This window comes from Paramormyrops kingsleyae, chromosome 17 (assembly GCF_048594095.1).
Source record: "Paramormyrops kingsleyae isolate MSU_618 chromosome 17, PKINGS_0.4, whole genome shotgun sequence".
Lineage (NCBI taxonomy): Eukaryota > Metazoa > Chordata > Actinopteri > Osteoglossiformes > Mormyridae > Paramormyrops > Paramormyrops kingsleyae.
The window spans coordinates 17,170,011-17,237,907 of record NC_132813.1 but is presented as its reverse complement, the minus strand read 5'-3'; the positions used below and the strand labels follow the sequence as shown (position 1 = coordinate 17,237,907).

At 46.6% G+C, this 67,897-nt stretch overlaps 7 protein-coding genes across 18 annotated transcripts in view; 4 read left to right on the top strand and 3 right to left on the bottom strand.

Moving 5' to 3' along the window:
• The window catches only part of pik3cb (phosphatidylinositol-4,5-bisphosphate 3-kinase, catalytic subunit beta), a 37,225-nt gene extending 32,205 nt beyond the window's left edge, over positions 1-5,020 (top strand). For both annotated transcript variants that reach the window (XM_072701201.1, XM_072701202.1), the window contains exons 18-24: positions 95-204; positions 290-368; positions 1,944-2,111; positions 2,340-2,463; positions 2,573-2,718; positions 2,925-3,057; positions 3,144-5,020. In XM_072701201.1, coding sequence (XP_072557302.1) covers positions 95-204; positions 290-368; positions 1,944-2,111; positions 2,340-2,463; positions 2,573-2,718; positions 2,925-3,057; positions 3,144-3,278 — 895 coding nt within the window. In that variant the 3' untranslated portion in view covers positions 3,279-5,020. The remainder of the gene's footprint in view (positions 1-94; positions 205-289; positions 369-1,943; positions 2,112-2,339; positions 2,464-2,572; positions 2,719-2,924; positions 3,058-3,143) is intronic.
• Positions 5,021-10,939: 5,919 nt separating this feature from the next.
• per2 (period circadian clock 2) lies at positions 10,940-30,502 on the top strand. Of its 5 annotated transcripts, none has more exons than XM_072701195.1 (23): positions 10,940-11,147; positions 17,805-18,305; positions 20,550-20,648; positions 20,739-20,890; positions 21,014-21,135; positions 21,438-21,639; positions 21,912-21,963; positions 22,379-22,521; positions 22,670-22,748; positions 23,058-23,164; positions 23,274-23,427; positions 23,816-23,924; positions 24,137-24,274; positions 24,419-24,521; positions 24,698-24,851; positions 25,149-25,279; positions 25,390-25,587; positions 26,267-26,503; positions 26,628-27,499; positions 27,616-27,772; positions 27,856-28,042; positions 28,788-28,938; positions 29,092-30,502. In XM_072701195.1, the coding sequence occupies exons 2-23, from the start codon at positions 17,893-17,895 to the stop codon at positions 29,269-29,271; spliced, it is 4,140 nt and encodes a 1,379-aa protein (XP_072557296.1). In that variant the 5' UTR covers positions 10,940-11,147; positions 17,805-17,892; the 3' UTR covers positions 29,272-30,502. The 5 variants fall into 5 exon arrangements, with proteins under 5 accessions (XP_072557296.1, XP_072557297.1, XP_023700342.2 ...); XM_072701196.1 differs by having other exon boundaries at positions 20,736-20,890; positions 24,701-24,851; positions 25,393-25,587; XM_023844574.2 differs by having other exon boundaries at positions 20,736-20,890; positions 25,393-25,587.
• cab39 (calcium binding protein 39) lies at positions 29,327-51,461 on the top strand. Of its 4 annotated transcripts, none has more exons than XM_023844618.2 (9): positions 29,327-29,347; positions 46,373-46,529; positions 46,978-47,142; positions 47,641-47,759; positions 47,844-48,012; positions 48,431-48,490; positions 48,758-48,823; positions 48,986-49,129; positions 49,343-51,461. In XM_023844618.2, the coding sequence occupies exons 2-9, from the start codon at positions 46,416-46,418 to the stop codon at positions 49,529-49,531; spliced, it is 1,026 nt and encodes a 341-aa protein (XP_023700386.1). In that variant the 5' UTR covers positions 29,327-29,347; positions 46,373-46,415; the 3' UTR covers positions 49,532-51,461. The 4 variants fall into 4 exon arrangements, with proteins under 4 accessions (XP_023700386.1, XP_023700377.1, XP_023700351.1 ...); XM_023844609.2 differs by lacking the exon at positions 29,327-29,347 and adding an exon at positions 33,924-34,026; XM_023844583.2 differs by lacking the exon at positions 29,327-29,347 and adding an exon at positions 37,274-37,697.
• LOC111860729 (transcription cofactor HES-6-like) lies at positions 33,104-35,487 on the bottom strand. The gene is made up of 4 exons (XM_023844710.2): positions 34,793-35,487; positions 34,612-34,698; positions 34,395-34,476; positions 33,104-34,261 (listed from the first exon to the last, which is right to left on the bottom strand). The coding sequence occupies exons 1-4, from the start codon at positions 34,871-34,873 to the stop codon at positions 33,819-33,821; spliced, it is 693 nt and encodes a 230-aa protein (XP_023700478.1). The 5' UTR covers positions 34,874-35,487; the 3' UTR covers positions 33,104-33,818.
• On the bottom strand, positions 38,254-41,417 carry her8.2 (hairy-related 8.2). The gene is made up of 4 exons (XM_023844718.2): positions 39,639-41,417; positions 39,414-39,509; positions 39,216-39,294; positions 38,254-38,947 (listed from the first exon to the last, which is right to left on the bottom strand). The coding sequence occupies exons 1-4, from the start codon at positions 39,699-39,701 to the stop codon at positions 38,565-38,567; spliced, it is 621 nt and encodes a 206-aa protein (XP_023700486.1). The 5' UTR covers positions 39,702-41,417; the 3' UTR covers positions 38,254-38,564.
• A 370-nt stretch (positions 51,462-51,831) lies between the features above and the next one.
• Positions 51,832-58,610, top strand: itm2ca (integral membrane protein 2Ca). The gene is made up of 6 exons (XM_023844695.2): positions 51,832-52,201; positions 54,870-55,010; positions 55,677-55,865; positions 56,564-56,674; positions 57,074-57,224; positions 57,425-58,610. The coding sequence occupies exons 1-6, from the start codon at positions 52,106-52,108 to the stop codon at positions 57,514-57,516; spliced, it is 780 nt and encodes a 259-aa protein (XP_023700463.1). The 5' UTR covers positions 51,832-52,105; the 3' UTR covers positions 57,517-58,610.
• Positions 58,611-60,652: 2,042 nt separating this feature from the next.
• On the bottom strand, positions 60,653-66,958 carry gpr55a (G protein-coupled receptor 55a). 4 transcript variants are annotated; one of them, XM_023844653.2, is made up of 4 exons: positions 63,855-66,958; positions 62,702-63,157; positions 62,206-62,330; positions 60,653-61,712 (listed from the first exon to the last, which is right to left on the bottom strand). In XM_023844653.2, exon 4 carries the CDS (start codon positions 61,706-61,708, stop codon positions 60,728-60,730), a length of 981 nt encoding a protein of 326 aa, XP_023700421.1. In that variant the 5' UTR covers positions 61,709-61,712; positions 62,206-62,330; positions 62,702-63,157; positions 63,855-66,958; the 3' UTR covers positions 60,653-60,727. The 4 variants fall into 4 exon arrangements, with proteins under 4 accessions (XP_023700421.1, XP_023700431.1, XP_072557298.1 ...); XM_023844663.2 differs by having other exon boundaries at positions 62,702-62,809; XM_072701197.1 differs by having other exon boundaries at positions 64,240-66,958.
• Positions 66,959-67,897: the final 939 nt, after the last annotated feature.

Below are 67,897 nucleotides of genomic sequence, written 5' to 3'. Positions count from 1 at the left end.
TCATAAAAACGACACCTCCGTCCCTTTGAGATCCTCGCCAGTTTCATGTGGGGCTTCAGCAGAGGCCTGACGCAGCTGCCCCTCCCGTTCGCAGTGTTGAAAAGTGCCGCTACATGGACTCCAAGATGAAGCCACTGTGGATCGTCTACAACAACAAGCTTCTGGATGGAGACACGCTGGGAATCATCTACAAAAATGGGGATGGTAAGCGAGTCTGACCTCGTGATGGGGGGGTGTGGGGGGTGTCACCATCTCGCATCTTAATCCTTCGTCCCCTGTCCGTCCTCAGACCTGCGGCAGGACATGCTCACCCTTCAGATTCTGCGCCTGATGGACCTTCTCTGGAAGGAGGCCAACCTGGACCTCAGGTAGATCCCAGGCCCATCGTCTCCCACGTCCAGCTCGCAGGATGATTGTGCTGGTGACGTTTGATGATGGGGACAGACTTGTATCCGTTTGTCAATCACCTGTTGCCATAGCAATCAGTCTGGCAGGAGGGTCTTCCAGAAATGTGGCCCTCGTCATTGTTCTGACCCCGTCCTGCCAGACCACATGCATGCCTCGCTCTGCGCGTCCGAATAATTATCAAGGCCCTCATCATGTGACTTGGGTGTGCAGGTGGAGGAACAGCATTACATTACCACAGTAAAATACCCTACACCGGCTGCGTAAAGGTGGAGCTGGAGGGTCACGTGTCCCCCTTTGTTGCCTTGGTCCATGGAGGTTGTCACTGGCATCTCTGGCCAACAGGGGGAGCCAGTGAGGTCCTGGTGAGGAAGGTAGAGGACCTTCATTTAGGGAAACTCGGAACTCCTTATGTTTTAATTGTGTTACTGGTCCTTGTTATTTTGTCAGCATCGTTAAAGTTAAGGGTTGCCAAATTTATTTCCACAGTGCATCTTCCTGCCTGTGATGCCCCCGCCCCAGCATCTCCCCACCCCCGACTCATCCAAAGCACTCTAACAGTGCTGTTTGTTCCTGCTCTGGAGGCTGTTGTCCTCCCCACCCCCAAAAAAGGCCCCTGCAGATTTCAGACACGCTGCCAAAGTTCTGTAGAACCCGTCAGTTTTTGTCCCGCTAACCAGATCCACCAGCAGCCTAACACGATGGGGCTACTTTAAACTGCCCCCCCCCTCCATCTCAAGCGCTGCCAGGCCCAATGAGCCGTGACAAGGCCGCAGGTGCTGTGTCTGGAGTCGTGCCCCCCCATCCTCAAATGAGGAGCAGTGCTGCTCTCTTCCTCTCTGGCTTCATCCTCCCCCGGTCACAGAGGGGGGGGGGGACATGGCACCTCCAGCCAGCATGCCTCATCAGAGGAAGTGAGGCGTGCCCCCGAAAGGCCTCGATTGTTTGGGAACAGACGGCTGCTTTTGTAGTCGTCCCTCACATCTGGAGTGGACTACAGGAGACGGGCTTGTTTTGACAACAGAAATCCCAGCAGCTTTCCGAGGAACAGGGCTCTGGCCTCAGCCCGCTGGACCTCAGTCTTGAGGAAGTCGGGGGGGGTGGGGGGGGCGGAAGTTTTTGATAGCACGCTAATGGTGTCTGTTGGTTATCTGCTGTGCTGTTATATATTATGTGGCGGGCTGCTTTCCAGCGTGAACCCAGAGCACAAGCCGCCCCCACATGCCCAGCACATGTTCACGTGTCTCGCACATTTTCAGTCTGATGTCCACCCTGTTATTTTTGCCATTAAATGATGTGGAATTCATTAACAGAGCACAGAAAAACAGCATGTGAAATGCAGATGGAAATTGTGCACTCCCATCTAGTGGTGAAGGAAGGGCATTACCACTCAGAGAATCTGACTCCCCTGTAGCGCTTGTACTCGTTTGTAAATGTACTGTTTTCCTTGATGTGCCGGGTGAGGATTATCAGAAATCCCTTATTTTTTTTGCTCTCTATGACCATTCTTTGTGGATCTCTTTGGTGTGTCTCCGCAGAATCGTGCCTTATGGTTGCCTAGCGACAGGGGACCGCTCCGGGCTGATCGAGGTAGTGTCGGCCGCAGAGACGATCGCGAACATCCAGCTGACTAACAGCAACGTGGCGGCCGCGGCGGCCTTCAACAAGGACGCCCTGCTCAACTGGCTTAAGGAGAAGAATTCTGGGTAAATCCGTGGGCAGCCGAAATTGAGGCCCCTTGAATCCTGAGGTTGGGTTGCAGAGATTCCTTTGACTTTCCGAGTAGTAATTCTGACTTCAGGAAGCAATCCAGTTGAAATTTCTGACTAGAAACTTGGAACGCAGCATAAGATCTCTGGCTCAACCAGCCATCCTGTTGCATTATGGGGGCTGCGGTCTTACCGTGGTTTCTCTGCCCTCCTCCCCTGGTCTAGGGATGCCCTCGATCGTGCCATAGAGGAGTTCACGTTGTCCTGTGCTGGCTACTGCGTGGCCACGTACGTGCTGGGCATTGGTGACCGGCACAGCGACAACATCATGGTGCGCAGCACAGGTCAGGTAAGTCCCGCCCATCACAGGCATCGTCAGCCAGAGGGGGGTTTGGGTAGGAGCTGAAAAGGAGCTTGGCGCTGCTTCCAATTTCAGCCTCTGTTCCGTGTCCTTCCAGCTCTTTCACATCGATTTTGGACACATCCTTGGGAACTTCAAATCAAAGTTCGGGATCAAGAGGGAGCGTGTTCCGTTCATCCTCACGCACGACTTCATCCATGTCATCCAGCAGGGCAAAACAGGCAACACAGAGAAGTTTGGCAGGTGGGTGTTGATCATTGTGTGTGTGTGTGTGTGTGTGTGTGTGTGTGTGTGTGTGTGTGTGTGTGTGTGTGTGTGCGTGCGCGCGCAACTGTCCACGACCCTGTCCTGTTGGTGACCTGGCTGGAGTTTGAGGCTCTCACGGCGCCCCCTAATGGTGACGTGTTGACACTACGCTGCCCACTAACATGCTAACCTCACGTTTCCAGTTTCCGTCAGTATTGTGAGGAAGCCTACCTGATCTTACGCAAGAATGGGAACCTCTTCATCACCCTGTTTGCGCTGATGCTGACGGCCGGCTTACCTGAGCTGACCTCGGTGAAAGACATCCAGTACTTGAAGGTAAGGGGCACCTTGGGTAAAGGCGAGGCGTATGGGATGCGGGCCTCGAGTTGCGGCCCCGTTGTAAGCAGCCGCTCCACCCACAGGACTCGCTGGCGCTGGGGAAGACTGACGAGGAAGCCCTCAAACAGTTCCGACAGAAGTTCGACGAGGCTCTGAGGGAGAGCTGGACCACCAAGGTCAACTGGATGGCCCACAACGTGGCACATACGTGGTCCTAGTGAGTGTGGAGGAAGGGACCTGGACAGCGGGGGCCCACACACCGGCAGGGGGGTGCCCCTGTTTTGTTGTCCTAAGCTACTCTGCTTCCTGATGAAGCAACACGACCAATATGGTTTGTTTGTTTTTTTTTTGGGTTTTTCCTTTTTGCTGTGACATATCTGTATATAGTGAGTAATCAATATTGAACAAGTTGCTGATTTTGCACGGTGGGGGGGGGGGCTGCTAGTACTCATGTCATGTTTGAGAGGCATGCCTGGAGTGGGTGGGGCTGAGTGCAAGCCCCCCACCTGCACCAGGAGGTGAGCTACACTGTATCCATACGCCTCTGTTGATGTCAGGCTTTGTTTTGATCTTGAGCTGGAGTGAGGAACTGGAGGGGGAGTCTGTACACTGGAGGGCGCTGTGATCGCCCCGAAGAGTTGCACCTGCACGGACTCATTCACACCCTGAAGTGGGTTGGGGGGGAATGGGATAGTCCCTCCTTCAACCAGCCATCCTCCCTCCATCCACCACAGCACTGATGGATGTCACGCAGATTGAGAGGAGAAAACTGCCACTGCCTGCATCAAACGATGCCAAAATATACATGCGTGTGTTCTCTCACTTTCTAGTGGCGCCTCCTACTGGATGACTAGGAAAAGGGGGCCTTGGGTTATGCTGAAGTTGTGTGTGTGCGCGTGTGTGTGCGCGCGCGCGTGTGTGCGCGCGTGTGTGTGTGTGTGTGCGCGTGTGTGTGCGCGCGTGTGTGTGCGCGCGTGTGTGTGTGCGCGCGTGTGTGTGTGCGCGTGTGTGTGTGTGTGTGCGCGCGCGTGTTGTGTGAGTATTAATGCTGCATGTGCCTCAGTGATGGGACAGTCCAGAGCTGGGGTCCGGGCTCAGATTGACAGCACCAATCGAACCACTAAACACTGGAAAATTAAACCACAGAGACACTGGGATTCTGACTCTAAGAATAAGCCGGAGTCGTCTGATTTTTATTGGTTTTATTTAACTTGTTTGTGTTACAAATGAAGGCTTTGAACGAAAGCATTTCCATCTTTTGAAGACTGACGAGAAATGTTGAAAATTTGAGCTACAGGGCAGATCTGCCGCTGTGAATCCCCTCGCCCCCCTCCCAGTGCCTGAGGACGGTGGGGAGCAGAAGACTAATGTGTTGCGGGGGCGTGGCCTGGTGGGCGTGGCCCGAGGCTATCGCGTGGGGGGGCCTCCATCACCGTGAGCCTGTCCCCACCATCAGGAAGCACTCAACACCCAGAGCCACGCTTGGGCATGTGATGTAACTGAAAATGGCACAAGAACTCTGACCCGGGACCAACGTTCACATTTTGTCATTCTCTTGTTTTTTTTTTTTCTCTCAAAGGGGAATGTGTGTCTTAATATCCGGAAAAGTGAGTCTTTTTTTTATATATATATATATATCTGCAGATGTAGGCAGAGTCTGTTCTTTTTAACTGCCTGACAGAGAGCATTAAGTCTTTTACTTTGAATGTTTTGTTTCAAAGCTACGTTTTTAAGGTGCTCTCCCAACATCTGCGTCTGACTTTGTGCAATATCCATAAACACATATGAACCTGCAGATTGCGAGTCTCCCTCTAATGTTTTTATTTGCCGATGCTGCACCAGTAGCCTTGAATTCTTTTAGACACTGAATATTTCTGAATGTACAGGTTTTGTTCTGTAGATGTTTCTCTCCCCCCCCATGGACTTAAAATTATAGGAATTAAAGGTATTTTACGTCTAATACAGATTTTTCATTTTCCATTTACAATGGACTTGTTTTGTTGGGGGGGGGGGGCATTGGTGCAGTGCTTAGCGCTGTTACATGGCTCGAAGTGTGTGGAGTCTGCATGCTCTCCTCATGCCTGCCTGGGGATTCCTCTGGGCTCTCCGTCCCCTCCCCCATGTCAAAATAAATTGCCCATAGTTGTGAATGGTGTTTGTGTGTGTGTTGGGTTGGCACCCCATCCTGGGTTATTCCCCGCCTTGCAGTCGTAGCTTCCAGGATAGGCCCTGGATCACTGCAACGCTGTCTTGCGCGAAGTGGGTAGTGAGGATGGATGGATGGATAGATGGATGGATGGATAGATTGATGTATGTATGAGTTTGGGCGGTAGGCATTTCCTATGTGTGACATTGGCATAATCTACACTGTAGATTATTCAATGTAATTGATGGGTCATCTCTAACTGAATTACACACAGGTTCGGGACCATTGATTATTTAAAATGGTTTTTAAAAACTGTGATTGTAACTGGTAGGTGGATCAGTTTTCTTAGTGGGGGGGGGGGGGGAAGGGGGGATTTAGTAAACTGTTACCGAAATGCCCTTAGCCTCCAACACAAATGACCAGGACAGGAAAGGATCACTGATCATGGTAGAATGGGTCTCACCCAAGGCACTTCAACACACAGCAATGGTGGGAATAGTCTCACATGGGAATCTGAAATCACAGACAGGAAGCTTATAGACATCTTTAAATTAGTTCTTTTTAAACACTTTTTTCTGTAAGTGTAGGAGCATAATGTGTATAAGAATGCATTTGGCGCATATATAATTAAGCTGTCACGTAGGTGGTAACTACGATCTGTGTGATTAAACCGCTCTGTGGCCGAAACGCACTTTCACGGTGCTCTACACTGGGGTTGTTTTGGGAGTGACATTTTTAAATCGTTGATTCAGGCATGTTTGACGTCATTTTGCATTGAAGTATATTTTATTATGGCGTAAAGTGGTCATTTAAATTAGAAATGGAGTGTTGATATTATTTGCACCAAATGTCAGGTGGGTATTTAAGGATAAGTGACGCCTTTTCGTGCTGTTCAACCAGTGATGAATCACGACGCCGTTTGCCGTTTAATTCCCTAACAAATCGGTAATCGAGAACGCAGCTTTGCCGCATGTGGGTGGAAATCACCACTACTGTTTACTTGAACACAGAGCAGTACATTTCGGAAGGTGTCGGCATTCCTCTGTACAATAATGACTTAACAGTTTTGCTTTTATTTTAATCTGCCTTAATTATTTTATCATCCCGCTTGATTTCTGTTCGTAGTGTCGCACAAAACCAGCAGAGGGAGACAAAACGCCAGTTGTTGAATCTGGTGAAAAATATTTGCTCTCTGAAGGGGTCATGTCTGGCACAGTGTCAGTTTTAAACGGCGCGCCCATTGATCGGCTCGGTTTATTTGGTTTCTTGGAAATCATTAATATTCGGTATTTTTTGGATTGCATAACATTTGTTTCCATGTTCATGGAATTCTCTATCATGTTTTGTAGTACATAATGCACAATTATAAAGGCCACCTTCAGAGAGGTAATGCATCCTTATTCTTAATCGGCACTGCAGATTTTGCTAAGGCCTTTGAGTGACAAACTCAATTCATAAAAATTCTTTATATCATTGTTTACATCCAAGGAAAATGGTTTCACTGTATTCGTAATTGTTGAATATGTGATGGAAACTGGTGTTTTGCGCTAGAGATTTTGTTGTGAGCCTTGTCACACTCGTTGAACCAGCAAAAGAATGAAAATGAGACACTGAGAAGAAAAAACTTGCACAGTAAATCATGAGAGATAACAGGAAAATGGAAAAAGATTCAATTAAAAGCGAAATCACCCTATAGCACAGGACAAGTGCAAAACAAGCCACTTTTCAAGATCCAAGTCCCTAATGGTAAAACTGTACACCGTGGGAGGCCAGGCCAGAACCCCCCTAACCCCCCCCCCCCTTACTGTTTACAAACGTGGCAGATTTACTCGGTCTGTTATGGTGCCCTACTGTTAGGAACATGCTTACCTTAACCAAGTCTTGAGCACCACCTTTCATTCATGACTCAGTGTGGGTGGTGCGCTGTGGTGCGCTGTGGTGTGCTGTGGTGCTACTGCACTCCCGCTCCTGAGTGGAAACGGATAGAAAAACACAATCTCCCCACACGGTGGATGATCTCGAAATTGTCCACTTTGCTTCTGATTCATTCCAAATAAAGGTCACGCATTACGTCATCGTTTCATCAGACGGGGTTTAGCCAATTGTGAAGCTGGGGCCCCAGAGCAGGGTAAGGGGGTAGGTGGGCACTGGAACCAAGGCTACAGTGTCGTACACGTTTTAGTTTAACACAGACTATATGTTTTTTTTTAAGCAGCAGGATCCTGATTCTATTCCATTGCATGCATTTTGAAACAATTTACTCCATTGAAAGACATATTTAAAGTTATGGTCGTTGCTTTCGGAAATGCAGCAATAAAGCTGAATTCATTTCCACTTAAAGTTTAATATGTGCCTGATTTTCCAATTTTATTCTACTAATACTATTTGTGTGATATGGCCAAAATTCTCTAACTGATCTGCGCTGACTCGCATCCACTAATGGGTGTAGGGAACAGCACGGCCTTGAGCTTAACACCGTGTTAGATGGCCCAAGTGCCAGCAGGAGTTGCTCTGCTGTACCCCTGGGGTGAAAAGTGTATCCAGGTGCATAAATAGGTAAAAATCAAATGGGGTGAAAGAATCAGCTCAGCAACTAACTACAACAGGATTGGTGCTTTTTCAAGACGCACCAAGTCACTTTCTGTAACATCAATGGAACAAGTGAACTAGTGAGTGAAAGTCTTGGGTTCTTCATTTGCAGTGGAATGCACTAAATACAAACTGTACATAGAACGACTGCACAACAGCGTGTGCTACACATATACACAATACACACAGTCAGGGGCGTTGCTAGAGATTTTGGGCCCCATGAAAGCATATCATATTAGGCTCCCCAGTCCAAACCAATCCAGTTATTTTCCTAATTTTTTAGTCTTGGAATCGTCCTAGCTTTCCTCCCCCTTACGGCGCCCCTGCACACAGTACAAAATACAACACAACATAGAACAAGCACAGAGTAGGTGCAATAATCGCATCCTACCAGTGCAATGGGGAATGGAGGTACCTTCTTTACTCAAGGACACCACACGTCCATCCTGGGAGCCGAACCAGTACTCTTGGAGTCTGTTTTGCTTCTTATTATACTTCCTTGTTCTGATCTTGTTCAGTTTGTTCCGTATTAGTATGTTCCTTCTTCCACCTTCTTCTAGGTGTCTCCCTGCATCTTCTAATCGCTTATGCTCGTCAAGGTCACCGGAGGGCTGGAGTCGAACCCAGGCAGCACGGGACAAAAGACCGGGGTCCCACACTGGATGGGATGGCGCTGTTGTTTTGTCTTGTAAAATTAAATGTTCTTTCTGAGGCAGAGGGTTATTCTAGCATCTTCGTTTATGTGCAGAAGTTGCACACAAAACCCGGGAAATTTTGGACAACGTTGTTAGTCTCTCCTGTGATCCAGCGCTGTGGTCTGCAGGTATCTGAGTTGGCACAGAAGCTTTAAAATCCTCTTCCTTCCTTTCCGCCACCAACTGCATATGCTACCGCGCTGTAAACACTTTCTAGCATTTTGGCCACAGCTGGGGCCTGTATGACGAAGCGAGATTTGTTGTTTGGTTAGCTAGATAATTTGTTGGATTTAAGATACTCCAGTTCTAATGGACTTTCTCTTCAATTGCTTACATTTACCTTGAATCTGACAAGTTATCTTGCTAACCCCAAAATCCAGCTTGGTGATACAGGTCCCTAACCTTCCACTATTTAACCAAGCTGCTTGATCATTTGGCTGATCGGAAAGCACTAAGAAGTCTTCACCTCACCCCTTCATCCTTATCAGGGGCATCACTAAAGATTTTGGGCCCCCCAGTCCAGACCAATCCAGTAATTTTCCAAATTTAAGGGCCCCTGTCACTCTGGGGCCCTTGGAATCTTCCTAACACCCCACCCACCTTACAGTCCCCCTGATCCTTATTAGACAACTGGGGCTCTTCTGGACTTTGAGTTACAACACACTGTTTGCAGGGATGCCTTAAAAAAATGCCTGCACTCTGTACCCAGGGATAGTCTGATGGAGCATTAGTTTTCGGACACACTGAGAAGTGTATGTTTATGAAAGGAATTGGAGGATTCCCGTGTTCAGAGAATATCGTCCGTGGCCAATTACCGACATGTTTAAATCCTTCCTAGTTGACCATTTTATTATCAACAGCAGCTCAGGGTAGTCCCACTTATGAAGCGTCATTTCCTTCAGGAACGGGCGCCGCTGTAGCATCATGGCTGCGTATTAGTCCCTTCCAGCTATTTTTGTCTGTATGTCAAACAGCGTTTAGTTTTTATTTCTGTAGCATAAATTGTCAGTTGTATTTTAATCTCTACCGGTCCCATCTCACCGTTAATTGCAAATTTCTCATTAAAGCCCGTTCATGACCACCATTGAATCCCATTATTTTACAGAGATCTTTGTTACTCAATGAAAATCCTTTATCATCGCTGTCACACGCTTCTGAAGACTGGCTAACGGGAGCGGGTTTACGTAAAGCTCACACCGTGCATATAGTAGGCTACGTCTTCAAATCTTAATTTGACATTGCAGTTTTATGTAATGAAAACGTGATCCTCAGGCTTGTATAACGTTGTAACATGCGCTCGAAGTTTAACAGACTCATTAACCGCCTGACCAGCATCGTCTCAGCTGTGCGACATTTCTACCCACAAACATAGCAAACTGTTCAATCGCTAAATTATAGTTTTATTCCGAGACGCTCTCAATTGGCGGCTCCGCCTGTCACCACCGGCCCCAACTGAAACCGATCTGCAGAAAGAACACATTTATTCAAGTAGGAAAAAATGCAAACTAGTCAAACCAGGATATGCATATTGCAATTTGGAAACTAGCAGCAGCATGACTGCAGTGTATACGTCAAACGGGAGAACAGATATTACTGAGTGATAAAACAAAGAAAATACTTTGGAGTGTTTTCAAAATTGCATAGGCTCTATATTGAATTAATAAGGTACTCCTAAGATATCCTACATCTGGACATAATATAAATAAAACCAGGTTTCTATAGTTTAAATATTAAACTAATAGGAGTTACTTCTATATTATAGACCTGATGCATAGCCTACTTAGTGAAATGTTTCACATTCGGTCGTGTAAAAGCCTACTTGTAATATAAGAATGCAGATCCATTTTGTTTGATTTAGCTCCCGTCCCATGTAATTTAGTTGTTGTTTATAGGAGCAACATTATAAACTTGAATCAGTATACTATTATTACAGTTTGCAAGTGCCGCCTACTTACATAACCTAATATTCTAGCGTTATCTGAAACTCCTGATACCTTGGAGGTATAATCGGAGAATAGGCCTCCGTTACGTATTATCCGTAACATTTTTCCTAATTAGAAATTAAAGATTCTTCCGTATTCAATTGCTTTAAATCAGCTTCTGTTTGATAATAATAATTAAAAAAACAGCTACTCTATGGTCCACATTCTCTGTACACACAGTTGATAATAGCTTTAGGTAACAGCGAACGACATTCAAACATCCCGGGCCAAACACCACCTCCGCTCCCTATTAATGCTGAACTCGACCACTGCGCCGTGAGCTACTCAACATACTAGGAATTCCGCTACCCTCAACATGAAATTACACGTGAGGCGTATGGCATCATTACATAAAGAGACTGGCGGCAGAATCGACAAATCGCACTGGGGTGAAGTCATCTGGCAAACGTTTTCCATGGAAACCCGACCGGGCGGCCAATGAGCAGAAGGCTGGGGGAGGAGCCTGAATCGAGGTCACGTTCGGCGCTCGAGGATTCGGGAGTAGGACAGCAGCTAGGGAGCCTCGCGCTGAACCTGGAGCACTGTGTCAGACAGTCTGCCTTCGCAAGCCGTTCCGCGGGACACTACAGCTGCTTTTCCCTTATCCCGAAGAAGAACGTTACGGAAATCACCGCAACAATAACAAGCTACCCGGCACTCTTTCGGACTGTACAGGTTAGTGTTTACATTACTTTTACTTGTAATTGTAAACAATGCCCAGAAAAAGAGGTTGCATAACCTGAAGCGCACTGCGCATGTGCATAACTGGAAAAGTCCATCTCAAAAAACGTTACTAGTTTGTTAAATGTATTTTTAACCACTATCTGATCATCAAAATCATACCAAAAGCAAGAATGTGTTGTGGTTTTTATTGTGTTTACACAGGTTTTTTTTCCGCCTAAGAGTTTATGGGTAAAAGAGAGTAAAACTCGGGTTTACACCGAGGCATTGTGTTGCCTGGAATGTAGTAACCGACCAGCTGTATGCTTCTGTTCTGTGAATACATGGAAATTGTAGTTAAACAGCTTTATGACAGCTTACATTAGCTTTGCTGTCCACCCGCCTTGAAACGTATGCATATGATCTGGCTGGTTTTGGAGCTGCATCCCCGGTTAGTTTAAAAGGAAGCACAACGTCATGCCTTAAAACTGCGAAGTAAAAGAATCCTACTGCAAAGTTAATGTCCATTGTATTGGAGGTAAACGACAAACATGCGCTGTTTTAAAACTAACTTTCAGGGCATCAGCTACACATGATCGACGGTAAGTGCGTACTATGCAGTATTCGCAGGCATGGAGCAATCTCAGTTTTGCCGGATGTCTACCTGTTATTAAGCGCAGGTGGCTGTGGTTGGTAAAAGCTGCATAGACGAGTGACGCGTAATGATCAATGCTCAACTATTTCTCCATGACTTGTCCGCTAAATGTCAGGTGCGGTGATGTAAAATTTGTGCAAAGTTGGTAAACCACAAGCGTAGGCGACCCAGATATTTGTAGCTACTGCTTTATTGTCACGTCCCACGTCGGCGCTGTTTCCCCATACCTTCTATTAACAATTAACAATTGTGGAATGAATAGGCAGAAAACATATGTGTATGAATCTATAGGATGAACTGTGAATTATGATAATTAACAGTTGGAGTTTCATTGATAATGTACGGTTGGATGTGTGTACTTGTGACTTGTCTTGTAAATATAAATGAATGACTGGGACTCTAATTAGATTTTCACTCCTCGCGTTATTTATGTACGCTGTGATTAGTTTAATAATCATAGGGAAAGGGGAGTTGTCCTTTTCAGATCCCATGGCAGAACCACGTGGGCGTGTCTGGTCGTTCCTGTACTGCAGAAACTGTACATGCATGTTGACGGAGCTATGTGAGGACAAGTGGGCTACAGAATTTGCCCGTGACCTACAGCTGCACAGCCTGCTCTAAATACTATGCTTAGAGCTGGCCGTGCTGCCAAGGAGCGCACCGGTGTCATTTCAGGCGAACGTATTCATCAGGCTGGATGACATTAGAAGTTTTAGCGTGAATTTCTATTTCAAAAGAAAAAAATCATCTTAAGTGCAGTATCTATTCCACAAAGATGATTTTGTTCTTATCTCACCAGTGATGAAACTTCGGATCTGAAGCTCGATAGTCATTTACGACCACATACGGTAGCACAAACAGTTGTTATATACGTATGGTTCATCATAATGGTGGGATTTTAACCCTTTGTGCATAAACACCAAAGTGTTTTATATTTGGAGGTATCCATTTACGATACATGATACGCTTCTTCCTAATTTGATCTGTTTACTGGAGACTCCGCAGTTTGCAGCTGCTCTTTAACGTCGTTTATAAGGTGGCGCCTTGCCATCCTCTTTATATGGAAGGAAGCGCGGATTGGAACGCTTGTCAGCCAATCAGCATCCAGGAATATGACTCAGGTGTAATAATTAAATTTTGATGGTATGATGAAGGAATATTGGGTTATATACATACCTTTGATGTCATAAACGCGGGGTGCCTTGAAAACTTCCTGCTGTAGTAAACAGTGTACTCCTACAGGACCTCGTTTTGGTGTTTACATTATTTATTTTGTTTTACTTCCCTATTACCTATACAGAGCATGGTCTAATTGAGTTCTTATTGTGCGTCAAGGGCAAAGCCTTGGGGTTGATTTGCGTGTTTTTAACGTTATCTAATATAAAACTAGTCTGCTTAATAATGTGCAAATGTGTTGAGTCGAGCAGTAATTTGAATAGTATTGATCATTAATATCTTCGCACAGTACTAAGCATATTTCACTGGTATAAAACCCGACTGCTGAGAGTGTTGATGGTATTTTGTTTTGCTGGTCTCTTTTTGGTATCAAAACTATAGTATATTTAGCTGTTACGCAGAAGTGTTTAGAAGCAGATTAATTTTTACGATGAGATGTTCTTCCCTTATTTCGGACTTATTTAATGCTTTCTTCTTTGCTCTGTAAATGATCGTAATGGCTTTCTGCTTCCGTGGGGTTATGAGTTGAGCAGGCATCTGCCTAGTGTGTTTGACGTGCTAATGATCGCAGCTCCCCCTAGAGTGATTGCTTCCTCGATCTGCTCTTATTTTCAAAGCATGCATGGTCTCTCTGCACAGCACGGACCTTCTGGGAAATGAGTGGCATAAAATTTAGCGGAGTTAGGATTGTAATTCCGCCGATAATATCTCACTGGTCGGCTTGGTGCGTTTAGCATTTGAGTGGCACTCTGGTCATAAGTACTATCTGAGGTGCTGTGTTGTGGGCTGAATTGTTGTGCCCTCCCCACCCTTGGTGCTCTCTGCAGCCTGATCAGGTAATCACCATCTTGCCTCATTGACAAAATAGAATCCATTCAGGGATGGGGGTAGCCATTTTGTTTCAACATTGCTGCTTAACGAAACAGCTGGTATTATCATGCAAGGAGTCCCCCTCTGTATTACCTGGTCAGATTCCAGGCCTGCTGTGTCACTTATGGATGTGTCATTCTTGGAAGCGGAGATAACCATGTAGTATGTTGGTATTTCCCTGTCTTTTTTCCTAAGTACATTGCCAGAATGTTCCATTGGGAAGTATACTGACTTATTGTTGCTTTTGGAAAGTCCTGTAGGCAACGTTGAATGTAGGAAGTCAGAAGCATCGGGGCTGAAAATAGTCAGAAAAATGATCCTCTGGCACATGGACACTCTGGGCTTCGGATTACTAAGAACCTGTATGTTGTGTGACTCCTCTGATGAAGACTCAGGTTTGCATGCTGGCTTTCAGTCATGATCTAACCTCAGGCTGTTAGTGTTTTTGAAAGATGCTTATGTACTGTAAGATCTGGGCTGGGGGGCGCCTGCTGAACAAAGTCATGTGACATGGGGGTGGCAGGAAACAGCAGTGTTTACCATCACTCAATGCACACATTTGCATGGTGTGAAGGATAAAAGCGAAATGGAGAAAACAAACAAAGAGAGAGGGATGCTGGGGTGGGTTGGGTGTCAGGTCTGGGCAAGTTAACTAGGGCGAAGGGAAAGTACCTCAGCTATTACACAACTACTGGGAACTGTCTCACCTGAATGCCATGTATGGATGCCGCCGCCCCAAACTCTGCCCCCAACCCCGCCTCTCTTACAGGCAGGCTGCGGAGTACATGGGCATGAGATATCTATGGTCTGGCTGAAATTAAAACACAGTTCAGCTTGGGGGGGGGGGTATGGTCTGCCCATTGGTAAATCCTCCTCTAACCCTAACTCCAGCCCCTCCTGTCTATTAGCACATCCTGATAAACCTGGCCCTCCTCAGGAGGGTGAGTGAGCAGCCCAAAGACACCCCGTGTCACCACAGTCACTGCCGTATATCTCAGGTTTAATAATCAGTAAACGGTAAGTAAGTTTTATCCATAACGGTGCTTAATACCAGGATGTACATAAAGCTAAATTAATGAAACACTGGCTGAATGAATATATATACAGTCGGCCCTCGTTTATCGCGGTTAATCAGTTCCAGACTACCGCCATAAGGGAATTTCTGCAAAGTAGGATTCTTTATAAGTTGAATATTGTCGTAGTTAGGTTTTCTGTGCTCTGCTTACGACCTTCTAAACACAGTTTTTAACATTATTAGAGCCCTCTAGACATGAAATAACACCATTTAGTCACCATTACTGTTATGATTGCTGGACACGAAAAGAGGAACGGGGAGACGAGGAATCAGGATCGAAGGGTTTATTTGGAATCACTCCAAATGCATGACACAGGAACATGTAACATAAAAACGTCAATGACAGACCTGGGGTTACAGACTCTGACGTGGACTTAAATACACAGGACGAATCAAACTGACAGAAAACAGCTGGTCACAACCGGGGTTGCACACGTGGTTAATAAGGGGGCGTGGCACACAAGAGGATCGTACAGGCAGGTCATGACAATTATACTCGTATTACCCAATATATTAGACAAAATAAGAGAAAATAAGACATATTAGACGTTACAAATATCATATTTGTACATTTAATTACGAAGAGCAAATTACGAAGATGTTTCCGATGCGTAGCGATGTATCATTTTCAGTGTCTCAACTTTTGAATATACAAAAAACCACGATAGAGTGAAGCCGCGAAAGTCGAAGCGCGAAGTGGCGAGGGACGACTGTATATACTTTCCCTCCGCAGCCGTGCGTTCAACAATGCATAATACCCACTTAAACCACGGTTCTTACAAATTTGGCTTGCACATTGGTATATAAGGAATGGCCTTTGCATTTAGCGTCAGGCAATTTCCAAATTTAATTATTTATTAATTATTTTCAAATTAAAGATGCTGGCTAGGGTCATGTATAACCAAAGTATTTCATGGTGGTAGATGATGTCAAATTTTTGATGCCGTATTTTTAAAAACAATACTATTGCGATACTTTGAAATGGCACAAGATGCAGTTTTCCCAAATGCTGTGCTTGCCATTACCCCACCCAAACCTAAAGCGTTTTCGGTTCATAAGTGTGAAAATAGTGATATCAGAAACTCATGTATTTTTGCCTAATATTACAGATACTCATAGCTAATATTTTCTGAAGGTCTGAATAAAGCCTCTTACTATACTGAAAACACACAGATAAACAAAAATCTGTGTTACCCCTGCTGGTGAACGGTGACACTGGTGACACGGGTGTTAGGAGTATCAGTGTGACAGCAGATAGGAAAAACAACTACTCTGCTAACTTAGAATGCTGAATGAATATCGACTACGATCGACACGTCAGATTGATGCCGACGCCTCGATTTTTTTAACCAATGTCGGCCAATACCGATACATTAACCACAGCATTGCGAATTTGTAGTCTTAGGTTTGCGTACCACACCTTCCCTTCCTGTCATCTCTGTTTTGTGGGTTTGTCCTACTTGCACAGCACGCCATTTGTTTGCATGTATGAAATGCTTTTCTGGGCAGCCTGGCAAGAAGAAGGCACCGAGGCACGATGTTAGGGAGGCTGTGTTATGAACAGAAATAGCGTTGGATTGGATTGGATTGCACTGGCAGGCTTTATCGGTACAGTGTTTCCAGGCAGCAGGCCCGGCTTGCTGCTCTGGCCGGCTCTGCTTGATTAACTGGACTGTCTGTGAGCTGTTTTGACTGTCGCACAGACACGTAGCATCCAGCTTTTGCCAGTTTGCGATGAATCACCCCGTCTGGCATGTTTTTATATATGCGGCGGGAGGGTGATGGTGTGGAGCTGTCATGTAGACATGATTCTGAAATCATCTAACATGTCCAACAGGCCACCTGTCAGCAGGGCATGTTTTCCTCTGGGAGTCTGCGTGATTCGGTGAGCGTGGCTGGTTTCCTCACACCGCGAGCAGTAATGACATCGCTGTTGGCTTTGTATGTTTACAGTTTTATAATTAGTTTAGGAGTCCTGGGCGTCACGTACCAATGGGTAAGCGCAGGTGCAATACCTTATGCTGATTTACGCTGACCTGGCAGCCCCACCCCAGGATTGCCCCTCCCTTCCACGGGGGCTTTTACAGAGCCTGCCATCATGGCACTGAATGTTTTTCTGTTTGGCTGCCTCCTCTCGCTCAGCCCTCTGACCTTTCGCGGATCACAAGCTTGTTTTTTTTTGTGTTTTTTGTTTTTTATTTTGTTTTTTTAAAGGCTGGTATGAAGCGAGGGGCAGCTGGGTTTAGCGGGACTGCAGGGGGGTCCAGACAGGCCACAGCGAGAGGGCAGAGACGCAGACACAGACGGCCTTTGAAGCTCAGAGGAGGGTCTGATGCTCTGCACCACACGGCCCTTCCCCAGCTGTGATTTGACGGGGGGGGGGGAGGCGGAAGTCTGTCTGAAGGCCATCAGCATTGAGTCGAGGGCTGGCGAAATGTCATCAAAACAGTCTGCACTCATGCATCTGCATTCATTTTGATATTCGCACCTAGAACCACGAAACGGGACTCGTTAGTGGCCGTAGTCTAGGAACCCGAATGCTGCAGCATCTCAAGGAGGCCCATGCTGACTTTGGGGTTTATGGTGTCATCTGAAAAGGTGAGTCTTAGCTGGAGCGCAAGTTTTGTTGCAGTTGAACATGGCCTGGAGGTCCGGCGGGGCTCGAGGGCCCGATGAACCTACTGGTACCAAGTTCACAACCGAGGCTGCAGCTTGACAAATTTTTCTACACCATCGTTCAGAAAGATGCTGTTCTTGGGTAGATCCTGGAGAGGCTTCTGTGAAATAGTGTTCTTTGAATGCTATGAGACATTAGTTTTCATGCAAAATTTTCCATGTCTCAACTTTTTCTCCCATGCTAGAACGTAATACCATGTGCTTCTCTGTTTACCTGTAGGGGGCGCCCTTCCTGCTCTGTGCTCCATCAGAGTGTCATGTGTGAAGTATGCTGATTCCCACCTGGCCCCAGAAGCATCTCCCTAAACATGACTGAAGGCGCGGATACCCAGCGGTACCTATACGCCTCCGTGGAGGAACCGGATGCGTTCAGGGAGGAGGAGGAGGAAGAGGAGGAGGCATGCAGCTCTATCGGCCAGCGTTGCCGCATGAGCAGCTTCGGTGAGGGGCGGGGTCGTGGCGGACCCGAGCTGGGCCTGCCCTCTGAGGGCAGCGAGAGCAGCCGTGAGCCGCGCGGCGAGCGCCAGAGAACACGCTCCCTGCACGAGGACATGGAGATGAACGGGAGCGGCTCCAGCGGCAGCGGGACGGAGTCCCACGGCAACGAGTCGCACGGCAACGAGTCGCATGGAAACGAGTCGCATGGCAACGAGTCGCTGGGCAGCTCCAACGGCAACTGCAAGGACTCAGCAGTGCTGGAGTCGTCGGGGAGTAACAAGAGGTCAGGCTCCGCACAAGCTCTCCTGGGTTTTAGCCGCTGAAAGAGGGTATTGGACATTTTGGCATTTAGGCGCTGGGTACCTCTGCAGCTGCAGATGGGGAGATGGAGACCCAGACTGTACAATAGATTTATCACCTTTTTAATACAAACTTGCTGCCTTTCACCTGTGTGCAAGGGTTTCTAGTGCCCTGGGGCTCCACCGCATGCCCCTTTTCCTAAAATCCTGCCAGTCGCAGGACCTGCTGCTCATGTGCTTCCTGCAGTGCCTGCGATTTGTGCATTGCACTGCGGCCTCCCATGGCTACATCTCCAGAGGTGCATGTAGCCACAGCGCCCAGGCGCAATTCTAGGCGTGTGTCCGAGACTGAGGAAGGTGGCCGTTTCCACAGTAACAGGCTTCCGTGTGAGGTGGGCGTGTATATCCATAAGCGATGAGGTCATGCTTGGCTCTGTCGCTATCCTGCTGCTTGGCTTCGGCCTGGCCGGCGATCCAGATTGCCCAAACCGGACAGCAGGCAGGGCCAGGACGGCCCGCTTACAGTTCCGGGACACGTTAAGTAAACAAGATGCTCGTGAAAGATTCCTGCAGCCAGTGGCGATAGTCTTTACAGCAGATAACGGCCCGAAATGGGCTTTTGTGCGCTGGACGTTGTTTTAATGACTTCCATGCATCAAAGCCAAGAGAATGTGCCGTATTGGAGGAATAGAACGGCATGTTTAGACGCTATGCCCTTCTACTCTCTCCCTCGTGCGGTTTATCTTCGCATTTATCCGTTTCAGCTGCTGACTTTCCGTAACCATTGATTTTTTTTCCACTGGATACCTCCCCAAAAATGTGTGTATCAAAGAAACGCGCATTATTATATTTCAGAAATCAGAAATTATCTGGTTAAGTGACGTTTCAGAGAAGGATTATGATAAATATGAGTATAAAATGGCCAGCAGTGTTCATCTTCAGCGTGACGCCAGACCTTAATTTGGGCTGTGATTTGTTTGTTTTTCCAATAGATTCTGCTGCACCCCCTCCCATGTTGACAGGGAGCGCGGATGACGTAGCGCTTAAAACGGTAGCCGAAGCGCTACCTCATTTCATGGTGCCTCATGAAGGGAAGAGGAGCGCAAATTGCATAAACACCAGCTAATGGTCTAATGCTGATTCTGTTAAATTGCAGGCTGAATGAAAGTGGTCTCGCTAATGTGCTCACAGGGTCACTTAAAGCTTCGGATCTTTAATTCACGGTTATAGAGCGCAGCCAGGAGGGGAGTTCTGGAAAATCGATGCCAGTAAGGACCGAGTGCCCAGTAGGGCAGCCTTGGCCAAAATGCAGGTGGAATTGAACACTTTTATTTTGCCTGTTCCAGTTTTTAATGTTTGTATAAATAGTGCAGTGCAGAACATTCCAGTACATGGCTATGAGCGACCACACGCTGGCCCAACAAATGAAGGCAGAGGGGGGGTTCGGTCTAGATGGCTCTTGGTGTGGGGCCGGGCCCAGAGCGGGAGAACCTGGCCCGGCCTGCCAGTGGAAAAACCTCATAGGTGATGTTTTAAATGGGTTTCTGTACTGGGAGTGTGGCTGCCTATTTATGAACCCCGCCTTTACGTAATTGGGTGTGTGGGTTATGCCTAGAAAGCCTTACCCTGCATTAATGCTTTTCCTGTAGACGGACAATCAATTCCTTGCCTCCTTGGGTTATTTATGTATTTTTTCCTGCGTTAAGTAGGAGCTCAGTGGGTTACCGGCAGCCATTAATAGCCATGATGCGTGTTAATGTCCTAATCCCAGCTTCCCGGTCATGCTCAGCCCCTCCAGGTTCATTGTGTCACACTGGGGGCCGTGAAACTCCCGTGAGCGCCACCTACAGTCAGTCTGTAAATGCCAGGTGTGGCCAAAGAGTGTCTCTGCGGGTAGGAGGGGGTGTGAGATCAGAATTATGTAATTCCGGCACAAAACCTTTCCGAAGTCCTCGATTTGCTTGCGTTCAAAAGATCAGAATGGGCTCTCTGCTCCTTTTTTCCCCCAGGAGATGTTTGTAAAAAGAACCTTTACCATGTTGATTACCTAATTTCATGGAGCCACAGAAACGGAGAATGGGAGAATATTTTCATTGACATTTGTGTTGCTGAAAATGCCAGATCCGCCCAATTACCACCTTTGTGTCGGTGCGAATGAAGGTGGAGTTCTGTATCTCTGTCTTTCTGTTTCCTTCTCCCATGTAACCTTTTACACCCCCCCCCCACAGCTCAAACTCCCACAGCCCATCCCCCCCCAGCAGCACAAATGTCTTCAGCTTGCTGAGCGCCAGCTCCGAGCAGGACAACCCCTCTACCAGCGGCTGCAGGTTGGTCTCGACGCCTATTTTGGCCCCTTCGCGCCGGTCGCTCTCGCTCAGCCCGCCGCTCAAAGGTGCCGCACTCCTGTCCCGTAGCAGTGAACAGTCCGCCAAGGCCAAGACACAGAAGGAGATGTTCAAGACCCTGAAGAAGCTGAAAGTGCACCTGCCCTCAGAGAAGAGGAACAAGGGCAAGTCCAGCACCTTGAACACGCTGAAGTACGCGCTGCGCTGCGTCAAGCAGGTCAAAGGTGAGGCCGGTGCAGCTGGGGGGGGCGTTGTGACATTGACGCTGGGGTGTCACAGGGATGTTAGCTGGGATGACCATGGGGGTCGGCAGGACAGAGCTGCTGACTGGGTCACATGTTCTGCAGCCAATGAGGAGTACTACCAGATGCTGATGATCAACGACAGCCAGCTTCCGGGCCTCGACGTGTCGTCCTACACCATCGCCGAGATCGACAGCATCACCTCAGAGTACACGCTCAAGAATACCGTGAGTCAGAGGTGTTCGGGGGAGGTGTGGGGGTCTTAAAAATTACTGACGGCCCCCAGATCTTAAAGAGAAGGTGGCGTGTGGTTCACTGGGTTGGAATACTGTGCTTGGAATCGGAAGGTTGTTGGTTGAAATCACTGACAGAGTGATGTCACTATTGGGCCACTGAGCAAGGCCCTCAGCCCCCAGTCGCTCCCAGGGACCATGTGTCCCTGCCTTCTCAGAAGTTCACATCACTTGGGACGGAAGCGCCGGTTAAATGAATATAAATCTAAAACGTGACCCGCCCTTGTGCCCAGCAGGACATCTTCGCCGTGGCCGTGTCCCTGGTCACGGGCAAGATCGTCTACATCTCCGACCAGGCCACCTCCATCCTCAACTGCAAGCGCGACGTGTTCAAGGACGCCAAGTTTGTGGACTTCCTGGCCCCGCAGGACGTCAGCGTGTTCTACAGCTTCACCACGCCATACCGGCTACCCTCCTGGAGCATGTGCACGGGGGCAGGTACGACCCCGCCCCTGCGGGCCTCCCCGTCACCATGACAACACACCAGCCGGGGACCCTGAAACCGTATCGCACTTATTAATCATTCATATGTGTGTGGACCAGATTTAGGCTTATTTTAAGTCCGCATCTGCCGTCTCTCCGGCTCGGGTTGGAGCGGCTCTTTGGCGTGCAGCATGCATCAGCGAGCGCGACATTTAATCGCATTCATTAGGCTGCCACCTCTCTGTCGTCAGCTTCACTTCGCTCAGCGCCCTGCCTTGTTGTTTCAGAGTCCTCGCTGTCTGACTGCATGCAGGAGAAGTCTTTCTTCTGCCGAATAAGGTAATTTCCTTATAACTGCAAACCTGATGAAGCCGACTTAACTTCCATGTTTTTCCTTCCCATCAGTCTGATGTAAAATTAGCTTAGTCTCACCTTAAAGGACCCTTTGCCCCCCCCCCCACCTCCCTGCTGGACTTTAAGCCCAGGCTGCCCTCTGGTGGACACATGGGCAATTGCAGTGAATGTGTCACAACAAAGTCTCTGTAACCTTCTCTTCATAATCTAATTAAAATGAAACGCTGGAGCTGACATTTGCCTCGCTGGCATATTAACCTTAATTCTCTTTTTGCTGAGTGGAAACAGGAAGTGAGCCCCTGCCCTTTCTCTTTTTCTGAACCCCCCCGCCAGTAATCCTTTGGTATTTTTAAATCGATTCATGGTCCGCTATCTGAGGCACCTCTCCATTTCCCGGCAGCGGCGGGAGGGAGCGTCGGGGGAACCTGCAGTACTACCCCTTCCGCATGACGCCGTACCTGATGAAAGTGCAGGACCCGGAGCTGGCCGAGGAGCAGATCTGCTGCCTCCTGCTGGCAGAGAGGGTGCACTCCGGATATGAAGGTGACATGCATGTAGAAACGCGAGCTGTGTGTGTGTGTGTGTGTGAGAGAGTGCAGTAACCACAGCTGTTTCCTTCCTGTTTGGCATGATGATAAAACGTTGATGGGTGCTCCTTGAGCTCTAACGATGCGCGTCTCATTTGTGCCAGCTCCCAGAATCCCCACGGACAAGCGGATCTTCACGACGACGCACACGCCCAACTGCTTATTTCAGGATGTGGACGAGAGGTGAGCCCCCCGCCCAGCCCCTGCCTCCTCTAGATGTCTCTGTGCTTTAATCCCCAGTCAATCAGTCATTTATGGAATCATTGACCGAGCGACCGAGGTCTGTCAGAGTTTATCAGAACCCTGCTGTAATCGCCTACTATACTGGACCTGCGTTTCGCCTCCCTTCACGTGTGTGGCATGTGTAAACACAGTGTGTGCACGAGCTAAATGCTGCTGGTGAGATGGTTTAAGCCGGAGTAAGCAGACCGCCCCATTGGGTTGGCGGTCCCCGGAGGCGGGCCTTCACACAGGTGTGTTTGTTACCTGCAGGGCAGTCCCTCTGCTCGGGTACCTGCCCCAGGACCTGATCGGGACCCCCGTCCTGCTGCACCTGCACCCCTGTGACCGTCCCCTCATGCTGGCCGTGCACCGCAAGAGTGAGTTCACCTTTTCCCAGATGTAGCCCTGACTGTTCAAGGTGCTAAGTGTTACGTGATGCCCCCCCCCCCCCCCCAACTTGCCTCACGCCCCCTCCCTCCCTCGCAGTCCTGCAGTACATGGGGCAGCCCTTCGACCATTCCTCCATCCGCTTCTGCGCCCGCAATGGCGAATACGTCACCCTCGACACTAGCTGGTCAAGCTTTGTGAATCCCTGGAGCCGCAAGGTGTCCTTCGTCATCGGCCGGCATAAAGTCCGCATGTGAGTAGGGGGCGAGTAACGTGGAGTAACTTCATACTCATGTAAAGTACCCATGTGAATAGCTAAAAGTAGCCTCTAAAAGTCCTTGTGTGAGTAGTGAACAGAAGCCATGTACAATCCCCCTGTGAGTTTGAGGCGTCGCCTTGCCAGGTTTGCGTGTGCGTTGTGAGTTGCCTCAAGGTCCTTGTGTGAGTAGCAAAGAGGTGCCTCGTAAAGTCTCTTTGTTATTAGTAAGGAGTCTCTTTGTTAGTAGTAAGGAGTAACGTCGTAATGTCCCCATATGAGTAGAAAGGCATGTCCTTGCCAGGCCAGTGTGTGAGTAGCCAGTAACCTTAAACCTTAAGTAAAGGTGGTGTGAGCAGACGAGTGACAGCCCTGTGACTCCCAGGGGCCCCGTGAACGAGGACGTGTTTGCCGCTCCCGACTTCACCGAGGGGAAGATCATGGACTCGGACATCCAGGAAATCACTGAGCAGATCCATCGCCTGCTGCTGCAGGTCTGTCTCGCATATGTCAGTTTAATTAGCATAACAGAGAGTGTTTTAGCCATTTATCTGCAGGTAAACTATTTGTCCGAGGCTATAGGAGACATTTCTCTGAGCATCTGACTGATGGGATTCGTGCTCACTGTGTGTGTCTGAGTGAGAGTGCATGTTTGAGGTATGTCGGGTTGCTCATCAGCAATCTCCGGTCCGCTGTCCCCCTTCAGCCTGTCCATAGCATCGGCTCCAGCGGCTACGGCAGTCTGGGCAGCAACGGCTCCCACGAACAGCTGGTCACCGTGGCCTCATCCAGTGACAGCAACAGCAGCAGCCACGCCCCCGACGAGGCCCGCAAGGCCAAGCCGGTGAGTCGCATATCCGCCAGCCGCGACAGCGCCACTTGCTGGTGGGTGGTTTGTAACTGCAGGGAGGGTTTTGTGTATCCTTCCCTTTTGTTCACTGATGATCTGCCTACCTGTCTTCATCCTCTGGTTCCCGTGGCCCTGCAGAGGACCTTCCAGGAGATCTGTAAGGGTGTCCACCTCCTGAAGAGCCAGGAGCAACAGCAGCCCCCCACAGCCTCCTCGACCAAGGCAGGGTCCCGGAAGAACAGTAAGCCCTTCCTCCTCAACCTCTCATAGCTCTGGTACTGTGTTTACTAATAAACAATTTATTAAAAAGACGGTTACTAGAAGGAGAGTGCCTACAGAGTCTTGGTCCTCATCAGCTTGGCAAGATGTTGGACTGTGCATGTGTGTGTGTGTGGACTGATAATGCATTGTTTCCAGCAGGGCCTGAGCAGAGGCTATCCATGGTGCGTGCCAAAGAACCAGCTCCATCTCCCAGCACCAAGGAGAACGCTGGTGCTCAGGAGGAGTTTTCCTATAAAGACCAGACGGTCTACTCCTACCAGCAGATCAGCTGCCTGGACAGCGTCATCAGGTCAGGAGCGCCCAGACCACGAATGGGTCTATCTTCACGTGAATATAATCAGTCAGAATATAATTTACCTTTTGAAACGTTTTTGTAGAGTCTTTCCTCGATGCTTACCTATTGTGGATGTGGTGGTTTCTTTTGCAGTTGGGGTGTATCTCACACTTGAATTATGAAGTGAGATGATTTCAGAGGAGAGCTGGGATTAAAATATCAGAGCTCTCTATCTTGGGATAATGTTCGTAGAAGGGCGCCACCTAGTGTTCAGTTGTGATAACGAGGTGTACCATGTGATGGCTGCTACAGGTACCTGGAGAGCTGCAACGTCCCCATCACAGTGAAGAGGAAATGTCACTCGTCATCGAATACAACATCCTCCAACTCCGACGAGGACAAGCAGAAGGTGGCCGACGGCGCTACCCCTGAAGTGCCTGGAGGTACGAAAGCCGGCGGCTCTCTCTGTGTCCCCTGAGAGCAAAGAGGAGGGGTCACTGTCCCGTTACCGCCAGTCCCGGGTTCACAGCTCGGTCTGTCTCGCTCCCCACAGCAGAATCCTCACTGCTAGAGGCCCCAGCCGGCCTGCCTTCTATCAAGGAGCCTAAGAAGCCGGCAGGCCTGGTGGGGGCCTCCCTGACCCCGCTGGCCCTGCCCAGCAAGCCGGAGAGTGTGGTCTCCATCACCAGCCAGTGCAGCTACAGCAGCACCATCGTCCACGTGGGGGACAAGAAGCCCCAGCCGGAATCCGGTACGGGACGGTACCGCACGGCCTGCCTCTTTGGTGGGGGGGTTTTCCTCTCTGCAGTCGGGTCAGAATGTAAATAATTTACAAGCAGCTGTAGGGTGGATATTGGTCAACTGGGACAACTTTAAAAATGCTTTCTTTATCACTTCAAACATATGATCGTAATCATAAATGTAAAATCGTAAACGTATTATGGAAAGCTCGAGAGCTGGCCGTTAATAGATCACAGAGGCGTATAGATATGCAGTGTGACATATATAAGTGTCCCAGTTTGCCCTTTGTCCCCATTTAACCAATATTCATGCCAAGGTTTATATTCGTGTCCAGAAGATAAAAATACATGGGGTGGGCCAAATATAGCAAACGGCTAAGAGTGTATTAGAGAACCTTTTGAGTTCAGTCCAGGGAAAGCTGTCACTCTTACAGTGAACTGTGTGTTGGAATATGGGGAGATCATGGATCAGCGTTTGTCTGTCTGGTCTATGGCCGTTATGTCGCTGCTGCTGAAGGTTCCCACGAGACCAGGGTCCGTCCCCCCCGGCCTATGAGGGCTGCAGGCCCCCACCTGCTTCCTCCAAACCTCTCCCGATGCACGATGGCGCTCTGTGTTTTTGCTGCCCATGAGATTCTGTTAGTCCAACATGCATTGTGTTTTTATTTTTTGTTTTTTTTTTGCTGGCAGACATCACCGAAGATGTGGTGGAAGGTCCCACCCCGACGGCGGCACCACTGGCACCTCCTAGCCAGGAGAGGGAGCCCTACAAGAAGCTGGGCCTGACCAAGCAGGTGCTGGCGGCCCACACGCAGAAGGAGGAGCAGGCCTTCCTGAGCCGCTGCCGAGAGCAGCGCCGCGTGCGGAGCCTGCAGGCCAGCTGCTCGCTCTCCCTGCCCCACCAGCGGGGCCAACCCAACACCGATGGTACCCACACGCAGCCGTCTCTATAGCAACGTACACACACACTCCATTCAATGTCGGAGCACAGCATCTTCTGCAGCCTGGTTGGGATACTGCTGAGCCTCGCTGACTGTACCCCTCCCTGCAGCCACCCCCGACATGCGAGGGACCAAGCATGGCGGGAGCCTAGCTGACCCCGCCCCCAAGAGGGGCGGCCGCAACAAGAAGACTAAGAAGGCGCGCTTGAAGGCCCAGGAATCCTCGGACAGCACGGTGTCACACAGGAAGCAGGCGCCGCGCCCCCCACTGCAGGGCCTCAACCAGACGTCCTGGTCGCCCTCAGAGACCTCTCAGTCCACCTTCCCTGTGGCCTACCCCACCGTGGTGCCCGCATACCCGCTGACTGTCTACCCAGGATCGGGGACCATGGCCCCCGGTGTTGATGCCCCCGTCCCGGGAATGGGGGACAGCCAGGCTGGGCAGGACCCGTGCTTCCCCATGCAGCCCCCACCCTACACCACACCGCTGGTCACACCTGTGATGGCCTTCGTCATGCCCAACTATGTCTTCCCCCAGGTGGGGGGGGCTCCGCAGGCCTCGTTCCCACCCCAGGCAGCCTTTCTGCCACAGCCACAGTTCCCCATGCAGCAGCCCTTCCCTCCCCAACAGCCCCTGCCCCCACACGCCCCTTTTGTGCCCCAAACGCCCTTCCCATCCCAAACCATGTTCCCCACCCCATCGTTCCCGTACGGCCTGCCGCCGGAGCCCTCGAAGGCCCCCAGCCCCGAGCTCCGCGACGCTCCCTCCCGCTGCTCCTCCCCCTCGTCAGCGCCACGGGACACGACCTCGCCGCCGCTCTTTGAGTCGCGCTGCAGCTCCCCGCTGCAGCTGAACCTGCTGCAGCTGGAGGAGACGACGCGCTGCGGGGAGAGGCAGGACGGGGCAGTGCGGACGGGGAGCAGCGCACCGGGGAGCAGCACCGGTGACAGGGCGGGCCAGGCCAACAAAGAGCTGCAGCAGGTGAGTGAATCCCGGAGCACCCTGACTTTTTAGCCGAGATATCGGTGCCGCCTCCATGCCAGCCAGGGTTCAGGACCTAAGAAGCTTTTCTTTTTTTTGGTCCCACCCCCTGGTAGATGGGCTCGCTGGACGAGGGTCAGCACAGCGACGCTCATTCCTCCTCCAGCGACATGATGGACATTGTGCTGCAGGAGGACTCCCGCTCGGGCACCGGCTCAGCCACCTCTGGCTCGCTGGGCTCTGGGTCCAACGGCTGCGGCACCTCTGGCACAGGTCGCTCACCGCCACCACCTGCCTCTCTTCTGGCTCCCCCCCCCCACACCATTCTCATCACCCCCATCCTTTCACTCCCCCAGGGAGCAGCCAGACCAGCAACACCAGCAAGTACTTTGGCAGTGTCGACTCGTCTGAGCACGAGCACAAGGCCAAGGCAGCAGGGGGCGATGGGGAGCACTTCATGAAGTACGTGCTGCAGGATCCCATCTGGCTGCTGATGGCCAACGCAGATGAATCGGTCATGATGACCTACCAGCTCCCTACGCGGTGAGTGCCTTCCCGGGGCCCTGCTTACCCTCCAGCACCTACTCAAATGCTTACTGCTGTCCTGGAGCCGAACCACATAAATCCTATAAGGGACAGCTTTCTATGGGCGTGCAGTCATGGGCGGAGCTAAGGGGCTACACTATGGCCACCACTAGTGATTACTGCCTCTCCCCAGGTTACGATGGGGTTATGTTCCGATAAACCTAACGTAAGTCGAAAATGTATTTTAATACATTTACATTAGCCTACAGTTGGGCGAAATCATTAACACAAAGCCAGTTTTATAATAAAGTGTTTAATATCTCATGCAATTTATTGAATAATGGACTGCAAGTGAAAAACATTTTTAAAAAAGTCTAAATATCATAACACGGAGAGCGTCTGTACATGGCCCTCCACATCAGAACATTAAATAAATAATATTCATTATTTCATTTTTTTTAAGCGGGACCATATAAGACCCACAATATGGTGTGGCCATCCCCAAAAATATAATAAGTCCCTGACAGCCTCCCCATTCAAAAGTTTCTGCAGACCCCACTGCATGCAGTTACTGTGTTTGGCCACTAGGTTACAGTGTTGTGCAAGTACATGAGCCTTTTCTTGTAAAATGCCCGCTGAGTTTAAGCTTATTTACCTGTGGCGCCTCTGAAGACTGGAATCGCCCCCTTGTGTGTCATTGAGGGTCAAAAAAAACGGTGAGATTTTCAGGTGTTTATGGGTGCCACTCTGCTTTGGCTTCTAGGGACATGCAGAAGGTGCTGAAGGAGGATCGGGAGCGGCTGCGGCAGATGCAGAAGAGCCAGCCGCGCTTTTCCCAGGACCAGAAGAAGGAGCTGATGGAGGTGCACCCCTGGCTTCTAAAAGGGTGTCTGCCCAAGGCTGTCGACGTAAAGGTGGGTCTTTCATTTTTTTTCGTCATAATAGTGGGGGGCACGTGATCTGTGCCGCATCCAGGCAGCACCAGCAAGTGAATGACCAGCATGTCAGAAGGTTGTATCTTATGTCCCATGTGCAGTTCAGTAAAATGTGACTCTGTATTTGTGCAGAAGTGTATGTGCTGTGAGGTCACACGCCCGTCGGGCCCCATCGACGACGGCCTGCCTGGCATGGAGCTGGGCACCCTGGGGGATGCGAGTGAGGATGACCCTTGCCGGAAGGGTGGAGAAGTGCCCCCTACAAGGCACACGGTTCCCGACAAAGAGCCTCTGCCCTTCAGTAATGCGTAGCCTGTGGCCACACCGACGCACTGTTCGCGAAGGCCCTGTGTGCACTGTTGCAGACTGACACAGCCCCCAGGCACAGGCAAGTCCCATGTTACGCACACCTTCATGCTTCAGTGGTGACTCACCACTAAATGTAGACCCCCCCCCCCAGTCTGAGCCCGGGATCCTGAGGTGTTGACACTGTGTTGGGAGCCTCGGAGCCTTCGGAAATGCGTTGGGGGCAATGCTGCCTGCCCAACACGACCCAGGAAGGAGGCAGTGAAGCGTCTGTCGGCGTGTCTGTCGGCGTGTCTGTCGGCGTGTCTGTCGGCGTGTCTGTCGGCGTGTCTGTCGGCGTGTCTGTCGGCGTGTCTGTCTTTGTCTTCATTTGTGTTCATGGGTTAGCTTGTAAATCAGGGACTCGTCATTTCGCCATTTTCTTAGTGTCCCTGGTGTCCCTATGTGTCGTTTCCCTCTGTTTTTATGTTTTAATATCTGAGACAATATCATGAAGTTCTGAATGCTGTCAGGCACATCAAGCAGGGTTTACTAAACTTTTATATGTGAGGGAGTGTGCTCTTTTACTGAAGTCCCCCGTGTAATTTTACGGGAGAGATGATCAGCTTTTGTTTGGCATATAATTAGATATAGAATTTGAAATCCAAATATTTATATTCTTTTCTTTAAATTACTTTACTTTGAAAATATGTGCGTTTACAAATCAATTGGCCAATGTTATTTACAAAACTTTGGACTATTTTCACAAAGCAGTGAAAAGAATTCATGCAAATTACATTTTGAATGTGTACTTTGAAAATGTATTTATGAATCACTATGCTTTAGCACTGATTTCTGTGACGTGTATAAGTAATTACGATTCACGATTGCCTCCTTTTGGATGGTGATTGCTCTAAAATCCCAGCAAAATCGACAGGTTGGTAATTCTGCCAAAATGTATGGCAACTTCCTGAATATTCTATATGAAAGCATTGTCAAAAGGCTTTCTATGGCAAACCTGATGGATTAAGAAGGGAGAACTATTTCCGCTGCTACTATATATAAGGCCTACAGCATATGTGTTGACTGTCTGGACCAAAACAACCTAGCAAACTGTGTTATACCTGTTGTTTAATGTAAAGCTTGCATTTGTCCTGTGAAAAATGTTGTGAGAAACAAGTTAAAATTTATTTGCAATTTTCCCCAGTGAAGTTTGTATTGTGTTAGCATTAGGTCACAAATATATTTTTCAAACCAATGACTGTTGTCAGTATTGTTTTGTAACTGAATGTGCAGCAATGACTGTACTAGAAAATTACCTATAGAGGGTGATCAATTTCTGAAAAGTAGTTTCCCCGTATTTCAAGGTGCACTATTTTCTGAAATTAACGCGCATTGCTATTTTAGGGGTTCTAATAATTTTGCATCGGACACATTCTCTGTATTTTTTGTGGTGGTGTAGCAATGTCTGCTTTTTTTCACAGAGTTCATACAAAAGTTTAATAAAAAGAAACCAATCGTTTTTTAAAGAAAAGCGACTATGTTGTTAATCTGAGGCGTGTTCTGTGTTAATTCATTGGGTTGTGGGCTGTCGTCTCCGTGCACCCCCGTCCTACCCTTTGTTCTCTCTAAACCCCCACCGCACGTCAGACCCTCATTTTCTTTTGTCTCCGTGCGGTAGTCGGGAGGTGTAGAGATCAGCGCGGACCTCATCCGGATGCGCGTCTCTCTTTCTTTACCTCCCAGCGAAGTACGTCTCTCCCTTTACCCGCTTTCGGCGGCCGACTGCAGAAGCTGAAAAGGCTGAAGAAAGTCGGCTGTCTCTCCTGGCAGTTTAGCCCACCCATGGCACCATTTCCCTATTATAAGCAGCTAATGTGCCAGCATCGAATCTGGGTTTCCGATGTAACTATAGCGTGACGACATGCCATTTAGGGAACCCTCACTCGTTTTTATTCAGTACTATTTATCTAATCAAGGAGCTGAACTCAACAGCCAATGACAATATTGATTGAGAATAAATAAATGTGTGTCGGTATTCTTTTAGTTTTTTGGTTCTGTCCAAATGTGGAAGCGGAATAAAACAACCCAGGTCGGTTTTGAAGAGGCCTTATGTGTAAAATCGATCGCTGCTAAAAGGAGCTGATTTACACGGGCACAGAAAAGAGAGGGGCTGTATTTGTAAATAAATGCTGGTAATTATTTAACTTAAGCATTGTTCATGTCCTGCCTTACAATAACCCCAAGGACAATGTCTTCACGGATGATGGATACTGTTCCCGAATGAGTTGCACATGTTTAGAGTAAATAGAGTATTCATTAAACCACCCAATTTGCATAAATTTGCAGTTACTTATGTACTAATCATCACTAGGGGGGTTTTCTGGACTTTAAAAGCCCTTTGCCGGGTTTGCTTCTTCTGTCATGTCGACTTTTGTTTCAGGTTCCGAAAATGAACAAAGCCCAAGCTTTGGTTTTATATCTCAGGAACGTTCATATTCGGAATCTTCATGCCAGCCTTGGAACATGCATGTACTCTGAAATATAAAATGAACACTATTTTAGCTTATTTTAGTTCGCTGTGACTTATAGCTTTCGAAGCACTAGTCCGATTAGCCTTCGGGCGGATGTTAGCTTGTAGTTTTTTGCCTACTGGGGTTCCAGCCGAGATCAAAGGTTTCGCTTGTCAATTTATGGATCCTTGTCCTGACACCTTCCCCAGTTTTGCAGGAGTGTGAATCCCTACAATCACACCTCCGGAGAAAGATCCCCCTAACTCCGTCTCTAGAGCCGCCCTGTCACCTGGCGAAAGCGAACCAGTGGTTTGATGTGCGGCGTCATACGATACAGCAATAAGCGTTGATTTCAGATTATTTTAATTGATCCCGGGGGAAAATTCTTAGTCATTTATAAAATGATTTACAGACGGTTTGACCCCACGCAAAACACTTTTTAATGCAAATTGTGTACATTCTACTGCAAGCACTACAGCGCAGACTCCACATTTTTTTATATTTTATACTTTAGATTCTGAAATCTTATACTTAAATAACCATAAATTAAACCTATTCGCGTGGGAAATACGAACTGTTTTGCCGGTGCATACATGTTGATCTCACACTGTCCCGTTGGTTGTTGTCTGACTTAACGACATTCCACCACTGGCGGGGGATTCCACGGTTATTTTCGGAAACTGCCGCGTGGGACTGTCTGATCCCAGAAACCAGTTTTATGAACTGGTTGTCGGTGTATTCGGATGCGACGGAATCTGCGGTATTTGCTTTTATATCTTTTATATACATTCGGTTCGTCGGTTTTGAAACATAATTACTATACAACGAGAACTTGTGCTCAGGTTTACTTGAGCGTTTTTAGTTACTGATGTGCAAAGCATAGACTACTATATGTTCTGTAAAGGTAAAATTACAAAACCAATTTAAGACAGATTGTGATTGTCAGGCGTAAAATTAATGTCTTGTCAAAACCAATACCCATGTATGATTTACATTTACTTTTTTCTCTCATGTTTCGATATATCAAAGCTGGTTGCTTGTAAAATTAAGTAACAGCAGATTAAAGACGCAGCATTAAAGACGTCATTTTCACCTTTCATGCTTCAAAGCCGTGTGTGAGGCCACACCGAACGATCACCGTCTTTGAAGGCGACAATTCGGCGCTTTTTCGGAAAGTTAATTGTGGCCTGTCTACAGTGTGATAAAAGCGAGGGCGGGGAGCAACATAAACGGTTTTAAATAATGTAGGTTTCTGATTTTTATGATACTGGTCTGTACCTGATCAATCCATGGAACAGGGAGGGTGATACATTTTGAATTGTTCCCACAGCATAGATAACAACTGGTAAATACTGTTCGTGTTTATTTGGCAAATCATGGTGGAGGAAAACGGTATAACAAGAAAATAATTCACCATGCTCCAAAACATGCGCGAATTGAGGAAAAAATGCCGCACAGGTGTATGCCTACTTGGAATAGAATTACATTTAAAAATACGAATTAACAAATCTGCAGTATGACTAGAATCTAATCACGTATATCTGAATTAAATTAGTTTATTAATACATTTTAGACCAAGTCACTAGACATACACAGAAAATACACGTACGGTGCATCGACCTATTGGCGGCACCCGCAATTAATGTCTGACTATCAAAAATAACTTCTATTTCTAGTTAGTAACGTACCTATACCTTCACTGAAGGCAGAGACACATATCTGCTGAGCGTAAAATAGTTCATAGCACATTCTGCCGATAATATGAGAGAACCGTGAATGCTTAACTTTCTGTGTATTTAACTAAGTTTGTAGTTCAGTTGAAATCCAAGTTAAAATGCCCTTAATTTGGTGACACTTCCACTAAAACGACTTATTTGGGCCTACAAAACAGACAGCCATCGGGTAACAGTCCTGACGGGAACAGTGCTGGAAGCTGCTTTCACAAATCACTTCCATCAATCGCATATAACATGTTATTAGTGGAAGTCTGAATGATATCCAACTGAAAAACATGAACGTAGTTCACGCTTCTCGGTACAAATTGTGGTCCTGGATACAGTCCTACCACGGTCTCCATATAGATTTGAAATATGCCGTCGTGGGTTGGACTGCATGGTCTTCTGAGGAATTATGACTGTGCTCCACATCGGTTTCATCTAGGTCTGAATAGAAGTCATCGCTGGATGTAGTGGATGGCGCTGGGGAGAAGGCGGAGGTGACTTCGCGTATCCCCCCTACTGCGGCCGAAGTGACACCACTCCCATTGCCGGTAGGCAAAGTGCTGTTGTTGCTGCTGTCGGAGACGTCCGACATTAAATCCACAAGCATGTCCTGGAAATTGTCTTCGTTCAGAGGCATGCATTCCAGAAGATGATTCAGGAGCTCCGCGGCGACCGTAGGGTCGATGCCCGGACAGCTGGACACGTACATGTGCACCTCGTGCATACACTGGATGTAACCGGCTGCAAAGCGCTCGCTTGCCTCGCGATTCATAGCGTCAGATTCTGTCAAAACATACATGGAGGAAGTCAAGTACTCCCGCCCGCATAACTGGGGAAAAGCATCCTTATCACGCTTTATAGATATCAGGTGCCTGGACTCGGTAATATTACCCAAGAAAAAAATTACAAAACCTACCTTGGGATCGATTTCTGAGGACATGCTCAACTCGTTTCACAGTCATTTCAAGCACCTCAGCATTCTCCATTTTAGATTGTAACTGTGGGAAACATGTTGGTGATGTGATTATGTTTAATCCAAAAAAAAAAAAAAAAATAAAAAATGCAGATGTGGTTTAAATTCGCCTCTACAAAACAAATAACTTTACAGATGTTAACATTAACTGAAAACTTACATCAGTGTCAGAGAGCAGAATCCTGAGTTCTTGCAAGCTTTCATTAATTCGTGCCCGTCTCTTCTTCTCCACCAAAGGTTTTCTTGCCTGTTGAAAGGGAGGGTGATGCACACGGTAAAACTGCAAATTATATCGCGGGGTTCAGTTTAAAGTCTCCTACGGGTACAGTCACTGTCATTACCTTTCTGTCTCCTTTAATCCCGTAGTATTCTTCCTCAACGGCGCCACATTCAGCTTTGTTAGCTCGGAAGACAGGGGCCATGTTGGTTGTAACCCAGGCTAAGAAGAAAGCGGTGTTTGTAATCCACAGTTAAGGTTGGGATTCTCGGGGGCAGCTGGCAGACGTACGCAATAGAGCCCCCAGCAAATAGTCCAGCGAATAGCACGGCTTAGGCAGAATACGCTGTTAGTACCTTTAGCTTGTAGGTGGTATTTATACGGTCAGATTTACATATCAATAAAAGGTTTGGCCACATTATTCAAGAAACACCAGAGCGCATTCAGTTTCAGCCAATCAACGCGCAGCGCATTGTCTTTACTGCGGTTGTAGTTGCGGCTTGCGGCTCGAACTGGGGGAGGACCCGAGTTCACCGGCAAAAGTGACATTTCGCAGGCAGCGTCTTACTGGGCGAGATTCAAGTAAAGTCACTTTGTCATTTCACACACACGAAACAAAACTGTATTTCTGCCTAGCATCAGGCAGCTAGAACAAAGGACAGCTGAACAATAAACACTGAACAATAAATACTGGATACGTAAACTAAGTCAGAACAATTAATGTGCGATTTGTTATGCGGCCATTCGTCTAAATTCTACGCTTATTCTAATTATCTTATCAATTAGGCATCAAAGTTGAATTCTATCTGAACACGTTTATACTAAGCACTTCATATTATACACTAATCTATATAAATTAATCTATATGGTTTGTTTTTCTTGAAGTGGTAGAGTACACGCGCACTACTAAAGCAACTTTAACGCAAATTAACTTAAATTGTCATTTAAAGCACACATTAATATATGTTTAATGTGTTAACAGAAACGTCATATACACATGCCTACACGATAAGAAAGATCTTAACTAGCTTAATTCGAAAGTATATTAGGCTAAAACAAATAACAACACTACCGCTATGATCGTCTGTAGATATGAAGTGCAATATTCAGTACGTTATTTACCCTTATAACAGATTTAAAAAATAGTCAATCATTGGATTTTCTGATACAGTTATTGGTACAATGCAACAAGTTCTAAGCCTGCCCAAAACACAAATGTATATGAAACGACCTGAAATGTACTGGAATTCTATTTGAATTGCCACCAGGGCATTTTTTTCAACTCCGAATTATCTTTGCGTTGGTGCCAAAGAGACTATGCAAGTGAAATTACGGGTTAAATTAGAGGGGTTTCTGCGTTTCATCCTTTTATGCTTTTTGTTGTTCCCCTTTATTTGACTCTCGAGGGGACTCGCCTGCGAGGTCCCCTGAATGTAATGCGATGCCGACAGTTGGCAGCTGCAAACTGCAGCCCCTCAGACTAAATGAATTTAATCAGGGCACCGACGGCCGGTCCCCAAAGAAAGTGACAGGTGTTGGCTCGCGCTTCATTTGTTCTCGATCTTTCGGAGCCCCCCCTCTGATTTGCTTGCGGCTGCATATTTAGGTATTTAAACATAGCATAATCACAGCCAGTTTAAGCTTTGTCGGGTAAAGGGAATATTTATAAACATGTCTGAAAGTGGTTAATATGTTTTGAATGGGTTATTTGAGTGATGTTTGGTCTGCTAGTAAGATGCGAAGAGCCACACGCGTTTAGCTAGACTGTTAGAACAAGATGGTGTATTAGGTTACAGCACTCTTTGCAGGTAATATAAGTAGATCATACGCGTTTACGTTCTAAATTTCCGTTTGTGCCACAGGTTCACAATAATGGGGTAGTAAAACAGATTCCAGCATAAAAGCACTGTTCCTGCCCTTTGAAATGGAAGACTTTGGCACCTCGTCGTCGTCCCGCTCCTTGCCTCCCTGGTTTATCCTCACGCTGCCTTTGAAAAGCAGCTCGTAGTTACGTCGCCTGTAGTCGCTTTGATTTTTTTCGCGTTACGGTACTTTTTGTGAAGCGGCAGCAGTCGTTTTTGCCCCCGTCGACTTATTCATTTCATGTTTATTGATTGCACATTTGACATGCCTTCGTTTACACATAGCCTAAACCTCAGAGAGTCGAGAGAGAACTTTGAATAACATAAACTGAGGCGAACATTACGTGGTAATCATGTTCGTGAAGTCCAATAGTTCGTGAAGGGCATATTACAAATACTTTATTTATTGCCCTCTCTCTCTCTCTCTCTCTCTCACACACACATACACACACACACACAGATAGATAGATAGATAGATAGATAGATAGATAGATAGATAGATAGATAGATAGATAGATGGATGCAAAAACTTCTTTCAGTCAAACAATTTTAAGTAGGCCTATTGACTTACGTGACACATTAGGTTATAAGAAGCTGGGGGTGGGGAGGAGGGCTCTTTTTGAAATTCCTGCTTTCCATGAGATATAAAAAAACTCTGAGAAAAATAATTATTTTTATGGCAAGCCTGGTATAATATGGGCAGAACGTAAATTTGGAGGGTAAGAAAAAATGGACAGTGTGCCCGGATTCAAGCTCAGTTGGCGCCTCAATTCAGCAATTATGGCATCATTCTTCAAATATACCTCAACGATGTATATAGCCTAATGTGTTTCTGTGTGCGTTGCATTGTTTAAAGAGTCTGTGTCATTACACAAGTAATGAAAAACGCCTACACCCTCACTTTTTAAATTAAACATTACTGAAAAGTGTTGCTGAATGAAGAACCGGATGTTGCCTGCGGTAGAGGAAACGTTCGCTTTTTGATGTTGATATCAGGGATATATTGACAGACATTACGCATTTCTCCCTGTGACTTCTAGTTGGCTCTTCAAAAATAGCTTCTCAGCCTACTTCTTTTGTCGTGCACACAGCTGGACAGTGTGGGCAATACACTAAAGCGCTTCGCTTAATTTTGCGACGTCAGGACCCTGCATGTGCCATGAATCGGTAAGTGTCTGGTCCTTGTCTAAGTCTTGTCCTCCGTTATACCTGTTGATTAGACCACGTTATAAAGGAAAAGCAATCAGAGACTTTAATGACATGTAAACATAACCGCCTGTGATTTCTAATGAAATATCTGCATAAATATCATACAGATGTAATTTGATGTTGGGATAGTGTAATGCTCATAACGTCATATGACGTGCTTGATGAAACGTCACATCGCTTTGCATTATAAACTGTGGAATGCAGTTGTCTTGAAGCATGGTAACTAACCTTAAAAAAAGCATTTTTTTCTATTTGGAAACGCCACTGATGTGACAGTGTGAGATGTATTTCGGGTGTAGGGCTCTGTTTTAGTATATTTAATATGTGAAATTTGGGAAATGGGAATATTTCATTTAGGTTAATATTTTAACCAGAATTGCTTGGCATTCATACTTAGTTATATTTGTGTGATATGTTCCCAAAATATTCGAATGTTACTCTATGTTTGGATAGTCAAATAGGTGACGGGTGTAATGCAGATCTTCACAGAGTAGGTTACGCCTGGTGAGCAACGTGTGGATTAAATATTCATTTTATTATTATTGGGTTAATACGTTTACATACAAAAGAGGGGAAATAATCTAAAGCAAGTATTCCTTATTAAATAAATTAAGAGTTAATACAATAAATAGCTGAATAATAGCCTTCTACAATGCAGGCTACAAGAGGTTTACTTCTGTGGAAGTACTGAGGTCTGCAGCACATCTATTCTGGAACAGGACTGCCCCACAAGTGCTCTGAGAAGCATATCTATAAGATACATAAGGAAAAGAGTCTACACGCAGATCAAAAACAAAACCAGAGGGCTGCCTCAGTTTGCTCCCGTCACCACGGCCGCCACATGTCAAGTGTGGCTATGTGCTGGTTGTTAAATAGCTGGTTGCCCGGTAACAGGAGCGCCTTATCACGGGTGCCCGCGCTCTGCTGGGCCTTGGCGGCAGCCCCGCCGAACGCACGGCTTGAGGGCAGCACAGGGCCGGCGCTGCAGCTTTCCTGCGTTTGCTGAGGAGGCGGGGCCATGGACGTCACGGCGGGCGGGGTATCCTCGGTAGCACGCGGGAGCGACTTGAGCAGGTGGTTGAGCAGACGAGAGCCTAGTGTTTTATCCATCCACTCACAGGTTAGCAGCAGATTGTGAACCTCGTGCATACACTGGATATAGCCCGTGCTGTATTTCTGCTGGGCCTCTAACCCTACGGTGGAGTCAGCTGTAATAAAAAGAGTGGTTGAACATGAGTCACGGCTCTTAGGCCTATAGGTCGCTATTAAGACGGAAGATCATCTTTAAGGTGATCTCGTGAAACGCGTGTAAACGAAATGAATGGAGAGCCGGTTTATCTTCATTGTGTTGTAAAAGCTGCGCGTATACTGCCCCCCGCAGTCCAAAATAAGAACGGCTCTTAAATAAACATCTTCGCTTTCTCTCAAATTTGCTTATCCTAGTACTTATTTTTGAAGTTTTGGGTATCCACTTACCGGCGAATTTGTTGCTCTGAATATTCTGCAGATGCTTCACTGTCATTTCAAGAATATCAGCCTTCTCCAGTTTAGATTGCTGCCATGAAATACACGAATATTTTACTAAAAGAAATACTTTTAGAGAGTAGCTACCACATAGTACAGCTATTTAACTCGTTTCTATACCGAGGTATAGTCTTATAGTCTCATACTTACATCTAGTCGGAAAGCGCCGACCACGGTTTCTTTCAGTTGATCGAGACAATTATTTATTCTTTCTCGTCTTTTTCTTTCAATTAGTGGCTTTCTCAGCTAAAATCGAAACATATACCAAATCAGCCGCAGGCATCAACAAAACTAGCATTAGGAACTGCATATCATCCTGACATCTCGGACTAATCCAACGAGATTACTTTATATTTTTGTTAAAGCTCTTTGTACCTTTCTCTCTTCTTTAGCGCTCGACAATTTCTCCACGTTGTGGGTCACGGCGGTGGCCGTCATCTCCCTAGCTTGGTGGATATGAACCGCGACTTTCCCCTGTTCTCTCTTGGAGCGGATTCTGTCTCGTCTTTAAGGCCTCCGCGCTCTGCTCTCCTCTTATTTATAAGGGCAGGATTAGCATGTGAATGTGGGAGCTCTTTGGCTGAGGTATTTTCCCACACATGGGGTCGATCCCAGTGGCCCGCTCCCATCAGTCAAGACTGACAGGTCACTGCTTCTTTTCAATAGCTGCGCTGCCCGCCCGATAAAGAGAAAAAGCGACAGATGTCCAGCCTGGAAATGTGCACCCTAGTGAAACCTTCTGTTTCGCTATTAGGGCGCGTCACGTGGTCCGCGGCGCGCGGAGCGCTGGCCCGGCGTTCCCAGGCACTAACAAGAGTCTGCTATTACTGGCGTTACACTGGGGACGGCGCGGCCCTTTCATTCTCAATGAATCGGGACAGCATTACCGGAGAAAAGGCGAAACCTATCCCCTGAGGTCTCGCAGAATACGTTCTAACGCCCATTCTCCTTAGACTTTTTCCCCTGGACGGTGTCGGTTATTGTTTTACCTAGTGTCGGTGTCCTGACGCATTGGAAACAGTGCAATGAGATCATAACGCATTATAACCTTCCATATTGTTTCTTATTCATTGTTCATTTCAAAATAACCATAATTTCGAGCCCCTATGACTCTGCTCAGGATAAGTGGTTGGAAGATGGGTGGTTGGATGGATGGAAAAACAACAAATCCCAGCGCGTGTGCAATGTCATTCAAATAGGCCTGCAATCCTGATTTGTTCCTGAATAAAACATAAAGCCAGCAGTACTATACAAATATTCCAAACAGTGCTCGGGGAAAAAATAAATGTTCATAACTTCTGTCTTAATGTAATTAATTGTAATGACTAATAATTGAAAACTAATTTTTGGGTTGCTGGGAAAAATATCTAATTTTTCAGCGAACAGAGGCGCGATCACTGAAAATCTGGAACATCTGTTATATATTTTTTTCATCCCTTCTTCAATGGAGGGGGCAGATGTCCCGCTCGCTGGTCGCCGCTTTTGGGATTCATGGCAGCGGGTCTGTTTGACTTGAGACACGCGACTGCCAGGCGAATGCCGGGACGTGGGAAACTGCGCCGGACAAAAGGCGAGCATTCAGCTCTATTTAATCGCCATGAAGAATGTAATAACTCACAAAGAACCGGTGCAGGCTACCTCTGCAACTTCTCCAAGAGGAAGTGCCCAGAGGAGCGTTTCGACAGGTGCAAACGACTGGTGTGAGGTGACAGGTGCTGACATCATAATGCCAACATGTGTGGCCGGCCGCCTGACGAAGTATTTGATTGTATATGGATTACAACGTTCATGTACTGGAATTTTTTTTTGCAGTTTTAAAATAACTAACGCCGTCTTGCTGAATATTCAAGAGCTCGTGCAGATTACTGTGACTGGACGGAGTATGCCTATTTGACACAGGGCTAATCAGAATCGGAATCAATTTTATTAGCCAAGTGTGCATGCATACAAAGAATTTCGCGTGGTGTAGGCGTTTTGCTCCTCATACTCACAGAACACAAAAACAAACAAACAAACAAACAAACAAAAAAACTAAAGGTAAACTAAACTTACAAACTAAAACAAAATATAGGGAAATGTGATAAGGAAAAGTTATAAAAACAAGCATGAAATTATGTACTGAAAATAAATTTTATGTGTATTATTTATTGAGTTATTAAATGAATGTTCGGGCTATGGTATTATTATAGACGTAATAATTCGACATTTAAGTTTTAATATAAGATTCGTCGCGGTCATCCTGAAAAAAAAAAAAAAACATTATGATTAATCTTTCGCGTCTATTATTTCTTGATGGAAGGTTAAACGTAGGCCTACTTGTCATTCGCCTAAAAGTGATTTTACAATCTATCCACGAGACAACGGACGGGTAGCCGAAACTGCACGTGCGGCACTGCTGTACATATTCAGGAAATTGGTCCCCTCTTTAAAAACAGAAAACACCTGTAAATCTGAATTTAAGGATGAATGATGCTAGTCCCTTTTGTCCGAAATTCCCTGAGGCTTAGCGTATTCGCCGAATGTGGCGAGTGTTTGAAGATCTAAAGAGCTTCATGGGGAGTGAAGGGGCTCGCTCAGTACAATGGACCCCGCACAATGCGCAGAAAGACATCTGGCCACGCGACCTGCGTGCCGTCAGGCGCCGCCTTTTTAATCAGCGGCTGCCGGCACCCAACAGACGGCAGCACATTAATGCTGGGCAAGTGTCCCGCACTGGCATAAAGAAGGAAAGGAAAAAAGCAGCCGTGAAACGGGGACAAGCCAGGCAGACCTGCCACGGCCGCCTCACAACTTTCTATCGCCTTACTGTAATTAACCGGGGAACTGTTTTGAGCGAACTTCAGTAGGCAGATATTCCATCTAGAAATCAATATCTATACTTTGACATGATCGAAGGAAAGTTGTGAATATGTAACAGGGCAACTAACAAATTGTATTTGCATCAAATCCATAGCTTACCAGATGAGGCACGCTGGGAAATACGAATAACTTGTTTTAGACTATCACTGCATAAATCTGCTGACCACTCAGAGCGGAGGATTATGTCACCCCAAAGACCGAATTACAGTTTCTCTGGTAGCTGGTTTGGAGTTCTTTAGAGGTATTGTAGGGAGGACTTAAGGATTCTGCGCTCATCTGCCCCACCATCTGGCCACGCGTCTCCAAATCAGAATTAGCGTGGGAATGACAACACCACAAAGGCCTCTTTTCACTTACCCTTCCAGCGGACACTGCGGCTTTCCAGACCCAGTTTACTAATTAGAATTATTTCTATTCTTGTGAACGGCGGACTTGGTTCCCGAGAAATAAGCCTATATTCCGTTTTAAAGGCTGCCATCGTTAGGCATAGTTTAGTAGGCTATTACCACACGTCATGCCGCATTATTAAACCACACCTAATCCATGGACTGACACGGCGGAGAAACATTTTAAAATTCCCATTAACTTTAATTTATCTTTTATCCATCTCATGTTATCACCCTTTTGATCCAAATTGCAACATTATAAAAAAAAATTATAAACTACAGAAATAATCTATTCTATAACAAATCCTTTCAAGTCAGCGTTAACTGCGCCATACATTGCGTTACAAATTTATGTAGGTCAAAGGTTAGCCGATATTTTGTTTACTTGCGCAACAGACGTGACAATAGGCCGGTGCAGTGAAACACACGAGCGCCCTCTTGCGTCGTTGGTAGGATCGCACACATTGCATTTAATACATTAACCGGATGCGCAAACTCCTCATATTGCGCTTCCACTCTGCGGAGGACGAACTTTCACTGAGCAGCAATGTAACACTTTACTGTATTTAAATCAGATTTAAAGATACACGTGTCATGAATGTATCACCAGTGATACAAGGGGCTTAAATGCAAAACATTCGTAAAAGAAAATTAAAATAATAACATAAAACACACCGCGCTTTAGTGGGGGGGGGGTGAAATAAAGTTATGTTGAATCTTCACTAGGACTTCTTTGTATTTCTTGCACATGAAAATTTTAATGTAAGGGGCTGTTGTTATTTCGATTAATGTCAATGACGTTTATAAGAAGTGGACAAAAAGACACACTAATGGCAGGGAAGCCGGAAACGATACTGCCTGGGAGGAAAGCAATGGGGCAATCGGGCTTTTACGCAAGGCCGAGACGCTAGTCCGCGGAGTGGCGCTGCTGCTGTGACCAGCGCCCGCCTTGCGGGGCGGTGTAGACCCGGCTGCTTGCTTGCCTGCCGACGAAGCGGAAACGGAAAAAACGCACAGACAGAGACGCACGGAGAGACACGGAGCGCCCGGAGCATCGGAGTCCGAACGCAGCGGCGACGACGCGGGGCGCTGGCAGCACGGAGCGCCGTAAAGGCGGCGGAAAGAAGCGGAACGAGATCGACAGCCCGGTGGCGCTTTCCACCTCCAACTGGAATATTTCAATATCAATAACAACAGAACAAGAACGGCGATAATAACACGGCGAAGCGGGCGTGTTGGCAAGGTTTGTGGCGGAGCCGCGGGCGCATCATGCAGGCTGCGCGCACGGAAGCTTCCCGGGCCTCGGGAGGCTGGGCGCGCGGCGGAGGAAGCTGCAAAGTATAATAAAAAGAACAAAATACGGGCTCGGCTGATAAAGGCTTAGCATGCATGCTTTTGCCAGGTCTACGTCGCCCTGCAAGGCATGCAGGCTAAGCCCTTAGCACCAAAGCCATTATTCTGCCCTTTTCATTTCTCTTTGCAGCTTACCCCGGTCGGCCGCTGCAATTATTCCAGCGGGGCGGCGTTTGTCGCTTTGTTATCGAGTTGTACACATCGGAGTTAACGGGGAAGCGGTTTCAAAGGCTCGGTCCAGTTATCCGGGGTTGTGGTTACGGTTCTGGTTAGTGATGAGCTGAAGAAGCGATGCGCCTTCCCGAAGGCCCGCCCCAGCGCGTCCCGGAGCGTTTGCCCATTATGCCTCCGCTTGTTTCGGCCGGTGTGCAGTACCCTCACGTCCTTCGTCGCTTTGCGCGTTTATGTTGTGTTTTTCTGTAGTGCTGTTACAAGGCTGGATCTGAGACCGATGGAAGCGCTTCAAACGCATCTCCCATGCTAGTGGGGTTATGGCTTTCGACAGTTGGGCATTATTTTAACATTATTGGGGGTCCATGGCTTCATCGGAGTCTCTCCTGGTGTGCCGTTCTGTCTCCCGTTACAGGCTGCTTCGGTGCCCGTAGGTACGTGAGCCGTGGTCGGGGTGTGACGGAATGAATGTGATCGGCCTGCCCATTCATTCACACTACAGGACGGTCTTGATCCGGACACGAGGGAGAGAGTCCCATGCGTAGCCGCACTGACCGTGTGTGTGTGTGAGAGAAAGAGAGTGAGTGTGAGAGAACCCCAGCACTGTGTCAGGCCGCCTTTCAGCGTTCAATCGGCCACTCAGGGTCCGTGTTTAAACGGCGCCTGACAGCAGCTATTGGCAAACAAGGTGCACAGTTTGTACAGAGCCCGGTTTGTCTTCTACGCGTTTATATACGCTTCTAAAAATGTAGATAGGAAGAGTGGGAGGGTCACAGACAGGGTGAGGTTGTGCCAAAGTCTCAGAGAAACATGTTAGGAAGTAGGTGAGCAGAATGCCAGGGGAATCTGAGGAATGCTTATCTGCGGTGCCTTTAGGCCGGCCTTCAGTCGCTACGCCTGTCTGGTTTGTGGGGCTGGTGCTTCTGGGGGACTTGTTTCATTTGGGTAAGGTTCTGGTTGGCTGTGGTCAAGGATAGCTGTTCTTAGTTTGGGGGTCGGAAAGGTTGAACCCGGGGGAGGTATATTGAGTTAAAACAGGTCTGGGTCCACAGACGCTGGTAGTTACTTGGTTGCCTGCTGATGATAAAATGAATGTGTTGTATTGCTCTTAATTTCCCTGCAGAGCCCCTTATCAAGCATAAATCACAGTGCATAGTCAGCTATGTGTTTGACCAGCTGTTGGACAGCTCTGGGATTCTCCTCTGTGATCTGTGGACCAGGATTGTAAAGTCAGGTGGCTCTTCAATGTGTCTCAGTCCCCCTGAAAAATAATTGCTGTAAAACCATTTAAAACGCATTTATCAACGGCCAAGCATGTAGCTACTGTAAAGCTCTATTAAGTGCTGTGTAACTGCTTTATGCTGTAACCTCATCTGTGTGTTCATGATTCCATAATAATGCATATGTGTTGACGGCCTGTGAAACAGGTTTTCCGTCCGCTCATCTGCCCTGTCGCGGCTCAGCTTTCCCACAGTCGCTAAGTGACACAGCTTGAGTTTAGTTGCTCCTTGAGTGACTTTTTGCGGGTCCCGCCCACGAGCCATTTAATGACTCTGAGTGGAATATTGACTTGCTTTGTTGGATTAAGTCTCCCGGTCCTTCCTGTTTCAGTGACCCGGAGCTAAAATCAGGAAAATGTGACTTTGAAACCCAGGATGTCTCGCAGTTTTGGCTTGAAGCGGTGACCTGCCCTTCAAATTTAAAAAACAAAAAAGAAAAAGAAAGAAAAGAAAAATGAAATGTTTGTCACTTTGCAGATAAGTTGTACCTGAGGGTGTTTGTGTATCGCCGCGTGTGACGCCGTGTTGGTGACTTCGTGCTGAGTTATGCTCTCTGGAGTCACCTGGAAAAACATCTGTGTTCTGCCATTAGCTAGTCTGACTGCGATGTCAGAGGAGATCTTTCTGGATTTGTATGTTCATTTGTTCTGTTGCCTCTTTTCACTTTGTGTGTGTGTGCGTGCGTGCGTGCGTGCGTGTGTGTGTCTGTGTGTGTGTGGGGGGGGGTTCTCAGCAGTGTTTTGAGTTTAACATTTGAAAAATCTCATGACCAGGAGGATGATGGATGTGTGTGGTAATGCAGGCTTGTAAGAAACTAATAGGAATCTTTACATTTCATCGATCTGACACGTTTATCCAAAGTAACTTACACAAGAGGGAGGGCTTACAATCTGCGTGTACTTGCTGATATTTGAACTTTGCATTGTCAGCGTGATGTTCTCCTTACTGAGATACAGGACTGCATGTGTTGGATGCAGAATCCTTTGCTTCTCCAGCAGCCTCTGTCTGGGGGCATTCCTGTGCCCGCCGCTTCCTGAGCCACCCCTTCCTGTGCCCGCAGGTGGACAGGTGCCCTTCCACTACTCGTGCTACGAGCCCCTGCCATGCCGTTCCCTTTCGGCAAGTCCCACAAGTCCCCGGCGGACATTGTGAAGAACCTCAAGGACAGCATGTCCGTGCTGGAAAAGCAGGACATCTCCGACAGGAAGGCGGAGAAGGTAAGACGTCCGAGGTGCCTCAAAGTCAGACACTGGTGTAGAAGGAGGAAGTGGTATTTATCGGGAATGCTGGTGCGGAAGACTGATTCCTGCCAGGCGTTTACAAAAGGCTGGGGTTCTGCTATCAGGTGAAGGTAACGTGCAGAGAGTACAAATCCAGACCAAGATGTTGTCTCAACCAACCAGGTGAGTATAAGGAGTCACAGTCACAGAGTACTCAACTGGTTGGTTGAGACAACATCTTGGTCTGGATTTGTACTCTCTGGACCTGAAATCTCCACCTCTGTAGTCCAGCAGATTTCTTGATGCTGGTCACTCAGGCCACGTAAATCTTTTGAAGCTGGGCTGTATTTTTAGACCGAGGAATTAATTGTGACACTTCCGGAACCTTCTGAGAGACGGGCTCTGCTGTCTCTCGGTCTCCCCCTGATGTGGCCCGTCTGCGCAGGCCACTGAGGAGGTGTCCAAGAACCTGGTGGCCATGAAGGAGATCCTGTACGGCACCAATGAGAAGGAGCCGCAGACGGAGGCAGTAGCGCAGCTGGCGCAGGAGCTGTACAACAGCGGGCTGCTGAGCACGCTCATCGCCGACCTGCAGCTCATTGACTTCGAGGTGAGCCCCCCCCGCCCACCCCACCTTGCTGCACCTTAAGAAAAATGGAGGGGGTGGTGGTTAAGTTGGCAACACCTGAACCTTCACGCTGATGTCAGCCTAGGGCCCTGATATCCCCCCCCCCCCCCCCCCACCCCAACGTGCTTGTCTGCTCCCTACTGAGAGCAACGAGTTAAAGAAGAATCATAATTGAATGTAAATAAGTGTAACCATTTAACAGGCTCCACAGGTCCAGCGGCATCCTAGTATTTTTTTCTTATTCTGTAGAGAGGGAGTGCAAGAACAAAGGCAGGACTTTTCAATGGGTGACACACCGTCTATAGAGCCTTAATCGAAACACGGAGCCCGGGGCTTGATTTCTTAGCTTTCAGAAAATAGCCATTCGGTCAGGTGGATGAATCTGTGCTGTGTGGCGTTTGTGTTGTGTGCGTGATGTAGGTCGTGCACCAGTTCCACTCATTCTGATCCTCCTCCTCTTTTTTTTGTTTTACGAAACAGGGCAAAAAGGACGTGGCTCAGATCTTTAACAATATTCTCCGCCGGCAAATCGGGACGAGGACTCCAACAGTGGAATACATCTGCACTCAGCAGAACATACTGTTTATGTTGTTAAAAGGGTGCGTATCTCTGCCAGCCTGCCGCCTTCCTGATCGGCACGATCGATCGCAGTGATCGCTAATCGTTTCTCGCCGCCTTTGCAGGTACGAGTCCCCGGAGATCGCGCTGAACTGCGGCATCATGCTGAGGGAGTGTGTTCGGCACGAGCCGCTGGCCAAAATCATCCTATGGTCCGAGCAGTTCCATGACTTCTTCAGATACGTGGAGATGTCCACGTTTGACATAGCCTCAGACGCGTTCGCCACCTTTAAAGTGAGTCCCTGGCAGTGTCACACGTATTCAGGAAATACAGCAAAATTCTCATGCCACAGATTGGGGGGGGGAGGGGTTATGACGGGGAAGGACAAACAGCAGTGCAATTCAAACCAGTATGGGACAATATCAGAGTACAACACTGATGACAATTAGGTAATGCAATATGGCAGATGAGGTAACTTTGTGGGATGCGAAAGTAATATCGTATAAAGAACTGGGAACACATCTCTAAGCTTCTGGCATGAGTGTGTTTAGCTGTGTGTGCATGGGGGGCTGAATTCCACCTCTTAAGCCTGAAGCCTGTGAACACTGAAGCGCACAGATTGGTTGCCGCCTTTGTGTCGCAAGCTGGCGACTGGGGGGGGGGGGGGGAGGACAGGCGCCCTGCAAACAGTGTCCCCTCTCTGTCCTCCAGGACCTGCTCACGAGACACAAGCTGCTGAGCGCCGAGTTTCTGGAGCAGCACTATGACAAAGTGAGTTACGGTGTCTCCGCGCGCTCGTGTGATTCGCACAAACGTGCGCTTCCCTGCAGGAAGCCCGACGCTTCTGCTGGCGGGATGCCTGACAGCTGTAATTGCAGAAGAAAGGCAGCAGAATGACTACAGTGCCTCTATGGCATTCCTGCAACAATAGCTATGTCATTCTCTGGTAATAAATTACCGGTTTGTTCTGTTTTATTTAGGATGAAAACAAACATCTTAGTCTGACAGGCCCTCATTGTATGTCTCCCTCCCTCCCAGTTCTTTAGCGAATATGAAAAGTTACTCCATTCAGAAAACTATGTGACTAAAAGACAGTCTCTGAAGGTAAGCACTGCACCCGCGTCCCCATTACTGAAGGCACTGTTGGTGCTTATGCTGCCACCTAGTGGACATTGGGAATATTTTACTTCTCGTTTCCTCATGATTAATTCTGCTTTGTCTTGAGTTTCTCAGCCGAGATTATTTTGTATCCTTGTGCCACCTCAGCTGCTTGGGGAGCTTCTGTTAGACCGACACAACTTCACCATCATGACAAAGTACATCAGCAAACCAGAAAACCTCAAGTTAATGATGAACCTCTTACGCGACAAGAGTCGTAATATCCAGTTCGAGGCCTTCCACGTGTTTAAGGTACTCACTCGCACAGCATGGCTTTTAAGGCCCAGTATCTGCACAGTTTAGCCTCTGATTGGAGGGTCTGTGGAACATGGGTGTAGTTTTTTTTTCGAATTCGAATTGAAGTAGTTTTGGGATTTGTGGTTTTATTTTTTTCTCTTAGTTTAGCTGTGGTATTATCAGCCTTGCGTACATTTGTTTTTAATTGCACCACTTTCCTGTGTCCAGGTTTTTGTTGCCAATCCCAACAAGACTCAGCCCATCCTGGACATTTTGCTGAAGAACCAGACGAAACTCATCGAGTTTCTCAGCAAGTTCCAGAACGACAGGACCGAGGACGAGCAATTCAATGACGAGAAGACCTACTTGGTGAAGCAGATCAGGGATCTGAAGAGGCCAGCGCCACAGGAGGCTTGATGTGCCTGGGGGGGGTGGGGCGGGGTGGGGGTTGGCACGCTGATGGCACACGTACGCACATCAGACCCCTCAGCAGAAACTGTCCTGGGACTGAGGACATCATTTTGTCAGTTCACAGGGAAGCATTACTGGTCGTCTGCTGTTTGGTTCTCTTCTCCCTGATATTATTGTTGTTTTCTTTCTGTTGTTCCTCAAAAAAAAAAAAATGCGAACCATAGCTGCTGCTGCTTCCTTGCACATTAGGACACGATCTGAAAGATTCCCCTCAGCAAAAATCTAAATGGCAGGACAGAGATCTTTCGCTCGATGAATGTGAGGTACTGAGCCTCTACTATGCGTGCCGAGTGCTGAGCCTTAAAACCCAACCGGCAGGTGGATTTAGGTTGATTGCGTTGACAGAACCGTCGGTGTTCCTGCGCAGGGTGCGGATGACGACAGGCACCACATATTTGTGTATCCCGAAGGGGGGGGGGGGGGGGGTTCTGGGTTTGAAAAGTGTGTGGGCCCATCGCTCAACCAGCTAAAACTCCATGCCCGCATTTAAATTCTGTAATAATAATAGTAGAAAGACAAACCTTTCATGTTAACGTCATGGCATTGGGAACACAAACTACAGTGTTAACATTACAGAGTAATACGGTAGGGTAGGACGCCTGATGCGTATTTAACTTAATGCTTCAGGGATAGATGAGAGCATCTGAACTTGTACATATGCTGTCTTTGTTTCGCTTTGTATTTTTCCCTCTTTCGTGTGTGTTTGGAACAAAGACATAATCCTGAAATGTTTTAATTATTTTTTTTTTTAATGGTTATCGAATACATTTTGGAGTAGGAAGGCTGTAGATGTGACATTTGATTACTGATTCGCTGTAAATAACGTCCTCACCGGATTGGATCAGCATCGCAGATATCAATCGTTTGTTCAGCAGAGGAGCTGGCAGATCCCCCCCCCCCCCCCCCCCCCCCCCCGTCTCCTTTTTTGAAAGTGACTGTAAATGTGTTACTAAGTTTCTCTAGCAGGTTTCACAACAGGAGCCAGCTAGCAGAGTACCGAGCCGCGGATCGCAGTGCATGCTTTGAACTGGAAAGCAGTGAACTGGAAATGGAGAGGATAGTCTTCAGATTAATCTGCTGTGCTTCCGTTTTTTTTTTTTCGTTTTTTTTTTGGATGACACAAAAATACGTGTGCAGAGTATAGAACATCCATCATGGTTTGTTCCTTCTGGAGTGGGGTGTAGGGGTGGAGTGGGGGGCAAATAACTGGACAGATTTAGGCTGCAAAGTGTGCAGAGTGTTTGTGTTTGATTAAACCATAGTTGAGCTGAAAGTAACTAGGGCCCCCCCTACTGTTAATATAAGAAATGTCAAGTATACTGGTCAAATGGCAGAAGGCAGTGTTCTCTGTTTCTAAGGTGGCATTCATGGTGCAGGAATACTACAGTTAATGCCGCCGACCGTATTGTTTGGAAGTCTCAGCCATTTCATTATTAAGATTCTCTGCATGAATCAGGATTTCTGCATAAAGGCAGTGATAACATCTTCCTTTGCCTTCACCATTCAGGAGTTGTTGGCTGTTACAGTAAGGGCATGAGCAAAGAATGGTGCTTTAATGCAAGTCCTGCAGCCTCTATGAAATGATGCAACCTAACACGTTTCATCTGACTGACACGCGAAGCACCCAAGAGGCGCCCATTAAAACAGCATGCAGCTTCTGAGCTCTAAACGAGCATGATGCTATGTGACTATACTATACTGGGAGTGCAATTATCTACATATTGCACGACCGTTTATAAACAGAACAAATATCAGAAATGTTTTATTCTTAATTGAAACTCAACTTCATAGTCAAACTATAAAGTATGACTGTGCTTTTAACGTGTGAAAAAGACCCAGGCCCAAAACATAAATAAAGGAATTTGAGAAAAGAAAACACCTTGGAATTTTGTATTTTTTTTGTCTGATTTACTATTGTTTTTCAGTTTTCCGTGCTACCACTCATTTGTGATTTTACAGGAATGAAAACATTGGTTTTCTTTTGTTAAAGGCAGATTTCTAAGACTGCTCGTTTCTGAGAAGCTACTAAGAATTGTTGGTAGATCGGGGGTGAATTTGATTCAGTGAGATGAATACGTAGAGGAATCAGCAGGGACATACCTAGATAATCTGGACCCCCTGATACAGGGCCTGGGGCACTATTTGATTGGGGAGCGCAAAGGAGTGAGTGAAAAAAATTAGAGGAAGTACCTCTGGTTGCATTCCGTGACATTAGTTATTCACACTAGTGATATTCCCCCCCCGCCCAGTTTTATGTACAATTTTATGTATTCAAGGGCCCCTGTCAAGTGCTGGGCCCACTGAATCTGCCAGAACATCCATACCCCACGACGCCCCTGGGAATACTGTGCCGTGACACTTCGACTTTTGTTCTGTCGCTTTAAGAGAGTTTGGGGAAAAAACGGCCAACTTCCGGTCGCTTGGAGCGAGCAGCAACATTGTAACATTGTAGCGGCATCAAAAGGGGCTGCGATCCAGGCGCGCGGAGTAGCTTCTGAACGGTACCTCTGCACGACCAGGATGGTGAAGATCGCCTTCCAGCCTGTCGCCGGGCAGAAGCCCGAGAAAGAGCTCATCGACGGGGACAAAACTGAGATCCTGATCCCGCATCCCGCCGTAAGTGTGACTGCACCCCCCGCAGCTTTGTCCTCCCCTCGGCAGCATCTCGCTGGCGGACTGCCGGCTCTGTGCGGATCGCTGGCTGGTTGTATGTTGTATTTTGTACGGCGCATGTGGATGGATGGATGGCTGAAAAGTGCCGGTGTTTGGCTTTGGCTGGACTCGGTGATGACGAGGCGGGGAGCCAGATCTCACGGCAGTACGGGCTACCAGCCATAACTCCGTATGCGTAGGAAAACCGAGCAGTCATTCCTGGAAGCGCTATATATATGAATGAGAGACACACATATAAACACACACATTGTACGTGTATGTTATGCTGCTTATACTTATTTAGTTGTAGTCTAATCCTTCTCATCTACATGTTATTCATATAATTATTCACTTTAATCAATGCAAGTTCTTCAACCGATTGAACATGGGGCAATGGAGTGAATTTACCGGTGAGAGGACCAGCGTAGACCGCCAAGTCAACAGACAAAATGGCAGATCCAGTGCGAGTACCTACCGTAACAAAAACATCCTCATAACCTAGAAATATTGCCCACTGTGGCCCAGCTACACATAGACTGCAGAATGTAGTAATCCTCGGTAAATTTGCCTGCATCTTACTGTTTTTATATATATATATGCTACCTACAGCAAAATTACTCGTTAGTATTTTTACGCGGGTTAGACTTAAATTAAGGATGAAAAGGGTTAATAGTCAGCTGTCTCAGCAGGTGGATCCATATATACAATTTATGTTTATATTATCTGACACAAAGAAAGGTGTTCAAAGAAACAGACGGCGTTGTTGTGAACTGATGTGGTGCATTTACTGCAAGGTTATCTGCGTACCCTGGCGACTTATAGGAAAAAACGAGACTATTGTCTGAGGAATTGACTGTTTTGGTTTTTGTAACCGAGACCCCATTATGTCACCACGACAGCCGCTGACTATTTGCATCATACAGTCAGAGCTTTGTGCAGGAAGTACAATGGACGCCTTTCTCCCGAGTGATCAAATGCAATGAGACGCATCCATCATGAATACGGTTTTATAAATGTACAGTAGGATGCGTTTTCTTTGCCTTATGTTTACATTCATTTGCATTCCTACCTGTGGTTGTCGTTATGTAAAATATTGTTGATTTATTTTGTATATGAAGCTTATGTCTGGTTCGTTTAAAGGTATTTTGAGAAACAAATATTAAAATACATTTCATCATTAGTTTATTGTCAATTTCTTAAACATTGTAACCGATCATCAAATTATACACCCAATGTTCCATTGGAGTTAACTGTAGAATTTTGGTACCAATAATAAAACCGGCTGAAAATGGCTGATTTTCAGGCCTTTCTCTCCCACGGTAGCAGTTGTACTGAGAGACCGGGGGCGGCTTCGCGTCGCTTTCGTCCCGAAATGACTACATTACTAATGGCCTGGCAGCTCCTCTGGTAACGTTTTCCTTCTTACAGACACCCATGACAAAATCTGTCACGACGGTTGTAGCAGCACACCATGTGGCAGTACGCTAGAACATGATTTTTTATATATTTATTTGATGTTAAATGTGCATGATTTTTTTAGAGGCTTTTTTTTTTTTTTATCTTGATGGCAAACAGTGGACGAGTGAAATATGTCCGCTATTACGTAAGCTGTTCATTATCCTTCGACCTGCTTAGGTACTCTTTAATTCGGCGTGATGAATTATACAATTTCAGTGGGTTCGCTATCTAGGTCTGGCACACGCAACTGTTAGGCATCGGAACACGTCTAACGCGTATCCCGTCCAAGGAGGAGAAAGATTTAGCATAGTTTTTGGCAGCAATTCTCTGTACTGGACATCTGCCGTACTTCTTGTAGTTTAACACTGTCGTGGACCTGCGGTGTAGGGAGACCCCAAAGAAATTAACATCGAGTTATAGTAAGCGACCTTGTCATTTAAAAATGTGGATACCTAAAAGTAAATTACTGAGAATAAAAGCAGTAAGGAGGAACGGTATGTAACATAATACAGTGAAAACCGTTCCCATCACAGTATTCCTTATCGTTGCCTGGAGCCAGCTGAGCCTCTAGAGGGCGCTGGTTTGTTGGCCTCAAAAACATGAAGAGCAGCGCAATTTTAAAAAACAAAAAAACCAGCTTCTCAGGGGACTCCACAGTGCTGTCGTACTGCCCCCTTACTGTAGAGCAGCACTGCCCCCACCAGAATCCCGAACCATTCAGCATATTTATTTCACCTAAGCCTCGCACAAATCGGCCGAATGAGGGTTCTAAGATCAGCTGATTAGTTTAGATCAGGGGTGTCAAACTCCTGTCCTGGAGGGCCAGAGCCCTGAGTAGCTTAGCTCGTTCCCTGTTCCACCACACATCTCAAGAGCCATGTGGTGATTAGCACAAGGAGTTGCAAGGAGTTCAGGTGTGTTAAATGAGGGGAAACCCAAAAATGGGCAGGGCTCCGGCCCCCCAGGACTGGAGTTTGACACCCCTGGGTTAGATTGTTGGCCAGTGGAGTGCAGTGAGTCTGTGGTCACAGGAGGTGCTTAAGGAGAAGCCTGCGAGCCTCCTGCCTTCAGGAACAGAGATGGAACCCAAGTGAATGCTTCAGGTCACCATGCTTTTATGGTCTGTGTTTAGGGTGCAGCTACAAGCTCCTCATAGTAATAATCTCTCTCCCAGGAGGAGGATCTGGCTCCTCCACTTCGTCCAAAGAAGAATCCTTTAAATGGACTGTGCTGTTTGACCTTTGGCCTCGTAGTGTTCATGACCAGCCTTGTCCTGGCGTCCATCTACATCTACAGGTATTACTTCATACCTCAGGTAAGCTTCTGGCTATTTCTGGATTTAAATATTTAAAATGTTTACGTTCGGGACACATTCTGAAGCTGCTTGCACTGTATTCCATAGTATACACATCAGCAACGCGCAGTAGAAATTTACATTTACACAAGGTACATAGATTTCCTGTGTTTTGAAAGATGGGAAAAGTCGAAACCCTTTGAAACCACAATGGGCTATGCAGCAAGGTGTTTGGGAGAAGTGACAGTCCATTGCATGTCCATCTTATCTCTCTGGCTGATGTTGAAACCACAGCAACTGTGTTGACACCGTAGAGTTCCAGAAACCCATGTGTAATTTTGTGTGTGACTATTTCAACATGTTTGCTACATCAAACCGGTTTGCCAGCCACTTCAACTTGCTGTAATCAGCAGGGCAGCATTTTCAGTTTTATTAAGAAATATTCAATAAGCCTGTTGTAAGATACTGCAACTCTGTATTGGATGACTAACCTTGGAAAAAGGACGGGCTGCATAAAAGGTATCACAAATAATGTTAAACCCTTTAATCTTGAGTGAAAGATAAGTGGCCTGGCTGGTTTGCCAAAGCTGTAGCCGTAACAGGATGTTCCACGTGTTTGTTTTGCTCCTCTGAGAAGCCACATATTATTAGCTTAAATTAATGAACACGGCGGTCTTGTCCTCTCAGATCCGTGAGGAGAACCTGTTCCACTGCCGCGTGCTCTATGAGGACTCCATCTATGCCCCGATGCGTGCCCGCCAGGAGCTGGAGGAGAACGTGGGCATCTACCTGAAGGACAACTACGAGCAGATCAGCGTCCCTGTGCCCCACTTTGGTGGGAGCGACCCAGCCGACATCATCCATGACTTTCACAAGGTGGGTCCCCAAGTGGCCGGCTAAGGGATCGCAGAGGAGCTGTGTCTGCATGTTTAAGCCCATGCCAGCCGGTTGTCAAGGTGATGCCTTGTGGGGGATGGGGGCTTCTTGAGGTTGTACACTGTAGCTGTTAGGTGGTTTTTGCGACGAACACGTGAGCAGGCTTGGGGAAGGATTTCTCGGTATTTGCAGCACTGTGAGGTGTGAGGGTGATGGTGGTGTTTGCTTTTGACACTTTTTCCCGAGGTAACTGTAAGCTCGTGTTAACACTTTGATTTGATAAGGTGTGTGGATCAGTGGGTGGGGATACTCTGCCCATCATCAGAAGGGTCAGATCCAAGTATCAGCAGAGTGTCTACACCCTGGGCTCATCACCATGGTCAATTCTGATGGATATTTTGCATTGCTGTTACCGCTGATGTGCTATTTAAAAAAAAAAAAAATGTAGCCAACATAGTTTTTCTTTTCCTCAATAAAAACATTTGCCATGGACCCATTTGTCTGTGTACAAACAGGTTGACCTTCCTTGAGCATGGCCCTTAACCCCAATTGCTCTAGGGACTGTCTGTCCTTGCTTTCTCAGAAATATAGGTTGCTTTGAATGAGAAAATGCCAGCTAAATGAAAAAAGAAAGCAAAAAAAAACCCCCAGGCCCCACCGTTTATCATTGATGATCTCGATCTCTGTCCTGCGTTCAGGGTCTGACGGCCTACCATGACATCGCACTTGACAAGTGCTACGTCATCGAGCTGAACAGCACCATCGTGATGCCACCACGGAATCTCTGGGAGCTCCTGGTGAACGTCAAGGTGATGCGCCACGCACTTGAATCCCAAGCGGGGCCGTGAGTCGCACAAACATCACGTACACTCTGGGTGCGGCACACGTGAAGGAGGCGCGCCTGAACACAGAGGGGAGGAGGTGAACCATGGCGTTTGGTTCTGCTGCATGTTCTTTTCTTGGGACCCAAATCGGAATAATGAGGAACGTTATAGGGATGCCGGTAATCATGATGCAGTAATGATTTGGCAGATTGAGCTGCCTGCAGTTTTCGGTGACTTTGTCAGTTTGTTGCAGCAGCCCTAATGAGGTTTTGAGCCTTAAAATGACAGCTAATAACAATAACACATGTATATCAACAGCATTTTTGTGAGGCGGGTGTCTTAAAGGGCCAGTGTGTTCCATAACCATGCCCCGCCCCCTTGCAGAAGGGGACCTATCTTCCTCAGACTTACATCATCCAGGAGGAAATGGTGGTAACCGGACGTGTGCACAACGTGCGGCAGCTGGGTGCCTTCATCTACAGGCTGTGCAACGGCAAGGACACCTATTGGCTGAAGCGCAGAAACCCCCGGAAACGTAAGCCTCGCCCCCCCCGTGGGCCTCTATCGCATTTCACACAATCTGGTACTTTTGTTTTTTTTTAAGGATTTCCTTTAGCGTAAATTAGTGCTTTTCAATAACTCACTCACTGGAGGGCTACCAGCCTTCCAGCAAATGTTAGTCAGTGATCTGTCATTCCGAGAGGCGGGATCCATGGTGAAATCTGATCGCCACAGGCATCGACAAACGCCGGGCCACAAGCTGCCATCGTATCCGCCACCTGGAGAACACGTTCGTGGTGGAGACGGTGATCTGCGATGCCGCCTGAAAGGGCTGCTGTCTTCCCGTTGGCACGGCCACTTCCCCAGCTGCTGTAGCGCCCTCCTGTGGATTTAGTTTCAGTTGCACTTTAAGCACGGTGTTCCCTTTTGAATTGATTTACCCAATTGTATGTCATATATTTTTTTATTTTTACGTATCGAACATTTAGAGAATTGTGTTTGTCCTGTTCTGGGACAAAATGTCATTTTTGTTGCATAGTTTACCCCCCACGATGGAACAGTGGTTGAATATTTATTTTTTTGTGTTGGTTGAAGGATTTTGTTTACATGTGTCTTGGTGGTATATTACATTAATGTAGCGATAAAATGTTAAATCTAATATTAAATGTAACGTGACCCCCCCCCCCCCCCCGTAAAAAGCCACTCATTAGCATTGCTGTTATTGCTGTTTTTTTACAGTTCTGTCCTTTTCGTAAACAGTGTGGCATTATTTTCACTTGATCCTCATGCTGCGCCGGCAGAGTCTCTCCTCTCCTTGCAGTGCTTCCCGCTGTCCTGTGCTGTGGTCGGAAGGTGTAGCTCTGGAGCTCTGAATTCCCACATTCTCACGTCCTTTGGGCTTCTGGAAGCCGGCATTGATTGGCCCTGATAGTGTCCTTACCTACGATTCTTCCTCAAAAGGTGGGAAACTGATAAAAGCTAGAGGCTCCTGTTTGCTTTGGTTTAAATAGCTGGTGGTTGTTAGTGGACCAGTCGTCTCCTGGCTGTCACGTGGTAACCGGCAGAATACGGACGTTCCCATTCTTAAGACTGGCGTGTTACTGGCCCCTTTTGTGAAGGTGTGGTGGTGATCTCGCCTCCCCATGCCTGCACTCCCACCGTCTCCTGCATTCAGGCCCTCTCTCCGCTTACTCACTCCTCCTCGACAATCTGCTCATGTGCTTTCTGCTAACTGCTCGGTCTGTCTCCCTGCATGTTTCTCTGACTATATTACGTATCTCTTGAGACAATGACAAAAATGCCTTAGTTCAGAGTCAGAACTAAAGTCAGCGCAGTTGTAAACGTCTGTCTGTACTTTCGGCTGATCTGTATATTTTGTCTGCTATGAAATTCCGTCTATAAATAAACTAAAATTCTGTCATGTCTTGATCTTGATTTCCATTTAATGATGAAGACCCAGTGCTAAATTTGTAAACTGAGGAGCTCATAAAGACCACAGTGATGTCCTACACAAAAATTGGTAATTGCCATATTAATTACTTAAACAGATAGCAATGCAACAATTTCTATCAACACCTGTTAGTTAAATCAAGCTTTTCGTGTGTCACACTCTTTCCACTCCTTTTTTTGGTTCTTTTTACGAGCTGCCGCTCCTCTCCTCTGTCTCTGCTCGTTCTCAGCATTAACACTCACAAATGCCGTTCCTCTCCTCTGTCTCTGCTCGTTCTCCTCTCAGATTTTCTGACTCATTTCGTCTCTGCTTGGGTTCCGATGGCTTTGCTGCTTCGCATGTCTTTTTTTTCCACTTTTTTTTTAATTGTGCTGTAACAACCCAGCATGTAACCGCATCTGTTTTAAAGGGGATTTCTCTGCATGTGCATGGTGAGACTTTTCACTTTCAGATTAAAAATCAGATAAGCGAAACATACTCCTTGAAGCAGATGTATGTCAAAAAATACTAATAGAATCTTACAACGGGAATTATTTCATAAATATTCATTTATTGAGTTTGATTTGCATTTATCCTAAAGTTTAACACTAATTAATTTTAAGTTTTTAATTATATTGGGTGTAGAGTTTGAGGTGATGAGAGGTGTTGGAGCACAGACTTCAGATCCTGTGGTTGTTCACATCAGGGACTGGTGGGGCCATATGGACACAGAAGCATCAGCACTACCAGCTAAAGGACTGATGGTCCATTCTCCACATCACAGCAGTGTCTGCCAGCTCATAGGACAATGACAGTTAATGCCCTTGCTTAGGAGTTCTGAACTGGCAACCTTCTGATCGCGTGCACGACCCCGATAAAGTATTGCATTATCATAGGCTTGAACCCAGGTCCTTCAATACGACAAGAGGGATCTTTAAGTGAGTTATGGATAGACCTTCACCACATCACTGCGTCTTCATCACTCATGAAGACCAGTAAAGGTGCACCAAAGCGTGCCTTCAAATTGGAAATCTGACAGCATACAGCAGTTTAGGCAACTGCTTTGTTTAAAGCGTAACTGCTAGCGAACTGTTCCCAAAGCCTGCAGTCCCACTCACAAAAATTTTAGCTTTGACCAAATATTAATATATTGGAGACCTCAGGGTCTCTTGACCGTAAGCTGAAACACTGCTTAAACAATCTTGTTCAGTGTCTTTTAAGAGTAATTGTTAGCTGACTAGTGACAGATTAAAGTGAAACAATTTCACGTTGGCATCTTAAACTTTAGTAATGATACAGCTGTCACACTGACGTAAAGACTTTCAACACATCAGAATAGCTATCAAGATTTTCTTATCAAGCATGTAAATAAACTTAATATGAAAATAAAAGGACACTCATCCTATCAGACAAGCATGCTGCATCCAGGAATTTTGAACTGGGGGAAAAAAATGTTCTCAAGGATGTTTGGATGATACATTCATGGGACTCCTTGTTCTGCTACAGGCCTTAATTGGGCTGCCCAGGAGACTGCCTGATAGAATGTCTGAATGGCACAGGTAGGCCTTGCTCCTGTTCTTGGAAACTGAGTAAAACTCATTTAGTTTTGTTTTTACGTCCCTTCTGAAAAAATAATAGAACTTTAGATTTTAGTGTATAGGGTTTTAAACTGTTTCCTTTTCATCCTGTTCGTTCTATTTCCCTTTATACTGTTTTCTGTTTGCTTTCTGAGGAATCCAAAAGCCTTATCTTGATTATCAACTTTTTGTTTGTTCTTTTAAGTACCACTCAGAAAAAACTTTTTGGAGTAGGTACACTGTGCCCGCAGGTTTCGCATGTAGGTGTTCATGCCTGCCAGGGCCTGTGAGCTGAGCACTAGCTAGCTGTGCTTGTCGAGTTTGCATGCTTTGCCCCTGGCCAGTCCAACCCCAGCACGTATGAATAGCTCTGGCTCAGCAGAAGCTGAAACTCGATACATCTGCATCTGCTCACTGTAGCCCATCTCTGAGTTACATTATTACCATAAACCGTCATTATAGAAATAAAGTATTTTTATTTTTTTACAAGGGCGTGCAAAAAAAATTGAGGAGACATAATGTTTGCGTTCCTCAGTAGCAGTCAGACAGACTGGTCATCTTCCTCACGGAGGGCTTGTGAGCAGGGAGCGGGCTCTCTGTGGACGTCTGCAAGTCAAGGGGCAGCGTTGCAATGTATGAAGTCGGCTTTCTCTCCTCTTTACTGGACATCCAGTTCTCTTTCAGGGTGTAGTAGTAACAGGCGCCGTCAAACAGGCAGTTCAGGCTGCTTATACAGGAGCTTACGCGAAAGACGTCCCTCAGAGGGTCAATGGTGCTCTGGGGCAGGGTGGAGTTCTTAGCCAGAAAGAAGAGCAGGGCGGCGATGTGATAAGGAATGAAACACACCATGAATGTCACAAGGTTGCTCAGGACTATCTTCAGGGATTTGTTATTCCTGAGCTTGGCGTCTGCCGGGTTCCTCTTACGCATGGCCCTCAGGATCTGCATGACGTTGACAGAGCAAAGGGCCATGGCGGTGGCACTGATGAGGAATGTGACCTCCATGGACACTATGAGGGTGACATTATCCCACGTTTCGTTGGTGAAGTTCTCAAAGCAGTATTCAGTTTTCTTGTGCAAACGGTAGACGGGGATACTGGCCACAAACATTACGATCCATATGAGGAGGCAGGCAGCCACAGCGATGCGCGGCGACCGCAGCATCCATCTTCTCCTGAACGGGTAGCGGAGCGTGATGTAACGGTCGGCCGAAATGCACACAATAAGGGCAATGCTGCCGTAGATGTTCACGAGGACCAGGCTCTCCAGGAACGAGCAGAACTTTGGCGAAAGATTCCACGGCCTCTTGTAAGCATAAATCTTGAAGGGCAGGGAGAATAAAAAGAGACAGTTGTTCACCGCCAGATTAGCCAAATAGACCATGGACTCTGTGAATCGTCTTATCTTGAAGAACAGAATCCACAGGGCTGCCAGGTTCAAGGGGAAGGCCGTGATGCATGTTGGGATGTAGATGGTCATTTGGATCCAGCAAACGAAATCACACCATGTCATTTTGCTGTGGGAAAAAGTAAAGATTAAGCAGTGCAGTTTGTAACAAAAAGAAACAAATGATCAATCTTCTTGGCTGGGATTATGGAAGTAAAACAGCTAGAGTGAGTGAGTGAGAGAGAGAGGAAGCAAGATAGATAGATTAGATAGACTGGGGTTTCACTACATACTGTACACACTGTCTGACTGTATATGAGACATGTACATAAGACAAACAAAACTTTTCACACTATTTCGGATCAGCAGACCACTGAATGACCTGATCGGTTTCCGTAACATAACACTAAATTAATATTCTTAATGTGAAGAAACTTCCTTTGCGAACTAATTTACGCGGCGTTAAATCCCGCAGAAAGGCGTAGCTTACTCATACATTTCCAGAGTCCCACGGGGGCAAAAAAAAAACCCTCTCAAAATCACATTAAAATCAATATAGTTAGACGGACTTAGAAATTCTTCTTTCGTCTGGTCGGGTTCAAGCCTCATTTAACTTAACTGACCAAACGGGCGCAGCGTGCGGCTCCGTGGCTCACAGGCGGGGTGGGGGCCGGGGGGTCGCCGATCTCTTAACGCTGGTATCCCCGGGAGGCTGGCTGTTCCTGATCTCCGATCCTCACTTGTAGGACTGATAAATAATTGTAACGTACATGAGAAAAAACACCTCCCCGGAGATTAGTCATTGTAATCCATATAGTTTTTGAAATTTGCATAAAAAATAAACGAAGACTTAGATCTTGAAACCTTTAGACAAAACTGGAATAATAAGGTGTAGCTCACTGTTACTTTTTATCTTTTCTATTTAAGGAATTACGTGAGTTATATGAAAAACTACACTATTGACACTATTTTAAAAATGCTTTGAAGCCTTTTAGAGATTTACGTGACGAAATTACAAACGTTTCAGCTTTCGATAAATCCGAATACCATTAATTTTAACAGGTTAAGAAAATGTACCGAAATGCTTAGAATAATCTCTCAGTGTTATATGAGACTTACCATTAGTGTTAAGATCCTCCCAAGTCTGGTTGAGCACAATACGGAACTAATAAATTGAAAAGCTAACTTGCTATGATGTAACTCTGAGGCTTCAGATGCGTATGAGACCTGCAGAGGAAGTTTGACGGAAATGAGTACGCTGATGGTTTGAATAATATGTCTTGTTTATACCACTTCCTTTTCAGTATTTTTTCGGTAACATGTCAATCAAAATAAGTACATACAATGGTTGGATTAGCCCGCTGCCATTAAACAAAGGGAAAAAATAGACAAGCACCTCTAACCCCCTCTAATCAATTTGTTTTCAGATGAACAGAAAACGGTGTGTGATTTCAAAAATTAAAATAAAGCGCAGCAGCCTACAAGGAAGAATAACCATGTTAAAAAAAATATTATGCTCTTTCACTACTCAGGGATTCATCTTGGGAGAGATGGCCACAGTGTCACAATTCCCACCTTGAAGTGAAAGTGGATGTAAAAGAAACAGAGAGAGAGAGAGAGAGAGAGAGGGAGGGAGAGGGAGAGAGAGAGAGAGGCAAGAATGTTAATTTCACTATAGTATTATTTCTCTGGTTACCTATCAATGATAAATCATCCATTTCGGCAAAGTTTTACTAATATTACACGATAATATTATAATAATAATATTCTATTCTATTCTAATAATAACTGTAAGCTGTAAGACCTGCAAACTGTAACTTTATGGCTAAAATACCACTGGACACCAAATCTACTCATAGCATTATTTAAAAATGAAGGTTATAAAGGCAATTTTCTCTCTCATACACACAGTTTGTGCACAAAACTGTAGTTTTGTACACAAATGACACATAACTGTATAAAGGCTAATATTATTATGCATGTTTTAAGTCTGACTGAATCAAATAAATCTTGTAATAATTTCATATGTTGAGCATTTGCACACTTATGGTCCAGATACAATTTAATGAAGATGTGTCTATAATCATTTTTTATCATTTTAAAATTGTATTGTAGCACCGGGGGGGCGCATGTCCCAGCATGCCCCGCGTGCAAGTTGTAAATAGCCATTGTATTGTTGTTGTTATTGTTAATGGTTATATTCCTTATTAGAGTTCAGCGTCTGACAACCCTGTGTTTCTGATGCGTAATCATTTTGGTGCTCGTTGGGTACCTGATGTAGTCTTTTTTCAGGATTAGCAATAAAGAGCGTGTTCTCCCCGGAAAGTGTCCGACTGTCTCTCTCTGTTCCCGCGGTGCCTCGGTCCGCTCGTCGCCACAGTACTAATTCTAACTCTTCTAACTTCCTATATTACGTTTTCTGTTTTATTTCACTATTATTATTACACACATCCCAAAACATTGTCATTGTTAACTCTGACTGTGTGTAAGCTTACGTGTAGGCAACCCATGCCCCCCCCCCTTTCTCTCTCTCTCTCTCTCTCTCTCTCTCTCACACACACACACACACTCCAGCCCTTTGCTCTCCCTACACGAAACGTCCCTCTTCATTAACATTTCGACTACTTTTTACCGGGCTGGACAGTAGCTAATCTGACCTCTTCCTCAATCTTTCTATGGGCCACGTCTCTCTCCTCATCCTCATCATCCTCCTCCGATGTATCTCCCTGAATCGCTAATTCTGCCTCCTCCTCCAGCCCTGGACCAGCTGCTTCAGCAGTAAAACTTGTGGTGGCAAACATATCGGTAAGTTTTGCGCATTTTACTGCGTCCACTTGAAGGCTCTTTTGCCTTTTTTCTCTGAGCTTTTCTGCGCCCCCCTTGCGCTTTTTTGGTTTGTCCATAGCCACTCCTCTCCAACTCCGGTCAGCTCAAATGGCAAAATTTGATAACCTTGGTAAAGGGGAGGGCTGAGAGATTTCATTGGATTAATCCAATGTCCTTCAAGAAAATCAACCAATGGGACTTCGTGGTCGATAAAAATAACTTATACTTTTTTGGGTCAATTACGACACCCCCAGGCCGGCCCAAAAATGTGTGTCGGCCCACCGGGCACTGCCCGGTACACCAGATGGCCAGTCCAGCCTTGCCCCTATCTATTCAGTGCCAAGTACTTGTACTCCCCTTGGGATTCAGTGCCAGGTACTTGTACTCCCCTTGGTATTCAGTACCAGGTGCCGGTGGTTCATTTGGTATTCAGTGCCAGGGACTTGTACTCCCCTATCTATTCAGTGCTAGGTACTTGTACTCCCCTTGGTATTAAGTACCTGGTGCCGGTGCTTCACTTGGTATTCAGTACCAGGTACTTGTATTCCCTTTGGGATTCAGTACTAGGTGCCGGTACTCCCCTTGGTATTCAGTGCCAGGTGCCGGTACTCCCCTTGTTATTAAGTACTAGGTGCCGGTACTCCCCTTGGTATTCAGTGCCAGGTAGTTGTATTCCCTTTGGGATTCAGTACTAGGTGCCGGTACTCCCCTTGGTATTCAGTGCCAGGTACTTGTATTCCCTTTGGGATTCAGTACTAGGTGCCGGTACTCCCCTTGGTATTCAGTACCAGGTGCCGGTACTCCCCTTGGTATTAAGTAATAGGTGCCGGTACTCCCCTTGGTATTCAGTGCCAGGTACTTGTACTCCCCTTAGTATTCAGTACCAGGTGCCGGTACTCCCCTTGGTATTTAGTGCCAGGTACTTGTGTTTTTCTACTTCCAGTTTCAATGATATCTTCACATTAAACAAGTCCTGTTGTCCACTAAAGAGGACATGGTGTGAAATTAAAAATAAAAATAAATTTGAAAAAATCAAAATTGTAAGATGTCTTATTTCCTCCAAAGACATAGAAAATCACAAGTAACCTAAAATTGAAGGAAACTTTTTTTCCTTGGGTGTCAGGAGGTTATAACAGTAATGGGGCCAAAAAGTTTCAGTCTATTAGGTGACTTGTTACAACCCACAAAGCCAGAAGAAAAGCCCTATGTGGAAATAGTTGAGGTCTTGTCACAGCATTATTCACCGAAACCATTGTTAATTGCAGAACGATTCCGATTCCATACACGTGACCAAGAGGAAGGGGAATCAGTTATGTTCGTTGCCGCGCTAAGGAAACTGGCGGAACATTGCAAATTCGGACCGGTTTTAGATGATACGTTGAGAGACAGATTAGTATGTGGTCTTAGAGATGAAGCAGCACAGAGGAAACTACTGACTGTGAGTGAGCTGACATTGAAGAAGGCCATCAGCTTCAGTGTCTCTATGGAAGTGGCATCAAAAGAGGCTCAACAACTGCATGCAGTTAGCGAGGTGCAGACAGTGAGCACAGAGAGACAAAATAGGTCGGGCCCATGCTATCACTGTGGCAGAATGGAACATCTGGCCACGACGTGCAGGTGTAAGGATTTGAACTGTCACAGCTGTGGGAAATGGGGCCACGTCAAGCGGTTTGTTAAAGCAAAAAAAAATGCTGGAAAAGTGACAAAGAACGAAAATACTACAGAGGATGTATGCAATGTCTAATACTGTGAACAAACAAGACCCCAGCAAAGAAAAGAAGACCAGTTCACAGAATGAGACAACAAGAGGAACTGTCTAGCGAGTCCACTGATGAAGAATCAGATGTAAGGGTGCATACTTTGAAGATTAATAAAATTGATACAAATGATGAGGATTATTGGGCAAGACCCCTGTTCAGGGCCGTGCAGAGACGTTTAAAGGGGCGGGTGCTCAAAGTTAAAAAAGATAGAACAGGCTGAATAACAACAACTCACATTCATGACGAATCTAATATGGAATTATGTGGATATCCATATTAGATCGTTTTTAGTTAAATAAAAGCCCTCCAGAAAAGAAGGGAAAAGTCCTGTAACTTACTTTAAAGCAAACCATGTTCCCTAAAACGGTGGACAGAGCTACAGACCGCCTTGTAACACCCTTACCCAGTTAGCTAGCAGTTAATGACCACCACTACTTGTGCAGTTCAAAAAGGACAGGTAATGTTTGTCGCGCTGTTGCACAAACAGCACGCTCATTTATTTCAATTCATTTGTTGTTATAGACTATAGTGTGCGCTGTACACCCTATTTTCTGTTTTGTTGCAGTCTGCACCTTCCAATTAATTTGCCTGCTTCTCCTACAGCTCCGCACCACCCAGCCTGCAGAAAATGTGCGTGCACTCGTACCCGGCTCGTAACGAGCGCGCTCTGCCCTCAAGGGCGAGCATTGGTTAATGGCAGTCATGTGACTGATGCAAGCCAGATCCTTTTATTTAGCAAAATTGAGATTAATAGTTACATTTTATTGTTGAGGGGCAAAGACACATTAAAAAAAAAAAAAACAACAACAACAAAAAAAATCCAAGAAAAGGGCACTTGAGGTATCCTGGAGGAAAGGGGCGGGTGCTGAAGCACCCTCCGCCCCCCCCCCCCCTCTGCACGTGCCTGCCCCTGTTAGAAGGGAACCCAGTAAACATGTAAATTGACACTGGATCTAAAGCATCCATTCTCTCAGGAAAAGTGCATAAGCGTCACCTGCGACATCTGCACCTGAGAACGTCAGATACCAGATTCAGCACCTACCTTTGAGAACCAGTACCCATGGCCGGCATGACTGATGTTACTGTTGAGATCAACAACCAAGTGAGAAAGCTTCCTATCTATGTCGCTGAAGGTAATTGCCCTGCTATCCTAGGTCGAGTTTGGCTAGAGAATTTGAACCTTAATTGGCAAACTGTGAGGATGCTGTCACCCATTGCCATTGAATTAGACACTGTTTTGACGAAGTTTTCAAAAATGAGCTAGGCAACATGAAAGACATCACAGTAAAATTAAGTATTAAACCAAATGCAAAGCCAAAGTTCTTGAAGGTCAGACTAGTACCATACACAATACATTCAAAAGTAGATGCTGAACTGGACTCTCTGGTTGCAAGTGGAACTATAACAGCAATAGTTTACGAAAAAGAACCAACGGTATAAAGTGCAACTGCAGCATTGCCTTATAAGGCGACGTTAGGTCACACCACTGACCTCGATATACCCGTCCCCCCAATGTTAATATGAAACCTACACCCCAGGCTGCTACTCGCCTTGCCATTCAGTAGCAGCAGATATTGAGAGGTGCCAGTATTCTGAAGTGAAAAACAAAGGTGTGCTTGTACTGAGTACTGGAGAGAATCATTCCATATCAAATTATTATGCCATTTCATATCAAATTACCCAGTTTAAGAACAAATTCACTGGTCACTCTCTCAGATTACTCTGAAAA

What these genes read in the sequence shown, in the direction of transcription:
- per2 (XM_023844566.2), top strand. Translation starts at nt 17,893, where the DNA reads ATGACTGAAGGCGCGGATACCCAGCGGTACCTATACGCCTCCGTGGAG. An exon ending in CTGCGTCAAGCAGGTCAAAG is followed by an intron (nt 20,891 to 21,013) that starts GTGAGGCCGGTG and finishes CATGTTCTGCAG; the next exon opens with CCAATGAGGAGTACTACCAG. An exon ending in CCAACAAAGAGCTGCAGCAG is followed by an intron (nt 27,500 to 27,615) that starts GTGAGTGAATCC and finishes ACCCCCTGGTAG; the next exon opens with ATGGGCTCGCTGGACGAGGG.
- LOC111860729 (XM_023844710.2), bottom strand. Translation starts at nt 34,873, where the DNA reads ATGGCCCCTGTCTTCCGAGCTAACAAAGCTGAATGTGGCGCCGTTGAG. An exon ending in TTCTGCTCTCTGACACTGAT is followed by an intron (nt 34,477 to 34,611) that starts GTAAGTTTTCAG and finishes TGTTTCCCACAG; the next exon opens with TTACAATCTAAAATGGAGAA. An exon ending in CCTCAGAAATCGATCCCAAG is followed by an intron (nt 34,262 to 34,394) that starts GTAGGTTTTGTA and finishes ATGTTTTGACAG; the next exon opens with AATCTGACGCTATGAATCGC.
- cab39 (XM_023844583.2), top strand. An exon ending in TGCAGCTCATTGACTTCGAG is followed by an intron (nt 47,143 to 47,640) that starts GTGAGCCCCCCC and finishes TTTACGAAACAG; the next exon opens with GGCAAAAAGGACGTGGCTCA. An exon ending in CTGTTTATGTTGTTAAAAGG is followed by an intron (nt 47,760 to 47,843) that starts GTGCGTATCTCT and finishes CCGCCTTTGCAG; the next exon opens with GTACGAGTCCCCGGAGATCG.
- her8.2 (XM_023844718.2), bottom strand. Translation starts at nt 39,701, where the DNA reads ATGACGGCCACCGCCGTGACCCACAACGTGGAGAAATTGTCGAGCGCT. An exon ending in GCGCTAAAGAAGAGAGAAAG is followed by an intron (nt 39,510 to 39,638) that starts GTACAAAGAGCT and finishes TTTCGATTTTAG; the next exon opens with CTGAGAAAGCCACTAATTGA. An exon ending in TCGGCGCTTTCCGACTAGAT is followed by an intron (nt 39,295 to 39,413) that starts GTAAGTATGAGA and finishes ATTTCATGGCAG; the next exon opens with CAATCTAAACTGGAGAAGGC.
- itm2ca (XM_023844695.2), top strand. Translation starts at nt 52,106, where the DNA reads ATGGTGAAGATCGCCTTCCAGCCTGTCGCCGGGCAGAAGCCCGAGAAA. An exon ending in GGTATTACTTCATACCTCAG is followed by an intron (nt 55,011 to 55,676) that starts GTAAGCTTCTGG and finishes TTGTCCTCTCAG; the next exon opens with ATCCGTGAGGAGAACCTGTT. An exon ending in AGCTCCTGGTGAACGTCAAG is followed by an intron (nt 56,675 to 57,073) that starts GTGATGCGCCAC and finishes GCCCCCTTGCAG; the next exon opens with AAGGGGACCTATCTTCCTCA.
- gpr55a (XM_023844645.2), bottom strand. Translation starts at nt 61,708, where the DNA reads ATGACATGGTGTGATTTCGTTTGCTGGATCCAAATGACCATCTACATC.